This window comes from Ammospiza nelsoni, chromosome 7, assembly GCF_027579445.1.
Source record: "Ammospiza nelsoni isolate bAmmNel1 chromosome 7, bAmmNel1.pri, whole genome shotgun sequence".
Lineage (NCBI taxonomy): Eukaryota > Metazoa > Chordata > Aves > Passeriformes > Passerellidae > Ammospiza > Ammospiza nelsoni.
Window position 1 is genome coordinate 34,461,242 of NC_080639.1, and position 72,089 is coordinate 34,533,330.

Sequence of the window (72,089 nt, forward strand, 5' to 3'; positions counted from 1 at the left end):
GGCAACACAATTCAATACTCATATTTTAAATAAGGGGCTGTGCTTGTTTTAAAGATAACTGGGGTGGTGGATCAAACTAGATTTCTCTTCCCTCTTTTCCAGCTAGAAGGATCTCTAAATGTCTGGACACTGCTGATCCTGGCTGACCTGGGGATGAGGGCAGCCTTGCACACCATTCCTCTGAGCTGCTCTTTCTGCTTGCAGCACTCAGGCTGTGCCTGGCCGTGACAAAACACTGTGGGCCTGGTGTTTGTGGTACTTTCACTTTAAAACCCAGTGCTGGAAGGGGAAGAGAGGGGTTATTCCCTCGGGGCAGATCAATCTCCCTGTGTGGCATTGCCTTCAAGCTGCTGGGTGCTTTGGTTTGTGTTGTTTTCCCCCCCGGTGCTTTGGCTAATCCAAATCTTCCCCGATTGAAGTCAGAAACGCCTCGGTTAAATATATCTGACAGGAGAAGTGGATTGGAATTAAGCAGCTCTAAGTACTATTTAATAAATAGGCTTCCTTATCATCTTCAATATGGCAACTTGAAATGGTTTTTAATCCTTTAGTTTACCTGCTCAGAAATCTGTGTTAAATATTCTGTGCTCCCAGGTTGGCAGTGCTCAGCATCACCTGCTTCAGACACACTCTGCCACCTCCTCTTCTTTGAGGGAGCACTGCTGGCTTAGGAGGGACTGACAGCTCCTCTCAGAGCACTTTCCTGCTAAGTCTTCTCCTGTCCAAGTTAAATGAACTTGATGTGTTTTGAAAACCTGGACTGATTTTTCTTTTTCTTTGTCATTCTCTAGAACAGCTCGGTGTGAGTTGCATTTCATCGGGGGCTTCTGAGATGTGGGCAGGAGTGTGAGTGCTCTCCACCCATCTAAAACCTCATAACTGGGATGTTTATCTGGTGCCTGTTTAGGTGTTTATCAGTTTAATAATGAAATAATTTGATTTGAAAGGAACCTTCAAGACTCTCTTGTTCCACACCTTCCCTAGACCAGGTTGCTCCAGGCAGGATCTCCAGCCCAAAAGATGCCAAATCTTGTTTTCTGGGAAGCAACAGTGACTAGAAGTTCAAAGCAAACACTTGATAGCTTTAGGTGGGTGTGAGGTTTTGGTCATTTTAAGCTTCAGGGCTAATTCAAATAACCTCCGAGTCTCATGTTTCACTATTCTCTTTCCTGCCAATTTGGAACCAATTATAATGTATCACCTTTCAGGAAGATCACCAGCTTATTTGGAGCTGTTAAGATAAGGTAGCCGAGGTTTAATTGGCTTGTAATGATGAAAGAGCCACGAACTGTCTGGGAATGAGGAAGAGAACAAGGAAATGGGATTTGAGTCTGAGGGGGCAAATGAAGGGCTGCCAAGGGCAAGGGAGCAGGGTGAGGGCTGGATGCTGGTGTGGGACCAGGCTGCCAAAAAAGCTGCCTTGGTTTCCAAGGATGGTTTGCATGAGAGGCAGGGCAGCCCTGGGTGCCTGGAAGGGGTTCCTGGGGCAGCTCTTCCAGGGGCTCCTTTGTTGTGGCTGAGCTCGACTCCGCTGATGCCTTGTGATGGCTGAGCTCAGAGACTGGACAGAGCTAAAGAATAAAGTAGGGGTTTATTAGGAGGTTTCAATAGATCCACCTTGGGCAGCACAAGAGCCCAGCCAGGGCTGCACCCAAGATGAACCAAAATGGTCACAAAATGCACGACTGGGCACAGGGTCTCACACTTTGATCAGTTCAGCTCCATTTGCATACTGGAGTTAATTGTCCAATTCCAGCTTTAGCCCATGAAGTCCCATCCTGATTGTTTTTCTCTCTCCAGCCCACAGTGTTTGTGCTCTTGGTGCTGAGATTTGGATCATTTTTCCTTGGTGCCCAGCTGGAGAAGGAATTGTTTTGTCTCCCTGCTCTGTGAAGGGAGCTCACCGTCCCCTAATATGAAGCTCAGAAGTTCACACTAAAGCAGCACAGAATCTGAAAAATACAAAAGCTAAAACCTGAGGCATCAGTGCCATCAGGCCGTGTCCTGTGGTGCTCCTGCCCTGCTCCCATGGCCCAGCTCTGGGTGGGAGCTCCACTCTGCCCTCCTGACAAGCCAGAAGAGCCCCCATGTGCCAGCTCAGCTTCCCACATCACTCCTTTGCTGGTAGCTGGGAAAGCTGTTTGAGCTTCTGGCTTGCACAGGGGGATGCTCATCACCCTGAGCCCTCAGTGCAGCTCAGCTCCCCCTGTCTGGGTGAGGAGTCCCAGCACATTCCCAGTGGGAAGCGAGCCAGGAGGATCTCTGGCTCCAGCTTTAAGTGTTCCATGTGGGCTCCAACCCATGCCCTTGGTGTGACCAGCACCTGCTCTGGCAGCTGAGCTGATCTCAGTGCATTTGCCATAAGATGAAGAAAACACATTAAAAAGTCCTGCATTTGCCATAAAATGAAGAAAATACATTAAAAACTCCCTGAAGCACTGGAGTTTTTTTCCCCTTCTGTTCAGGCTTGAGGACAAAAGCAGAGAGCAGTTCAAGAGACTGACCTGGTTGCTGTTCAATTCCTGTTGAATAGGAAGGTGCTGATATTTCTTTTGGAGCCTATTTTAGAGTCTCACCACTGTTTATGCAGGTAGGATTTTTTTCTTCTCCAGCTAAACTGTCTTCCCATGACTGTGATTGCTTTTTAATTGGGCTGCAGCTGGTGCTGGATTTGTGCTGAGCTGGAGACTGAATTACATCTTTGGAAATAGCAATTTTTTTGGTGATTTTTTTCTTTTTTCCTTTCAAAATTCAGTCAGGATGGCTGGAGTCCTTGCTTGAGGGCACCAAGAGCTCTGCCCTTGCTTCTGGCTGACAACCCCCAGTATTTGGGGCTGCAGAGCTGTGCCATGGAGTTGGTGGCAGCAGCCTTGGCCGTGTCCTGTGGACTCTGTTCAGTTCCCATCACTCCTGGCTGCAGATCTGAGCAGGTTTTTCAGCTCAACAACCCCCAAGGGAGGCATGGTTTGAGGCATGGTTTGACACCAAGCAGGGTATTTCATAATTCAGCTCCTCTTCTGTAAACCCACTTGATTTGTAAGCTCCAAAACAAAGGATGCTGCTCCTGATGGACGTGCAGGAGGTGCTCACGAGGGAGAGGTGGGAATGGCAAAGTCTGGTTTTTCAAACTAGACACCCTCCAGCTAAAAATCCACTTGATTGATGCGTGTTTCATTGAGCTACTTAGTGTAGAGCAGCTTGTTATTGTCTTTTCAACTGTGCAAATTTGAATAGAGACGGTGCTAATGACGAATCATTATTATACTATAAATAAAACATTATCCAGATTATGCTGGTCAACAGAGCATAAAACAAATAGCAAATTCTAATGTCCTTGAATTACAATTTAAAAAGAAAAGCAGCACAGGATGCTGATCTGCATGGAAGCTTGGTTGCTGTGAGAGTTTTTCCAGTTGCATCAGGATCATCCAGGGGTTTGCTCATTTGCAGATTCACCCTAAAAAGCAAATGTGTAACCTCAGAAACCTGAAGGTCCAGAGGACAAAATTCTTCAGGGTGAAGAGAAGAAAAAACCCTCAAGTTGTTACTTCCTTCCTTAAGTTGGAATGATTATAAAAACATGGATGTGCATGGTTCCTGCAGCTCTGCACAGAGTGCTGGCCAAAGAAAAAGCTGAGGCTTTTTATGTTTGTATGAATGAGCTTTTTTTGGAAATTTTTAATGTTCTCCCCATTGGGTGGGGAGAACAATAGGAAAGGCATTTAGCAAGAAGTTTATATATTTAATATGAACTCCCCAGGAATGTGGTCACAGCCCCAAACCTGCCGGAGTTCAGGAAGTGCTTCAGGCACAAGAGGGGATTTTTGGGGTCCTGTGCAGGGCCAGGAGCTGGACTCAATGATCCCTGTGGGACCCTTCCACCTCAGCATATTCCATGATTCTGTGACATTTTCACTGATATAAATGTGTGCAAAACTGTCCTGTGGAGATTGAGATTAAATAAAGGCTGTATATTAAAAACTTCTAGATCAAGTTGCTGCAGTCATGTGTTAATGTGTCATTGCCCACTCAGGACACTTTTTAAATCTGGTATTTAATCATTCAAGTTTCAAAATCCTTTGAATAAGATCCATAATAGCAACATTTTGAAACTTGTCTGAAACACTCACCTGCTACACAGGAAAATGTTTTTAAAAACTCTTGCCTGTTCTGTGTGAAATGAAATCACATTTATTTCTGTTTACATGGGCAGCATGACATCTGACCTAATCAAGCCTGTCATCATTGCACTGTATTTTGCTTACCCTGCTGGGTGTAAATCATTTCTTCTTCTTAAGCAGATTTTGACTGCAGTAAGAATGAAACTGCCTTTTTTTTTTTTTTTTTTTTTTGCTGTGATGTTTTCAAAATTAACCTGAAAGGAAAACCAACCACTGCTTTTAGGCTGATTCATAGATTATTGTGGTTGGAGAAGAGTGGTGGGGGCTTGTTGGGCGTGATGGGTTTGGTACCACAGCTCCCTCCCTCTTCTCCAGGCTGCTTCCCTGTGCCAGGGCTGCCTGGAGGAGACTGGGGTGAGTTTTTCTCCCATGGTTTCTCTTCCTGAGCCTGGAAACCTCAGCCTGGGAAGTGCCACAGCCAGGGAGGAGGAGAATCCAGCTCCCCTTCTGATGAGGAACTGAGCAAGGGCTGAATCAGCAGTGAGCTGCCTTCTCTCCCAGCACGTTCCTGCTTGGGAATGTTGTCCAATTTAAACTTTCCTCTTCATTTTAATGTAGCTGGTGCAATTATTGAACAGTTAAGGGTTGTCTTAGTCAAAACATGTGCTTCATTTCTCAAATCTCATGGAATGCTGCTGAACTACTCTGCCTGGGCTTGTGCACAGTTCACTATAGCACACATTTAAATATCTCCCAGAAAAACAAAATCTATCTGGGCAGAAATGTGCAGTGAGATATTGCTGTTGCTTAGTTTTACTCTGTCTCTTCATACATGCAACATTTAAAACCAAACATCAAACGGGCCACAAGCAAGTGCCAGATTTAATAAACTCTCTTTATTTACATACAAATACATGTACACATATGTTCTGTATATGTACACATATTTAAGTGTATATACATACATGGTTTCCACATACTCTACAATAAATAGCATGTAGGGTTTTCTTTTAATTGCCTACAGTGCTGAGTAAAAATACATGGCAATAAAATCATGGCTTACAGCTAAGTTACAAAAGCACCAAGCACTGAACTCGTAGCAATAAATCCAAGCTCATGTACAGCTGGGGTGAGGACACGCTATACAGAATACAAAGAGACCAACTTGTAGGAATTGACAGGATTAGGCAAACTAAAAAACATCATTATAGACCAGGAGAGACTCTGTATGAAATAAGATGAAGAAAAACATTTAGATTATTGATCAAACTAAACCACACATTTAAATTTGTCACCTAAAGAGAAAAACAAATCACCCAGTTACTCGTATATTTTTAACAGAGTAATTTTTTTGTGTGAGTCTTTACCAAGGAAATCAGAATTAATCTCATGAGTGAGTCCTTCTGAGCTGCCACAGTCACTTGTGTGTGTGCACATCACCAAACAGTATTTCAATAGTGCTTTATTTAAGCTGTGTGTAACTCCTTGAACCCTGTGTGTGAGCCTGACTGAGGCAATCAGCACTTCCCCAGCCAGCTCCTTGCACAGGACCTGTGACATGGAGCTGTCACCAAGGAGCAGCAGAGCAAACTGGCAGCAGCAGCAGAGCAATACCCAGAGCAAGCACAGGGGTGATGCTGGAGCTGCATGGCCAGAGCCAACCATGGACCACAGCTGGGGGAGCACAGCCACAGCTGGACCCTCCCTTGCTGCAGCTGCAGTGCAGGGAGCTGCTGCTGCTCTAGGGGAAAGCCTGGCTGAGTATTTATATTAAAATTTCAAACCTGCTTTATGAGGTGAAGGTGCATAGATTTTTGTTCTCTTTGTCATGGCTGATACTTTGACTTAGTAAGTGCAGTGCAGTGCTAAGAGAACAACTGGTGCCAAGAAGGAGAAAGCTGCTGGTTCAGGTATCATCCTTGTGCTGTGATGTGTTTTCCTTGCTGCACTTCAATGCTCAAGGGCTGGATAGCAAAATAATTGTTTCCTTTTCCAGGAAGCCAGCCCCTGCTACAGTTCAGCGAATCACAGAATGGTTTGGGTTGGAATGAATCTTAAGGATCATCCAGTTCCAACCCCCTGCCATGGGTAGGGGCACCTTCCACTAGACCAGGTTGACTTAAACAGAGATTATCTTTCCTCTAGGTATTTATAGATTCTCTGTTGCTGCAAAATTAATACTGGGGTGTGTGTGCTTGTGTGAATGTGTGAGAGGAATCAAACCCAGTAGTGGGCATGGGAGGAAGGGATGTATACCACATGTGCACACCTGTGGGGTCTAATAAACTGAAGCTCATTGAGGTCTAATTACATCATTGCATATCCATGGGTAGGGAGTCTGAAGGAAGAACTACTCACTCTTCACTTCAATGAACACCTACAGCTACTACAACTCAGAAAAATGCAGATTTCTCTCCTTTTTTATCAAAGAATTAGCACTTCCTCTTAGTATTTGGACTGGACTACTTGAGCTCTCTGTGTAACATTCTTTATGAAAGCAGTGGGAGAGCTGTTTATTTGAAGTTTGGGTACGAGCAGCTTTGAGGCTGCTCCATCACTTGTTCATTCTATTGTCACCTAAAGTTCCCAATGAGAAACAGGATCTGCTAAGCGCTGTCCAATTCAAGTAAAACACAGCGTCTCTGCTGTGGAGTTGCTCAAAAAAAGTGATTTTTAAGATCAATGTTCATTCCAGACATAATTTAGTTTGATTCTTGCCACGTGCCTGCCTGGCAGTTCCCTTACGGATGATGAGAGAGCTGAAACGCGACGGCCTCAAAGGAAAACGATTGTTACATAAACAGCTGGATTAGTTACGATACAGCACGAACACAGCTACGGTTTTTAGAGACTTTTGAACCTGATAGGAAACCACATTCCTCCCCAGAAGGTCGATGGGAATGCTCGTTTCTGTGGGATTGGGATCCCCAGGCCGGCTCAGCCGGAGGACAGGTAGGGCGTCTCGCTGTGGTAGTTGTAGTCGGGACAGACCTTCTGCACCAGTTTGTAATCTACGCTGTAGAACGCGATGTAAATGCAGATGACTTTGAAGGGTTTGGAACACAACCAGGAGACATGGCTTTGGGTCTGCTCTTGGTAGCAGATCTTGGAAGGGTCAAAGTTGCACAGGGCAGTTTTTTTGGCGCGGTCTGTTTTCTCGTACTCGATGCGGCAGTTGAAGGACTTGGACTCCTTGGTCTCCAGCGTGGACTGTGGAGATGGCTCAAACTCCACCACCTTGGAGGGCGGCACCAGGCTGACAGAAACATTCCCCAGGCCCGTGGAGTTGTGTCGGAAATAAACGCTGAAGGTTCCGTTGCCGTGATCGACGATTTTCCCCGTGATCAGCAGGTTCAGCTTTACAGTTTTGATGTTGGAGTGGAAGTCACCCCACCCAAACATTTTCTTGAATTTCCCAGTTTTCACTATAGGTCTGCGCTTAGTTCGTGCCAGAGATTCCTGAACCTCCGTGATGTTGGACAACCAATCCCAAAAGTTTTCTATGCTGTCCGAGTAGGACACCTGGCCGTGTTTCAGCACTGGGGATGGTTTGACAAAGAGCCGTAGGGGGTTGATGATCCTGGAGTGGACCACGTTGTCAACCAGTGTCTCTGCAGCATCCTTGTCCTCCCAGTCCAGCACCTCCGCGGCCTGCACCACCCGGCCGGTGTCACAGAACACCTGCTCCAAACAGAAACAGAGAGCAGGGTCAAGGGGGGGATGAAACAGCCAAGACACAGAAGGAGACATTGATATTTGGTTTTATACCCATAGGGTCTGAATCGGTCACCTGGACCACTGTAATGAGGAATTTCCACTGCTCTATGAGAGTTCAAGGATTTAACTTAGAACAGCTTATGGAAGATGCAAAAATCTCAATAGGAAACATCCATGGGGACTCTTGTCCAACCTTTGGACAGGATGATGGCTGTGATGTGCAAGAGCAGGCAGGTGCCCCATGCTCACAGATTTGTTAGATGAATACCTGACTGGGGAAAGTGAAAATCCTGAAGACCTCTCTGCTAAAAGATGGAGTGAAATAGAACAGCACAAATTTCCACTCCCTTCCTTTTTCTCCCCACAACCTTCCAACAGGTTTAGGCTTAAAATCCTGTTCTGTTGGTGCAAGTGTCTCCTAAACCATTTATTGTACGTTTATCTTTTCTGGTGCTGCTTTTTCCATTTGATCCAAACCTAGTTTGCACGTTTGTGCCCCTAATTTGACACAGTGGCCCTGTTTTGGTGTGCTGGTTTCAGCTGCACAGCAGCCCGTGCTTACCAAGGCCCAGCTTTCCAGCAGTGCTGAGCACTCCCAACCACACAGCACAGCTCAGTTTTAAGATCCATGACTTTTAAGGCCAAGCTGAGTCTGCAATCAGAAAGCAAAACTTCCTTCTGGTAGTGACAGAATGGCCTTAATGTTTCAGAGTCAAACACACAGGTCTCAGTAAAATTTCCAACTCAGTGCAGACACACATATCCCAGGTGTTTCCCTGCTCTCTTTGGCAGACAAGCCCTGTTGGAAATGCAGAACTCCAGTGTATGATCCAAAGGTCAGAAGGAAGATCTGTGTTTCAACAGGATAGAAATGATCATCTGACTTTTTAGGTCCTTTAAATCTTGAGTAAATCTTTGGAGAAGCTTTTTGTAGAATGCCTTTGGAGAAGGTGTTTTTAGGGTCTGTTCTGTTTAGAACTGCCTTCCACAGTCCTCCTAATGTACAAAAGAAAAACTTTTTCAGCTGCATCTATTTCTACAAAATGTGTGAACAGAACAAAGAGATGTTTAAAATGGGAAGAAGAAAGGACACTGTTGTCCTGCCTGTGTCCCCAGTGACAAACTGCTGCTGGCCAAATGCTGCTCTTGCTCCATCACTGATCCCACAGTGCCAGGATCCAGGTGGATCCCAGTCTAACTAATGCAGGAATGGGGTTTTCACTCTCCAGCAGCAACATTACAGGGTGGAAGTTTGCCTAAAGCAGCCAAAATACAGAATGCAGATGTGGAATGTGTGGGATGGAATTTTGTGCTTCGTGTCTCACGAGGGAAACCTCAGTGTTGGGCTTGCTTTTCCCTCTGCTCCTGATCCCAAAGGGTCTCCTGCACCTCTGGTTCCTCACAGGGCTCTGTTTGTACAATATCCAGCTGTTATTTCTATAAATTGCAATTTTTCATTTCATCATCTGCCAAAGATTAGAAACTCCAAAGCCCTTAATCTTCAGTGGGGCCTGTTCTGCAGCAATAGGCTCCAAACCAGAGCCCAAACCCACCACCACATGTCCTTCCTGATCACCCCTAATGCAGTGATTATGAAATGTGGAACAGCAGCAACATTCACAGCTTGAATGTTGAAAGGTGACCATCATTATTGCTAAATCATAAAATCACAGAATGGTCTGGGCTGGAAGGGATCTTAAAGATCATTCATTTCCAAACCCTACCTTCCAGCCTGCCTTGAACAATTTCAGGAACCTGTTGCAGTGCCTCATCGCCCTCACAGTAAAAAATTTCTTCCTAATAACTAATCTAAAGCTCCTTCAGCTTAAGGCCATTCCGCTTGTCCTATCACTTATTTTTCACTAGAAATAAATCCACGGCTGGGTGGAAATGCAGTGGGCCAGGTGTGTCTCTGCAAAAATACCTTATTTCCTTCTTCAGATTAAAAGTGGGGGAAGAAAAGACAACAGTGATCACTCTCAGCCCTAGACCTTGTATGTCAACTTTCTGCCTCTATCATATATTTTTTTTTATGGCTGAGCTAGGAACCCGAGGAAATAGGAGATTCTAATGGAAACAGTGACAGATGCTGATCTGTACCAGCCCAAATAGCACTGTCATAATGATGCTGGGGGAAACATCACTTGTGCTGTGATGGAAAGTTCCTGGTGAAGCTCTGTCATGTTTATGAGAGGCTCTTCAGCCACTGCTAAGCCTGTCAGCAGCCCAGGATCAGCCGTGTGATGCTGAGATCGCTGGCCATCCCCTCTGGCAGGGAAATCACTCCCCTGCTGCAGAGAATGACTCTGCTCACACCAAGCAAGAAGTGCTGCACACATTCACCCATCCCCAACTTGACCTGGGGCCTTGAGAAGCACAAAAAAGAGACTTTTCTGCTGCTTTTTTAGATTACAGCTGGGCCCAGGGGTGCTGGAACACCAGAAACTTTCCTCATTTGCACAGCTAAATGAAATGCAATTTAAAATGCTAATGACCACTCAAACCATGGGCACCTACAGCTGGTATTGCTGTTAGCAACTGAGTCAGAGGGAAAAGGGCTTGGATATTTTAAGGTGAAATTTATGGAAAGGAAGCTGTTTGGTTCACAGGAGATTCTGGCTTTGCTGGTGCCTGCACCCAGCTCTGAGTGTCCTCTGGCAAGGGCACAGGAACACCCTCAAACATCCTTCAGGGCTCCTTGTCTTCTGCAGTGCTTATTGAAATCCTGCAATGGCTCTTTGGCTTCTCTCCCCTGGCCTTTTATGAGGAGATGCAGAGGACATTGAGCCGTGAGCTCGGTGTATTTCTCTTCTGGGGGCTCTCACACCAGATGAGATGGCAGAGTGCTGCTTTCCCAGGGGTGCCTTGCTGAAGGCTCTGATAGGAAAGGAAGAAATATGTGGGTATAGGGCTGGGGATGGCTGACGGGTGGGAAACATTAACACATGCTGAAGCCAGGCAGGTTTGCCACATCAATAGCGTATCAGGACACAAGTATTTCAAGACCATGATGGTGAAATCACAATATTGCACCTTGCTAGACTACTGCTACTTTTATTTATGTAGTTGTTACACCAAATGAGGTTTACTCATGGGGTAACGAAACACACCCCTGAAGCTGCAGTGACCTGGTCTATTCCATGTGGTAACAGAACAGCTTTCACAACACAGGAGTGTGAAATCATTGATAAATTGAAATACAAGGATGTAATACCCCTGTTTAAGGCCCAGACAGCAATGCCTAGTGTCTGCAGAAAGCTGTACCTTACATAAAGCTGGAGCTTACTCAAACTTACTTTGATTATTTTTTTCCTCCTCTTTTTTGAAGTATTTTGCAAGGCTGTGGGATTCTCCAGTCTTGCACAGCCTTAATTCTTGACTCTGCTCCATCCTAGTGCTGTCTTGTTCCACTAATTTCATTACAGGGGCGAGATTCAGGAGCTGACAGAATTCCTGTTTGCTCAGAGGGCTGCAGGGAAGCCCTCATGGCTCAGGGGGGTAAATTGGTTGTGTTTTGCAAATATTCAGTTAAAAAAGGAGCTTAACAAAGAACTGCCTGGTTGTGCTCAGTGCCTGCCTCAGCAGCAGGCAGGAACGAGGGGACACTGCTCAGAGATGTGAATGGTGTTTGTGCTTTTGTAATGTAAAACCTTTGTGGAGTGCAGATTTTTTTCCTGTTTTGAATAAAGCTTTTGCAGAATAAGAGAACCCAACTCTAACACTTGTTTTTTCCCAAGGCCCTTCCCTCACTGGCTGCATTTTGCTGTTAGTGAGGAAGGGCCCATGGCTTTGTTCAGCTGTTTATTCACATTGGTTAGCAATTTCCGGGCAATAAAAAAATCTGTATTAAAAGAATGCAGCACATGCTGGAAAAAACTACTTCCTCAGCATCTTTCCATTTCACTATAATGCATCACTATAGTGAAAAATATTGCTGGTAGGGTATTTGAAAAATACCAGCTTAGGGAAGTTAGTGTATCCATTTAAACAGATGGCTATTGCTGGAGTTCTCCTCTGCTGCATCAGTGTTTTCCCATTCCCTCCAAACCATCCATTTCCAAACAGAAATCACCTAATCTTTTTCCTGATTACAGAGGCTGTAAAATGGCACCCAGTTACCCTAAAATTCCCATTTGCCTGGAGATATTTTCCAGTAAGAAACACAACCTTGGCCCCCTGCACAGCGCGTCTCGCTGTTTTCTTTCACTGCATAAACGACAAGAACAGCTCAAATCAGTGCAGTGTGGTTTATATTTATGGAGTTTTAACTTCAAACCTTTGGTTCTTCCTCTAAAAGATGGTGACTGCTCTTCACACTCTCCCCCTTCCATGCACGATCCTGATCAGAGCAGCACAGGGTTAAATGACATTCCCTGTGAGCTATTTTTGAGAAATGAGCTGACACTGATGAAACACTGGTATCAGTAAATGCTCTGTTTTCTCCATTTGCCCAAATTTGGGTTCATCTGGAACTCACTCCAGTGCCTTTCTCTGTGGGCAAGGCACTAAATAAAAGCAGGTGTCCCCATGCAAGAGTTAATAGTTGTGGTGCTTTGGGAATTTTATTCAGGTTATTCATCAATCACCAGCAATCATTCCTTTAGCTTCACCCCTGCCAGGAATCATTTAAAAACTCTCAGCAATTAGCTGGAATGAATTGGTTCTGTTGGAATAAACAGCTCTGAAGCACCATTCTGCTGCTCACTGGGAGCTTTGTATCCCACTGCTGGAGAGGAGGGGGTACCACCACTGCTCTAGGTCCCAGTTTCACCAGTGAAAAACTCATACTGGGGGAGAATTCCATTGTCTCCCCGCTCTCTGCTGCTCCCATGCCCAAGTGTCCCATGGGTTTGCACTTGTGTCCCCTCTGCAGCAGCACAGGACACCTCTCTGGGTTCCCTCTGCTGATTTTGGATCCTCACAGCCATGAGATAACGTGGCCCCATCGAGTGGCTGCACAAAAGCCCCAGTTTGAAGGGGGGTGTGTGGCAGGGAAGAGAAATAACTCTGCTTTATCGGTTTGAAAATTCAGTGATTTCAACACATTTATCAAATTTTAAATAATTTATGTCTTGACAGGGCTTATCAATTTTGCAAAGCACACACATTAACCAGATACAATGATCTCATATTAGCTTTTTCAGCATCTTACACTGGAGCCCAGAAATATTAATAAAAACTCAGCCCGTCATCAATTAAATGGAAAAAACCATAAAATTGTGTTCCATTATAGTCTTTTAGTCCTTTTTTCCCCCCAAGAAAATGATGATGGGCTCCAATAATTCATCACAACAAGCTGAGCTTGAACTTTACTGATTATAATTTTTTTTTTTTTAAAGACAGAGGCTGTGGAGGGTTTTATGGCTGCAGATGTGATTGCTGTCAGGAATGCTGTGAGGGGTTTGGGAGCTAGGCAACATCTTTCAGCAGGACTGTGTGAGAGTGCCATGCTTGTTGCATCCAGCACAGCCTCATTTTTCAGGATGCAGGGGAGCTGCTCTGCAATGAAGCAAAAAGGCAGAGTTGGAACAATCTGGTCTGGTGGGAGGTGCCCCTGCCCACCATGGCATGGGGCTGGAATAAGATGAGCTTTAAGATCCCTTCCAACCCAAACCCTTCTGTGGTTCTCTAATCCACCAAGCTGATGATGGGGTGGTGGGATGTGAATATCAAGAAGAGAGGTTGAACCTTGTAGATGAGTGTGCCCTCACTCCTCAGGCACCCAAAATGCCTTTCCAGGTTGTACAGCCTCGTCCTTGCTAAACTGTAAGTAAATAAACACTAGCAGGTTCTTGTGCTTGGTTTTCTCTCTTCTGGGGCAATGATCTGCTCTTCAAAACACTCTGGTGCAAAGATGAAATTAAGTCACAAATTCAGAGTTCACTTGCTTGATTTCTGTTTCATTTTGAATCAGCTGACACAGAGGGACTGTGCGGTTCAGTGTGCCAAATCCAGCAAGGGTATCCATCATGGGGGGAAACTGCACAGCTGGGAGTCAGGGGGACTGATCCCCAGTTGGACAGTGGCAGAGTACTCAGACTTCTCAAAACCCCCCAGACAAGTCAGGGAGGTTACAATTAAGAAATCTTTAAATGCTATTGCAACCTTCTTTCACTCAGGGAAGGTAGCCAGAAATCCGCTGTTCAATAACTAACAGAATTGGATTATTTTAGCAATTTTACCCAGCTTTGTGTAGTTAAAAACACAATGAGAAGATGCTTCAGCAGAAAAGAAAGCCTTCATGATTGAACCTTGCAGCCCATTAGATTTTTCTGCTTGTAAACAGAATCATTGAATCATTGAGGCTGGAAAAGCCCTCTGAGACCACAGAGTACAACCAGTGACCAAGCACCATTTCAGTCAGCCCACTCCAGTGTCTAATCACCATTTCTGTGAAGAAAATCCTCCTAATGTCCAACCTAATCTCCCCCTGGCACAGCTCAGACCACGACCTCTCAGCCACTCCTGGTGCTCCAGATTTTTCTCTGAACGTGCTTCAGCCCCTCACTGTCCTTCCCTGAACTGAGGGGCCAGAACTGGACACAGCACTCAAGGTGTGCCCAGTCCCACGTCCTGCTGGCCACGCCATTCCTGACACAATTTCATTACGTATTTTTTAAACAAAATTGAAACTTCAAACTCAGTATCATATTTTACAGGGAAAAAAAACCAACCACTTGAAAATTCTCCAATTTGTGCAAGCAGGCAAAATAGTATTTTACTAAAACAGCACTTCAGTAAAGAAACAAAACTGGGAGGAAGAAGCAGCAGAAGAAAAGAGTGAAAATTAAAAATAAAGCCTGCAAAGATTTCCTATTTCAAAAATGTGCCTTTTTCACAACCCTGACAAGTAGTTTTAGGTTATCTGAAGTGTTCCCTCCAGCTGCAATCGGATAAATTGCTTAGAGCATAGATTGCTTTTAAATTATATCCATGCATTGAATTGATCTACCTTTTTGCTGAGAGAACAGAAAATTTGTTCTGAGAAATGTTTCTTGCCAAAAAATCTGCACCAATTCTCTTCTTGAAGATTTGACTCTTTGGGTTCCCCTCCCCCTGCCTTAAATCTAAATTAGAGATCTCTGAGATAAAAATTAAATCTTATTTGTATGTGTGTTGGGGAAAACTTTTTTTCTTAGATATCACTAAGTAGTTTTAGTTCTTCACTATATATGAGGCATTCTGGAAGGGTGGGGAAGTAACAGAAATGTAAACCTTTCTGTGAAGGATCTGAAAAAGTCTTGTATAAAAATATCAAATTGAGATACAGTAGGTACAGAAAACTTAGATTATTATCATTATATTAGCACCAAATAATCCCCACTGATTCTTAAGTGGCTTTTTCATCACTCTGTGCATATTTTCAATATTCAGGCTGCATTCTCACAATCTATTTTGCACTGAGCTTTGCTGCTACTGTAGACACATGTACACTCTTATGAGACTGAGATGTGCTTTTATGGTGGAGATTAAGTCACTTTTAGGGCCATTTAGAAGACAATCCTATCCACCTGGAAATCCTGTGAGATGTGCCAGGTGTTTTCAATCTACACTGAAGTTGTGCTGCTTGCAGGTGCAGCTTGTGGAGTCATTTAGGTTGGAAAGGGCTGTAAAAAACACCGAGTCCAAGCATTGATCTGGCACTGCCAAGTCCCACAAACCCTGTCCCTAAAACCCACGGCAGCTCGCAGGACCAAAGCCCAGCAAAGGGAACAGGGACACTCAGCCCCTCTGCCAAGCCAGCACCTGCCCACCAGCCCTCTGCTGAACTTCACAGTTAATGATTTCCCCTCCTGCTTATTTCCTTAATGCCTGGGAGATTTCACTCCACGTTTCAGGACCAGTTCATTAAAATCCTAATTTCAAGCAGTAATTATCTGTGTGTGAGCGCTGCTGCCCGTGGAAGCGGCGCTAGCGCTGACACACTCCCAGCTGCGGGAGACTTCCCAAATGCTCCAGCCTTGGAAACTCAGGGCAGGAGACTTCCCAAATGCTCCAGCCCTGGAAACTCAGGGCAGGAGACTTCCCAGATGCTCCAGCAATGGAAACTCAGGGCAGGAGACTTCCCAAATGCTCCAGCAATGGAAACTCAGGGCAGGAGACTTCCCAGATGCTCCAGTCCTGGAAACTCAGGGCAGGAGACTTCCCAAATGCTCCAGCCTTGGAAACTCAGGGCAGGAGACTTCCCAGATGCTCCAGCCCTGTAAACTCAGGGCAGGAGACTTCCCAGCTGCTCCAGCAATGGAAACTCAGGGCAGGAGACTTCCCAAATGCTCCAGCAATGGAAACTCAGGGCAGGAGACTTCCCAAATGCTCCAGTCCTGGAAACTCAGGGCAGGAGACTTCCCAGATGCTCCAGTCCTGGAAACTCAGGGCAGGAGACTTCCCAGATGCTCCAGTCCTGGAAACTCAGGGCAGGAGACTTCCCAGATGCTCCAGTCTGTGGAAACTCAGGGCAGGAGACTTCCCAGCTGCTCCAGCAATGGAAACTCAGGGCAGGAGACTTCCCAGCTGCTCCAGTCTGTGGAAACTCAGGGCAGGAGACTTCCCAGATGCTCCAGCCCTGGAAACTCAGGGCAGGAGCCACCCTGGTGCTCAGCTGGAGCCTGGCTGGCCAAGATGTCAGGGGGGGAAATGTTTTCAGAATCACAGTTCACCACAAAGGCTGCTTTGTGTGGCAGGGAAAGCAGGTGAATGGAAAACTGCTGTATCTGTTAGAAATGAACCTGATTTTACTGAAGGTGTCATGAGGGGTTTTTATGCCTTGCAAAGTTTAAATTAAAAATCAATTATGGAAGAGGCCTTAATCTCCTCTCTGGAGTTGTTTTGTGTTTGGATGTTAACTCTGAGACCCCGATGACCTCTCTCAGTGTGAAATGCAACACAGCAAAGGCCGGTTTTTCTCTCTTCCCACTCATGTGCAATTATTCAATTTTTTACTGCATTATGCAGAGGCGAGTTTTAATAATCAAACCAGATTAAAAGAATGAAAGGATGCTTCTGACGAGTTAGAAACAAAGAGAAGCAGTGCATTTCTAGCAGATTTCAAGCTCTGTATTATTACAAGACGTAAGAGATGATTAACAAAGAAAAATATTACAGTTATCTACTCCCTTTGAGAGCTTAACTAATGAACCTCTACCAGCTGCTCTTGAAAAATCAGTAACACTATCACTATCAATTTCAAGACAAAGCACAGCTGACAGATGTTTGAAGTGATAAATCAGGCTGCACAAGGATTAAAATAACAAGCCCCAAATGGCCTTTAAAAGACAAAGGTGCTGCAGTGAACTATTTTCAGCCACTTTGGATCCTGTCAAAAGTTAGATCACTGATACAATTATCTTACAAAACAGTAATGACCAAAGTAATATGTTATGAAAAATCTAACAATGGTGATACTCGAGCCAGGCTTTTGAAAAGAACAGGTTTGATAGTCATTTGTGCTTTTAATGGCAGAACTGAGAATGCCTTGCTTCCCTGAATACTACTTCTGGGAATGAGTGATGAAAAGTGAGCACTAGGCTGAAGCATTAAATGTAACTGAATTGCATTCTTGTACATTTTAATTAATCTTTTTTTAAAGCAAGAAGTTACATTTTAATAGGCAATGAACACCATTATTTAAATCAAGCATAAGATTTTTTGTGTTGCTTCACTGCAGGCTGCATTTCCTAACAACCTGCCGGTGACGTGATGGAGATAAAGATCCCACTCCTGGAGAACAGCCTGTGTGCTTCCAAACTCCACTGCCTCTAATGAGAGACAACTGCAGCCAGGGGAGAATGAGCAGAAACAAATACCAAATTTCTGGACTTTGCCCCAGCTTTCACAGTTTAGTGCATCTTGTCAGAGCGTGCGCTTCCTTGCTAACTCTCAGCTGAGTTAGGAAGGAAAGGCTCTGTTTAAAGCATTACAAGGTGTTTTTCTGGCACCACTCTTGGCTCAGGCAGGATCACCACAGAGCTCAGTGTGGAAAGCTCCCACTAAGTGCTTTTGGCACTGATATCTCAGGAAAACCCCAAGTACCTGGCAGGCTCCGGCTACAGAACCAGTTAACTGGGGTTATCCAGTGACTCTTGAATTCCTCCTGTGTAGCCATGATATTTTCTGAAAAATCCTTCCCTAAGGATTTTTTCTTCTGAGAAGCTGAGAGGCCTCAGGCACAAAATGTAAACATTGATTATCTGCTGCTGTGGAATGCAAGAGGTGCATCTGTGATTGGTCCATGTGGTTGTTTCTAATTAATGGCCAATCACAGTCTGGCTGTCTGGACTGTCTCAGTCAGGCACAAGCCTTTGTTATCATTCTTTTCCTTTTCTATTCTTAGCTAGCCTTCTGATGAAATCCTTTCTTCTATTCTTTTAGTATAGTTTTAATATAATATATATCATAAAATAACAAATCAGCCTTCTGAAACATGGAGTCAGATCTTCATCTCTTCCCTCGTGCTAAGACCCCTGCGAACACCGTCACATCCCTGAATCCTCCTGCTGTCTGAAGGAAGTGTGTGGATGTATCCAAGAGTCCATCAGCCGTGCAGGGACGGGGGAGATTGACTTTGACTCATAATTCTGTCAGGTTAAAAGCTCTTTTCCAGAGAACACTTTTGTTGTTTTCTTCAGGGAAGGTGTTTCTTCCTGGAAACCCTGCTGCCCACGAGTGCTGTCATTAATGCACCCTGAGCAGCACAGTCAGACCAAGCTCTGGGAGCTGCTCTGTGCATTCGTGGCATCTCCCTAAGAAAAATATTTCTGCTTCAGAGCTTTGTGACAGAAGCACGTGGGAAGTGCAGGAGCAGCTGGATTGAGGCACAGAGGCACAAGCAGTGAGATCAGGGAGCGCAGCAGGGCAAACCACAGGCACAGGCTGCTTTGGAAATGCAGCCTGGGGATGTCAGGGTCACAGACTGGGGAGAAACTCCTCTACTGACATCCTTTCACTAAGGTGGAGGCCCAGGAAAAGCCTGGTGGTGAGCACCACCCCAGGACTGCACCAAAACCTGTCCCTGGCTGGGCAAGCCCCTGTCACTGCCTTTCCCCACGTGCTCCAGACAGCACAGGTTTGGGATGAAGGCCAGACTGAGAGTTGTCCTCCTCCCCACCATGCAGCCAGTGTGGAAGCTGGGGCTGCGCTGGAGCTGCCTGTCCCCATGCCTGCTCACAGCTTCTGCCCTCCCTGCTCAATGTGTGGAAGGGCACAGAAATTTTCTAAATTAAATTAAAATTCTTTTCCCTTTTCAAAGCACTTAGCTTGAGATAGCACGCTGGGGCACTTGGAGGTATTTCATTGCTGCCTACACACATGCATGCATGCTGCTTTCCTAAATGAATTACTCTCTTAAAGAAGAGAAAATCATTGACTGAGGCTGCCTGATTATTAAGTTTTAAGGTGAAACAATATTAGCTTTTGCCTGGCATGAGCCAGCCACGCCTGCAGTCATTGTGTTCTTCATAATGGTGTACTAACAGTGACTTCATGCTGTGAGGTCCTATTGAAACCCAATTTTAATATCTTTTAATTTATTCAGGCATTTTTTATGTCCCCAAGAATAGGAAAATCAGAATTCCTTTTCGGAAAAACCGAAATGACAGGTTTAAGATGATTTGAAAACAACAAAGTTCAAATTTGAAATCCAGTCACCATATAAGTTTTAACAGGGCTTAATTAGAAGTTGCTCAGTCATCTGCCCTGATATAATAAATCCATGACTTGTGTTTAACAAAGGGAGATGAGTTTGACACCTAGATTGCCTGGAAGAATGTCACAACATGTGCCTGGTTTGTTCCCTTGCAGGAATTTACCAAGATAATTAATATCTAAGATTGTTGTAAATGCACTGTAAGAACAGAAAGAGGATCTGAAGACAGAAAGGCTCAGATCAGATGAAAATGTTACATTCTAGCACAATAGGAGTTAATACAAATTTCTGCCATTTGCATGCAAAAATATAATTTCAAACCTATTTGCTCCACATCTGTATCAAACAAGAAGGGAGCACATTCAACACATCTTTACATCTTCCAGTCTTTCTTTTACTGTGAATTACAGTGCACATAACCCCAAGTGTTAATTTGGTCCCATTTCACTATGCATTTGATGTATTCCAATTGGCATATAAAGAATAATATTTCCAGGTTGTGCAAAAGAACTGTACTAGCAGGGTGCTTGCAGTTGGTGAAACAAGCCCTGACAGCAGATAAATCATCCAGGGGAGCTGGGGGCGAGGGGAATGGTGCTCTAGCATGTGGCTTTTAAGGCACACATGTCTGAAACACACACCCCAGAAAATGTACAATCCTAGCAACAGGGCAGGGGGAAGTGTTCTCTTCAGAGGCTCACCAGTGGTGTTTTACAGGAAAGGCTGTATAAAAGCATAACCTGAAAAAAATCTTTCCTGTGTTAGCACAAATAATGCAAATATCAGTGGAGTAGTGGATCCAGCCAGCTGGATCCCAAACCTTGCAAAGCCCTCAAAGGCCTGAAGTCAGTTTAGATAAACCCTCAGTGAGAAATCTCAGCTCTGTTGGCTTGTCTCTCTTCACTTACAGCAGGCTTTTTTCCCCTCCTCAAAGTTCAGATAATCATAGAATCACAGAATGGTTTGGATTGGAAAAGATTTTAAAGATCTTTTTCCAACCCCCAGCCATGGGCAGGGACATCTTCAGCCAGGAAGGTTCCATGGATACTCCTATCCCCATTCCCCCAACAATCCCTTTGACTTTTCCCTGCTCCAGAACTTGGCCATGCAGGGTAACAAAACCAAAGTGTTCCTTAAACACCTCAGTTTACAGATTTCTTTGGTGGTTATTCTTTTTTTCAGCTGACCACAGTCTTGAGCTCCCTGGCAAATAATCAATCAACTTACAAAACAGACTTTGCTAATTTAAGACTTGTCACAGACATCTTTTATAAAAAATCCTTTCCTTAGGACTTTTCCTCCTGAGAAGCTGAGAGGCCTCAGGAACAAAATGCAAACAATGGTTATCTGCTGCTGTGGAATGCAACAGGTGCATCTGGGATTGGCCCATGTTGGATGTTTTTAATTAACAGCCAATCACAGTCAGCTGGCTCAGACTCTCTGTCAGAGACAAAAGCTTTTGTTATCATTCCTTCTTTTTCTGTTCTTAGCTGGCCTTCTGATGAATCCTTTCTTCTATTCTTTTAGTATAGTTTTATGTAATATATGTAATAAAATAATAAATCAGCCTTCTGAAACATGGAGTCAGATCTTCATCTCTTCCCTCATCCTAAGACCCCTGTGGACACTGTCACAAAGACTTACTCTGAAAAATACCAATTTGCAGTAATCAGTTCTCACTACTATTTAAGAAGTTGAATAAACCAGTTCATAAAGACCCAAAATTGCTAATAAGACTTACAGTCACTGCTTATCCACACACTGACTAAACTGGACAAAGTGAGGTGTTTTTCATTAAATTCTGAGTCTGTGTAAGAAACCTAAGCCCTGGTCATGAGTAGGTTTGGGGATGAGTGTTAACAAGTGCCCTGAGTAATTTCGAACCCCAAACATTCAGGGCTTAGGAAGAGCAGGTTTTTAGAACAAGAGATGTGAGATGTGAGCTGATAAAGAGAAGCTACAAGAGCTGGTGATGTGTAAGTGATGCCAGGCTTCAAAAGTCACGCAGTCCTTCTTGTTCCTAATGCATGTTTTCCCAGAGATTGTGAAGATCAAAGAAGGAAACAAATCTAAATGTAACTGCCTAGACCAAAGCTGGTAATAAGTGTATGACAGACATAAAAGCAACTCCGCTGTAAATGTTTTAAACTGTCTCCTGTGGATACAAAAGGTGGTTCTACAGGGACAGGAAGTAATTCCCTGTATTAAAATTTAATGTGTTGCCCTATGTGATCAATTACAAAGCTATAAATATGTATGTGCGTGACTGAATCGGTAATAAAAATGTGATTTTATAAGTCTCTGAGTCTCCATGATCAGGCCAATAAACTTGTTACATCAAATTACATTGCAGCTTCTGGTACCTCCAGGAGTGCCAGTTCTTGTGATGAACCATTTCAGGAAGGGCTTGTCTGCCTTCCTGCCTGCCTGTGATGCTGCAGGGATGAGGATAAATGGAGCACAGCCCTGCGTGCCTGGATCACCCACTGGTACAAACCTAATCCAGACCAGTCACCAGAGTACATGCAAGGTAGTCTGCTACAGATTATGGCTCAGAAATTGGTAAATAAATCTGGTTTCCCCATTCTTCTTAGCTGGCTTTGAGGCTGGGAATCTTCCAGCACCTGTTTGAGGCACAGCAGCTTCTTCTGTGCACAAGCCATGCATGGAGGAGGGCAGGATGGCTGCACCCAGTGAGAAACAAGGATTGCTATCACCCACCTTCAGGGAACAAGGAGCTTGATTGTGTTACTTCACTGAACAGAGTTAGTATTTCCATCTCATGCTCCAGAAAAGAAGGATCTCAGCAGATGTCTGTCCAGCCAGCAAAGTGCAACACCTCATTAGTGCTTATTAGTTTTATTTCTTATAAGATAAGCTCTAGTTCAACTTGCTCAAAATTCTGCAAAAATCCAGAGAGCTGAATACGGATCAAAATGTCCAAAAACTTCTGATGTTCATTGCTGCTGAATACTTGGGAGGAGATATCTTCTCTGGAGTGCCAACAACAGGCTTCAATTGGCTGCTTTTCTCCATCTCCACAGCCACCACATGGGATAAACAGGCTGGAGGGAGAGGAAGGGTCCCAATGCCCCCAGTTTGCTCCTCTCTCTGGTTTGGGATGCTGCTTCCCTGCCTCACAGCCAGGTTATGATGCTCTTACCAGTGTGTGGAAATACTAAAAGGTCAGATCAGGTCTGATGTTCTACATTTAGAGATGTACTTGATTTTCTGTATAGTAATCCAAAGTTAATGCACTACACCTGGGTCATATTTTTGTAAAACAGTCTTACATTTTGCATGACTGTACAAGGAAAATACCCTTTAAAGTCAGACCCGAGCAAACAGCCACGAGTTTCAGCAGGAGGTAACAGGGAAGCACTTGGCTGCAGGTTTAACTTCTGTCTGACAGCTACAGGCTGGGAACATGCAGATAACTGAGAGGTGTGATTGTGGCAAAAGTGAATTGTAGCACCAGCCAGCCCTGAGAGATATAATATCCTCTGCTGCAGAGAACGGCAAACCCCCTGTGCCTTTGGCTTTAATCATTTATATTATGTGGTAAGTGAATGAACAAGATACACATGCTATTTTTCTTGCTCCACCCATGTCCTCAACTAAGCATTTCTTATTTTTTTTTTATCCTGTGGCTAATATCACAACTAAACTTTGGTATATAGTCTGAGTACTGATAAAAAATCTTCTCAGCTGTTCTGCACAAAATACTTCTTACAGAATGATTCCTTTTCTGATTTCCTTCATGCATATATTATTTACAGAGCAAAAAACCAGAGGGAATCAAATCACACAACCTACAAAAAGAGTGAAAAGCAGGGCCTTACTTGCTCCCAGCAGTGAAGAAATGTAGTGTTAAGACTTGAAACTCATTTCCAATTTTCTGTGTTCTACTACGGTCTCTAAACAGCGCATTATCTCGCACACCAGATGTGCAGCTGTATCTAGGAACTACAGGGTGCAATAAGTAAGGAATTTCAGCCCTATTTCTTCTTTTATGTTTTAAGTAAAATCCTTATTCTGATTTTAATTTAGGGTTTTTTTCTTGTTTTTTTGTGTGCTTTGTGGGGTGGGAGAGAAGGGGGGAGTTTGCTGTTCAATTATAGAAATGGAAAAAGGAAATCATGTGGGACACAGTATTTTAACGTAACAACACAAGAGAAATCAACATCCACACCTCTAATTTTATTTCAATTGGTGTAAAATTAGAGTATAGAAACAACTTAATAAACACTTAAGTGGAATTTTCCCACAAGTCAGCAATCTCTTGGCTGCCTCTGGAACTGAAATAAAATGGAGAGATCTTGAAAGTTATTTGAACCACTGTCAAGTGCTATTCTGAAAATACTACTTGGATCGTAAGTAATTTGAACACATTACAATAGATGTTACCCTTATGTTACTATAAGGTTTATTTTTATTCTTATAACAAAAATAACCATGATGATAATGATGATAATAATAATAGTACTTTTCTGTCTCAGGTGGGAGGTGGTGACCTCATGAAGGAGTCCATTTGCAATGGTGTTGCAAATGCCTGTTATTCATGTATGAGTAGCCATCCTGGAAACAGAGGACATAAAACTTTGCACCAGGATGAATCTAAAACCCGGATCCACATGCTAATTTTCTGGGATGTTAGTAATATTTGGGAGATGGAAGGTGGAATATCAGGTCAAGAAAAAAGAGAGGCCACAGAGGGAGAAAACGAGTTTTAATCTTCAAGGCACATTTTTGCCTTGCTGTTTTTCCAGGAAGGTTTCCAAGCCTGCCAGGAGTCACAGAGCTCTCCTTGGATTCCAAGGAAGGTTCCTGTGGGTTTTCCCAACACCTGAACACCAGAGTGGTGCTGCTGTTCCCTGGCTGTGAACATGACAAGGGTTGGTTCCTCACAGGATCAAACGGCTGCTCACCTCTAAAGGAGCCCAGCCTGATGAGCAGTGCTTGCAGTCATCCACAAACAAATGAGCTAATTAAATTATTTTTTTGTGTGTGCTTTGGTATACTGCATAGTCCAATTAAGTTGCTGAGCCAATCATCTTGAAATAAATCAACCACATTGTTACATAATTCTTTTTAACAAACAGAGACATCATTATATGAACTAGGTTCTGAGGGTGCCAGATGCTCCTAAACAGGGAGTCTAATTTATTTTGTTGATTTTAAGAAGCAACCCATTCATGTGTGATAGCTTTTGTCATCCAAAATGCTAATTCTCGTCTGAGTTTAAAGTAGGTTTCTGTCTTTCTCATCCACAAATGAGAGCACAGAAGAGCTAAATCTGGACCCTCTTTAATTCCCCGTCACACAATCACATGAAAATCTTGTCCCAAAACACTGAATAAATGTCCTTCTAAACACAGCTAATAGGATTGCAATGGAAAAGAGACCAAAACCACTTCTCAAAATTATTGTAGTCAATATAAAGAAAAAACATCTAATCTCTGAAAACAAAAGTTTTGCTGAAGAAAGAGCACTTGCTGAAAGGTTAGCATTGTGCAATGGGAAAAATGGGATGGACTGGGGTCCTGGGCAGCCCATGGTGCTGCCCAGCTCAACCTTAGAGCAGAGCAGAGCAGCCTGGCAGAGGGCTCAGAGGCTCTGGCAGACTGGGAAGTCTCATTCCCTCTGTAAAAAAAGAGAAAAGATTATGTGTTTTGGATTTGATTAACGTTTCAAGGATACTATTAAGGGAGGTGGGCAGCAGAGATGTTCCCTTCCAACACTGCCAGTGACGCAGGCTCCTCCAGAGGACAGCAGAATGCACACATCTAACCCTGCAATCAAGCAAGCCTCTTTTTATCTTTTTGCCCTTGGTTAATGCTTCTTTTTCTCCCACAGAGAAGATTACAGGAAACAAAAAACCTGTGTTGGTTGTTTTTTTTCTGATGCATTCATTGGAGGGTTGAGTGACTCCCACAGAAGCCAAGGTGTGCAGAGCAGCTTTGGTTGGCAGCCCCCTCCTAACCCACCTCTGAGGGTTTCCTGAAGAAATCACTCTGGACCATTAATAACCTGCACCCTCAGAGATGCACAACAGCATTGAGGAGAAAGAAATGGGCATTACTGAATATTTTCTGTGCACCCGTGCTTACCATTCTGACTCGTTCCCGTTTATTTTGGACCACAACAAAACAGCCTTGCTTTGTATTTTCACTTGGCCAGTGATGATTGAAAGTGATTTCTCTGGATAAAAGCTGAAGAAAAAAACCCCGTGGTTTCCATTTGGACATTAGAAGGTTGATGTGTTTTGCTGTCACATTCTATTTTTAAATGCATGACACTGCACAGGTGTTCAGACTCCAAATCCTTAGCGAAATCTGTCATCTCTCTGCAGCTTGTCACTACATCAGCTCACAGACTGAGGGGAGAATGAAGTTCCTGTATGGCAGAAAACTGCAAGTGCTCAACTGTGGTTAATGATAATTTCTTTCCATAGCTGAAAAATATCCCTACATTTGATAAATTTTTCAGGTGTTATAACTGCTTTGAGGTTCATTTGCCTATCTAGAATGTCTCATATTATTTTTCTACAAGCCCTCAATGTATAGGACACAAACTAACATTAAAAACGTGAATCATTTTTGCAGGAGCAAAAGTTGTTAGTCCGAGTCAAAGACCAGGCTGGAGCTTTACCTCTGTGCTTGCTCTCATAAAACTCTGACTGAATTCAGAAGGATGAGAGTTCCAAGGAATTACACATCTTCTTTCATGTATTATTTCTGCATCCATAGGCATTGCTAAAATGTAATACAGCAAAGAATTTAATAATCAGCATTTTAAGAAAACCATTCTTGTTTTTTCAATCAGAAAAAAAAAAAAAAATGGGGCTAACCCACCCTAATGGTGTTCTCCAAAAGTTTGTTGAATCTCATGCAATGCTAACGTAGAACAGTGTCCCAAGTTAATACTGTAGAGAAAGGTGGGGAATGAAGCAGCTCTTACAGGACTGCTCCAGTCACCAAGCAGGTGCCCATTTCTGCCCCACCTTCGACTCAAGGAACACTTTCTGCCTCTGTGGGACAATTCTCTGTTGATATTGGAAGACCAAACTCAAGACCTTCTCCCTAAGTAAAGCTTAGATCTCCTGAAGAGATCTGAAATGAACCATCCACATCCTTCTAGCTAATTTAGAAAACTGTGAATTAAAGCTATTCCTTTGCAGATGATTATTTAAATTTTGGCTTGATGATCATTTAGCATCCATCACTAGACAAAACCAATGGTGCTTGTCGCAGTGATATATTGAACTCCAAGGAATCCACTTGGCTCTTGCACAACTAGTTCAAGTCCTCTGAAGTTTTTCTTCTATCCCCTACACAATCCCTAGTATCAGTCAGAGAGAGCAGGGAATTGGGGTTCCCTGAGCAATCTGAACCCAAGCATGGCCCAGAGGGTGGGTGTCATTCAAGTGTGCTGAAAGAGCCAGCTGATGTTATTGTGAGGCTTTTCACTACCATGCTTGAAAGGTTTTGAAGACTGGGAGAGGGCTCTGACCACCAGGAAAGACCCCAAATACAGCAACTGTTTTTAAAAAGGATAAAAACAGTCTGGGAGGTGACCAGCTGCTCAGAGTCTCTTCAGCCCCCTGGGAAATCATGGAGCACAGCCTTTCGAAAGTCTGACGTGCTAAGGAAGGGCAAGATGATGGCTGGGAATAGGCAGAGTAGATTTACCATGGATTTACTAAATTTACCATGATTGACTAAACTGGTTACCAAATATTTATCAAAAAACCAGATAAGGATGAGGAGAGAGCAGAGGGATGCCGGGTTTTTGACACAGCCTCCCAAGCATGTCTGCCCCCAAGGTGGGATGTTGCTGCCTTGATGAGGGGACACCTGAGTGAAAAGCACTGGATGAGGCTCAGAAGGCAGTGGTTAATGAGGCACACTCTGAGCAGACAGCAGGAGCAAGGGGGTTCTGGTTCTCCTGCAAGACTGCAGCCTGAATTCACAGATGGACTTGGAATCACTCTGTCCATAATCACCATCACCACTGAGGAGATTTGACGTAGTTACTGAAATCACAGCATAACAGAATAACCCACCCTGGAAACTAATCTTCCCAAAGATGATTTAAACAATCTTGTTTGCTTCAGATTTCATTAAAAAGTTATTTTCAAAGTATCCTGTTGACAGTTGTTGACGTTGGACCAAAGGTGATTATAAAAGCTCCAGGCTTTGACTGCCAACATTTAATTGAATTCAACCATTTTTTCCCATTTGTTTCTAATGTACATATTCCTTGAAACAAGTCATATTTGTGTTGTAAAACTTAAAGGACAGAATTTACCTGCTAACTTCCCAGGATGTTGTCTTGCATATACATACAGAGTATGTCACAGGATGAGCTGTTCTTCCTTGCTAGGCAATACATCCAGGACTGTCTCCTATTTGAGCTGTCAGGAAGACAGTGCATTTCTTGAATGCTCAAAAGCATTTTGAATAAAACAGATTTTTTTTTTTTTTTGCCTGGTGGTTTTCAAAATATCACGGAGCAGACAAAGACTTAGCACGTAAAAGATTAAATTCTTCCATGTAAAAGAAGAATTTAATATCAAATGTTAATTTATGAGTTTTGTATGTATATTTAAGGAGTTTATAAAAGTGATTTTTAACCCTGTGATCTCCTGGTTTAATCTTTCACCCTTCACTTGGATATAACACCTACATACCCCACTGCTTTCAGGATTCTGACACACCACAGAGAGGGCTCAACCAGCTGAACCCAGAATTGAGACCACATCATGAAATTAGCAACCAGAGCAGAAAGAAAGAGACAATTATGGGCTTTTATGAGTTACATCAATCACTTGGATTTATTCATTTTATCTTACAGAAGATTAATAGATATATAGAACATTAATATACTTTTACAGCAGTGTAATTTATAATGGGCAAAAAACTTTTAGGAAAAGCTGTGATGCAATCTACTATTAATATTTTGCTGAGGGGGGGTTGAGACTGTTAAACTATTCACCTTGCAAACACTATTTCAAATTGACAAAGCACAGCTCAGGAAGGTTATTCTGTATCTTATCCTCCAGGGTCAATAATTCCACACTTGGAGCCTTCTCTGAACTGATTTGTCTATATTTCAGATAGGAACACACTTTGATGTTCCTAACCAAACTGATGCATTTCCCCCACACATTTATTGTTCTTATTTCTAACTGCTGAAAGAAAAACTAGCACCTTCTCTAGCTCTTAATGGAAAGCTTATCTATTAAAGATGATGACTTGTATGAGAAAAGGTGGTGGTTCCAGGCAAAAGGACTATTTTACAGACTGCTCTAAATGCATTTCTTTCAGTAATAGGAAATCTGAAGCAATATCAGGTTTATATCAACAGAACATGTGATCCTTTAACAGCCTCTTTCAACAGAAGCTTTTCTTACACACTGCCAGCTACAAGGGTTGTCACTGCTTGCAAAGAAATGTGTCCCTTGGGAGTGGCTGGGATATTTCTTTAATAGGAAATTAAGGTCTGAGCAAAACACTTAAGAGCACAATCTGTTTATCTGTATTTCCTGCTGGTATTTTTCTTTTCAGACACTATCAATTTTACCCAGACACTGACACTCCTGAAGAGCTTGCAATGGAAAAACTTCATTGGAAATGAGACTGGTGATGTTTCTGGTAGATACAAGGATGCTCTCCCTGAGCTCTGAGCTGACCAAACCCTCCCAGCTGTACTCATTCTCCTTTTTGTGGCTGTGCCTGTGAGCTCATGCATGGTGCTAACACAGTCACGTAGTTCACATCTTCAGAGTATCCACAGAGCACACACAGTGTCCCATCCTCATGGGCTGGCTGCAGATGGCCAGGAAAAACCCAACCTGTCTACATCACATGCCCATTAAAAAAAAAAATGTATAGGCAGTAAAAGCATCAATTTGAAGTAGCAAAAATATTCAAAAATAATTATTCAGAATATAATGTCTTCCTCCTCAATCTAGCCCATTTTCTAAATCTGAGAAATTGCCATATTCTCCAAGACTCCTCTGTGTCAGGGTTAAAAGATACTGTCTAAGCAAATTGGCTCAGCACATATCTTTCCAGTTAGATGTTCTGTGAAAGCCAACAGGAAAGAGGTAAGGAAAAAAAAAAAGTAAATTACTCCAAACACCCAGAATCAGAAGATCAATAAAGAGGTAAAACTTGCTGTGACTCACAGTGCTAATGTTGCAGATCTCTGAGGAAAAGGTGCCCAGGAACAGGCAAATAATGCAGTGTGAACAAAATGTCTCAAGAGTGATAGAAAAGAAGATAGCTAAGCATAAAGGGAAGGAAATAAGAAAACTTTGTGCATAGTATTAGGAAAAACTAAACAATATGATACCATCAGCTAGGGATCATCATGGGACCCTCTAAACAAACACTAAGGAAGAATTCTAGGAAGTGTTTTGCATCAGCAATGCTACATCACAGGAAGGCATTGGGTATTTTTCCAGGTATCCATCTGACAAGGAGAATGACAAAAGTAGGGAGAGTTTGACAGAGAGCAAATGCAGTTCCTCCCCAGTTTCGTAACTGGTGCCTAAATCTATAATCTCTAAAATCCCACAGTAAGACACATGACCCAAGTGGTCCTTACATTTTAAGGCTGCAAATTCCCCTTAGTTTAAGAGCACACCTCACCAAGCATCCAAGCTGCTAATCCCTGGATGGGCTCTCCCAGGATACAATCCAGACATTCCTTCCTGGATTTCTGTCAAAGGATCCAATCCAGGATGTGATTTTCACACACCTTTGACTTAGGTTGCAAAACCAGGAAAAAAATGCTTGCAGGGATGCTCCTACTGTGTTTTATTTTCTAGTGTCTCTTTGCAGGAGCAAGAACATTCTCAGGTAGGTGCAGGAAAAGTCACTTTCCTGCTCCCACTGAATTTGTACATATTCCACCTCCCACCAAAATAAATGAACATATTTGTACCTATTGTACCTCTTCAAGGCAGATCCAAGCAGGTTTCATTCTCGGTGAGGGCAGGGACTGAGCACCCTGCTGTAGAATGCTGTCTCCTCTGATAAGTTTGATACGGTCTTGAGAGATCCAAGCTCATTTTCCCTTCTGCCATCCTAACCAGGGGATAAGCACTGGCTTATTTGTACAGAGAGAATGGAGATGCCACCTGTTTGTCCATCAGTCCTTAAAAGCTGTTCCACCTTAAGCCAACATTTAAAAAGTCTGCCAGTGCAAGTGGAAGCAGCATCCCTGCAATCCCTGTTCTGGACTTTCCTTCTGGCTGAATCTCATTCTCAGGTACCACACACAATCTGCAGGTGTTTAATTCAAAGTCATGATATTGATAACCTCTGCATTATCTTTTAATGACTGAATTTGCCAGAAGTGTGTGTAGAAATCTCCTGACGACATTTAGTCAAGATGTTATTCTCAAACTGAAGAAACAAGGAAGATAAACCAAACAAACCAACTGAATTTATGTAGGTTTTCTTGCCCCACTGAAATGGATCACTAGTCCTTTTCCAGGTGAGTATTTTGAGGAGTCAGAACCAAACAGATTATGCAACAGCACGTGTTTCTATTAAAGGCAAGATTAAAAGCTCTTTTGCAGCCTCTGCATGTCTGTCCAAACCACCAAAATGTGGCTACCCAGGAAATCCTGGTGAACTTCTGATTGCCATGCAGGTGTGTTTTGGCTTTCAAACTTGTTTCTGTTTCAAATACTATTTTAGCCCATTTCCTAAGAAAATCAAGCTTCCTGTGATGCTGTTGCCCATCACTGAAAGAACTGTCCAATCATTCTGTGCACTTCAGTTGGATCAGAGCTGGTGATCTCAAGGATAATTAAATTTCTGTTAGATAATTGTAGTGGATGAGACAGAAATGGGGACATAGGGCACATGCTCAGCAGGCTTTATTAATAACTGATCACAGACTGAGTTTATCTCAATACTCCCTGAAAACATGAAAGGATTTCACTGGTGTAGGACAAGTCAGTCAGTGACTACTGAGTTGTATTTTCAGGACTACAGTTTCAACACTTAAACAGAAAAAAGTTCCATCTCCCTCACAGTAACAGGTGTTATTGAAAAAAAATTAAAGATAAATCTAATAGTTACTCTGGATGGACAAGATAATCCAATCCATTAAAACACAAGAAAGATACAATAGCCATTATACTTATTTGTCCCCATATTAATCTTATTATTCCACCAAAAATACAACTGTGCTGTTCATTAAAAGAATATTGCAAACTCACCAGAAGGCAAATTTCTGCAGAATGGTGTCCTTAGCTAGCATAAATACAAATTTTGCTATTTTCAATTCATTCTTTTCTCCATTGTTCAACGTCAAGTATTAAAAACAGCAACACGGAACCCTCAGTCTAAGCAAGCAAGAGATCTCATCCAATACTCACAAAAAGGTTTTGTTGAATAAAATATGGAGTTTAAATTCCCTGGTTACTGCAGTGTTAGGCTGCCCATTGCTGATAACACATAGGTCACACATGTCTGAATAAAAGGATTATGGGGTGAACACCATAAAATGGATCTGAGTATGAGGTATGTCACGTTTCTTCATCCTTACATTTAGAGGCATTTTATTTAATTTAAATAAAATAGGTCCTAACTCAACAATGCATTTATTCCCCTGTCAGACACTCAAGACATTGGTATTATTTTAAGCTAGCTTAGCTTGGTGCCAGCTGGATACTGAATTCTAGTCAGAAGAAAAATGAGAAAAGACTTGAAGAGTGAGATGGATGAGAATGGCTTTCCCACTCTTTAAGAACTTTAAGGAAAGGCATTAACTGTGATTTCACCAAAACTGATGTAAAAAAAATCTGGGATTCTGGGTTCTAGGGAGAAGGAGAGAAAGAGTAGAGAAATTAAAAACCTTCTGTGCCCCAGGAAAGTAATGTGGTAGAAATGCAATTTGTTGCATCTCTTGGTCTGGATATAAGTTTTATACAACACAGCTCACTGCCACAATAAGACCTTGACAGGCAGAGGGTATCCCTACACAGAGGGGAAAAATATGTTTTTTAGAAACAGATGCTTTTTAGAGCAGAATCTACAACATCTACAGTTCTATAAAACTTGCTCCTTAAAAACCAATCCTCACATCATATTCCAATCAGGCGCTTTAAAAGGGGATATCCACTCAGACTTGGAATCGTGACAAATGAGTTTAAAAATAGACAATTTGACATGGAAACACTCTGGAAATACATCATACAGTGAAAGACCCAAATCTGATAAACCTTTGGATTGATTTGCTACCAGACAGCTTGGACAGAAGACATCAGCAAGGAGTGAACAGATGACCATTAACAGATTCTGGAAAGGTAGCTATAAAAATTTGTTTCCTGCAAAAATAATAAAATAAAATGTTTCTAAAAATATGTTTTAAATATTGAAGTGAAATATTTGAAGCCGAGCAGTAGAAAGGAAGGCAGGCTTTCTACCTGCTCTTGGGCTGCTGTACTTTGGATGGAGGGGCATCTCCAGGAGGAAGAGTAAAGCAAGGAAGCTGCAGGTTCTCCCAGAGGAGCTGAGCATCCTCTGCCTGGAAAAAAACTTCAGGAAGATGGAGCACAGAGGGAGAGAGAAACAGAGGGAGCAAGCAGGCAGCTCCCAGCAGAATGCAGCTTAGAAAAGCTCCCTGGAGAACCAGAAACTTTTTCACAGCAGTGAGCAGACCCAAGCCAGGGGAAGGCAAGGAAGACTGATGGATTTGTCATTCAGCAATAGAAGACAGTGCAGCTTGACTCAGAATTAACTAAAAAATGGATGTTTCCAGCACTGGAAGATTAATTCAATGCCTGGAAATCGACACAGTAGCTCAGCAGCAGGCAGCAGTGAGGCTGGCACACAACAGCAGCTACAGCACAGGATTTGTCCCAGCCCCACAAGGAATTCAGCATCGGTGTTTTCCTTGCCTAGAATGGTGACAGAACTGAAAGCAGTCACTGGGCAAAATTGAATCAGTTTCAAAAAACACCGAGGTGTTTCAATCACCCCATTTAGAGCAGCCCAGGCTAACACACCCGATCAGACAGTGGTGCCACAGCAACATTATCTACTGCCAATCTTTCCACAAAGCTGATTAGCATTTTGTTAGTTTAATGAGTGGAAAACAAGACAGGCTTTAGCCCTCTCCCTGGCACTCTGTTTGCTCGAGAAATTGAAGGACTGGGCTTCACTCCTGCCTTGATCCAAATGACATCACTCCAAAAATGCCCCTGTTGTCAGCCAGTTCACATCAGATTCAGCAGCTCTTTGCCTTTGGATGGAGATGGGCCAGGGAAGAACAAAGTCAGTTATGCAAAATATTCTCCTGGTCTACTGGGCTGGAGATAAGAAATTTGCCTCTATTTTATTTCTTTAGTTTCTCCAAATAATGATGACACACATGTAACACACCTTGACTCTAAAGTGCCATGAACTCCAGTCACAGTGCACTATAAAATTACTGTTATGTGCATACAATTTCAGAAGTTTTCTTCCAGCAATCACCCAACTGCCTGGAGTAAGGAGAAAATTCAACTTGAGAACAGCTTGCCTGTGTTTAGGCTCCCAATGGCAAAGAAACACACTCACTAGTAACAGGTAAGTATTGAAAACAAACCCCTTTGAATGTTCTCAAAGGATTGAGAACAAACCACTGCCAATCAGACCCCTAAACCCCCACTGGGAACGGGAATTCCAACTTTCCAAACATGTTAGGAGCAACAGAATCAACGAGCAGGTGCTTGCAAGGAAAAGAGAGACAGGCAGCATTAAATGACAAAAAACTTCAATGTCTGATATTTCACCCACCTGGGTTTGATGCACAAATAGAACTCTGTTACTGTGGGAATATTCCTCATTACTGTCAGTCTGTCTGTCCTTCTCTGCCTGCAGTAACTTCTCAGGCTCACTCCACTCCTGCCCACAGGGCTGTTTTACATCCATCATCTTTCTCTCTCTCTCATGTTCACCTCTTATTCCCTCAGCAAAGTCCCAGGGCTTTTTTTTTCCTTCAGGTCAGCCTCAAGCACAGTCAGCTCCTTCTCCACTAAAACCCCTTAAATCTATTTAATAGCAGAACAAGTATAGGGGCACTTCTATGCACAGTGTTTTATTTTCCTAGATAATGGGTAAAGGAAGATGAAATTAAGGTAGTGTTTATATTGGTGACTGATGATATTAGAAACACCTAGTCATCCCCTAAAACAAGTGCTATAATGTCACGAAATTCACAACTGATTGTAAACATAAACCAAACATGCTGGATCTGGAGAAGCAGAATGAGAGCTTTTGGAGTAGCCTCAGATCTGTACTGTAATGATACAATAACCATAATTGGCCCCAATGCACATAAAGCCCGATTTTAGAGACATTAGATTCTTCACTCTATTTTTTTATTTCTCCCTATTCTTTCATTTCCACTTCCCAGCTAATAATAGCTTCTATTACTACCAGTCATTTGGAACAAAGAGAAAACCTATCTCAAGAACTACAGCTCTTACAGCTCCTTAAATCTACCTTAAATTATAGTCAATCGTTCCAATTCTACATTTACAGTAAGCGCTGCCTTTTCAGGGAGAGCAGAGCATCACACCAGCACTGAAATCCCTGCTGCAAAGACAAAACCACTCAGTCTTAACTGCTGACCCAACTTCACAGCCCTTCATTTCCTCCCCGCTCCTAATTTGTTTCCTTGAATCTCTTTGTTAAGTGTGACTGAGCTTAGAACCGACAGGGAATACCAAAGAATTAGCAATGTTTTCCAAGTCCTGACCTGCAACTGGACTTACTTCACAGCAGTGATGCTCTGCTGGAAGCAAAAACTGCCAGCAGGTCACCCCTTATTTTCACTCTGATTGATCCTTTAAGCGCCTAAACACACTACACAAACTACAGCTACAAACCCAGCGGGAAATTGAAGGGATGGAAACGCAATGGGAAGGAGGAATGGGGTTGGGGAAATAAATACAAACATATTTAAGATTCGAAGTGAAAGGCTAAAGCTGCCTCAGAATAGGATGTTTTTGGAAGTCAGGTTCAGGATGAATTTGTAACAGCCACGTGAATGGGAACTTCCACCTTCCTGCCTTCCAGTTCTGCTCTAGCAAAGATTTTACAGCTGGTGTTTGTGTTTCGTAATGGGTATAGTGAAGCAGTGTGTTAATGTGGGCAAAAATCAGGACACGAAAACAGATTAGCAGAGCCAATGGACTGTCCTGCATAGCATAAACCCGGAAAAAACCCTTCCTTTTTCATCGCTGTCTCCGGTTTTGACACATTGACAAGTAGGTGTGAAAGATCCAAAGCCACAGGCTTCCCTGACCACCAGAACAGCTCACTGCTGAGGCAATCCCCACCCATGGAATCACAGCTTTTGTATTAAAACCATTCAGCGCAGAGCAGCGCTGACCTTTGCTTACCGCAGCTCTTCACCAGAGTGCCCCAGAATTACCACATCTTACCCAATACCTGGAGCAAATAAAGGTCAGCACCTCACCCACGGACCACAAGCAGCTTGCTGGCACCTCAGTGCAAACTTCCCAAGCAGCTCTTGCTTCTCCTTGTACCGTTTTGTTTGTAAAGTGTTGATTGAAGGTAAAAAATTTCAATAGTATAGAGGAATTTGGTGTACCTAGGGTAGAATTGCAGCTCTCTGATGCTCTCAATGTCCAGGTCAGTGCGTGGTTTCTGCTGCTCCTTTTCAGCTCCCATTCCCGAGTTCCCCTCTCGCAGGAGGAAAACCAGAAAGGTGGGAGTGGTGAGAGCATCCTATTTCAGCACTGGGGCTCCACCAATCTTTCCATTTCACTTCCCTGTCTGTTACACTTACAGCACGGCTCTGACATCTCTCCAAGTGCTTTACAATGGCAGAAAAATTCCTTGTGTGTTACAGATGGAAAGTTTGAGACATGGATTTTGCCTAGGCAAGCCTGGGGTATCTTGTGGCCTACTGGACAGCAAAGAAGTCTTGCAGTACAGATTTTAAACAGGATCTGTGATCTTTCTGTGCCCCAGTCAACCTGCAAATAAACTGAGAAGGATCATGGAAGCAGCTTCATGGAGCTAGGATAAAAGATGTGATGTGAGGACAGGTTGAGTTGGGAACCTCCCGTGCAAACTAAACCTGGCCCCACGCACCTTAAGACACAACTCCTTATTCAGGGCAATAAATTCTCAATCTGGTGAAACCAGCGTTTGTTGATCTGTCTCCAGCTCCAAATTACCTGCAATTCTGGAGTTACCTACATTACTTTATTACACAAGGCTTACAAAGCCTACAGCATCAAAAAAAAAAAAAAAAATTACCAGAGGAAGCCAAATGAAAGGTTGGGTCCAATACATTTTATGACAAAGTTCTCACTGAAATTAAAGGGGGATGGAATTTCATCTGTGCACTTCCAGATGACCAGAGGGAAGCATTTACCTTTCTGAAATGGTGCTGAGAGACTTGCATGGTGCCTATTTCTGATTCTCACTGCAAGGGCATGCTACCTGGACCACATTTGCAAGGCTATGGAGACAAAATTAAAGTAGCCAGAAGGAACAGATCTCTGTGTTTCTACACCTCACAGGATATGCATATTTTAAATGGAAAGGCAGCTTTAGCTCAGCTTTTAATATATTTCTTCTTATGAAGCAGTACCTTGTGCTATAGCAAATATTCTTTCAGCTCAAGTTGCTAAGAGCCTTAAATTCTGTTAAAAAAAAGAAAAAAAAACCTCTGTAAAATTTTTGTTTCATTGTCAAAATCTACTTTGGTTATAGTTATTTTCAGCCTTTGAAATTCCAAGACAAACAATCTGTCATTGAATTTCACTCATGTCAAATGCTATACTGCTAAACTTGGTGGAGAAAAATTTTAAATTAACAACCTTTGGGTTTTTTTCTTAATTATTTCTCATCTATATAAACAGTGCTGGAGGAAAAAAAATCAGCTGCTTTTAAGGGTTTGTAAAACGATTGATTCCTAAATTTCTAATGCAGTAACAACTCTGCCCAATGCTAATGTTAAAGAGAGTTTATTGATAGAATACTGAAGCAACTTTGACTATAAGCACAGGACAACGCTGCTGTGAGCCGTTCTCAATTTCAGACCACAGAGATGAGAGAATAAACCAAGAGTTCCAGTGCCTGGCTACCCCAGAACCACAGGTCCTGCCTGGGACTGTGCGTGCCTGAAACTCCACCTTGCCCAGACAAAGGGACAGTGACAGCTTTTTTTTGTTCCAACAAGAATTCTTTAAAATAACAACTCATATTTGCAGGGAAGTAGAAGAAGCTCCCCCTCCTCCTTAGAGGTATTTAAAGCTGACTTAACAAAACACTAGCAGGGATTCTGTAAACTGCATTATCCTAATGCTTCGTACACTTTAATTCTCAACGTGTAGAACTCCATTACTTCCAAAGAGATAACTAACAGGGCATTCAGCAATTATGTGACAATTGGAAAAGCTTACTGAAAATTAATAGTAAAGCAAGAGCACCTATTAATGATAACACAACACAGCAATTTTTCATCTTCTTATCAATAACAGCCCAGACATGCACTGACTGTGCATTGCAAATTGTTGTTTTGCTCCATATTGTCAACAGAAGGTAAACCTGGCTTTAAAAATTAATGAATTTATACAGGAGCAAGTTAGCACCTTAACCTGATTCAACAGCAGCCTTCCTTACTGCTTAACATATCCAAATATGCAGAATATTTTAGGAAATTTATATGTGCAATTGCTGCATGCATACTGGTACCCCATATAATAATCAAATAATCTAGAAACATGCTAAAAAATATATCTATGCTGTCTTTAAAGTATAAAACATGAACTTCGACTGAGCAATGTAGATGCAGCATACAAAGAATCACCTAACACTGCTTTCAGAAATTCAGTGAGACACTCTGCCATAATCTCCTCAGATTTGTGAAGTTTCACACGGATTTCATCCTAATTTATGCATTTTTAACAAGGAGGTAAGTAGACAGCACACTTTGATATCTGAAAGGACAGACAGCATTTGAAGTTCAATCTATTAAAATAAAAAGCACTTCTCCCTTCACTGAAAGGCAGTGCCAAAGTATTTCCCATTCTAAGAACTCTGATTTTATAAAAAATTAAGGCTGCCCCAGCAGGAAGGCTTTGATGGTAGCATTTCTGGCTTACTGAAATGCTGCTCTATTGCATCACTGAAACCCGGGATTTTTTTTTTTTTCTTGGCTGAAACGCTGAGCCTTCACTGTAGTATTAATATTATCCACACTGATTTTTGGTTAAAAAAGGAAAGAAAAAGTCAAGAATCAGTAATACCAATGCCTCTCTTCTAAACCTGCTCATCCAATTCCAGGAAGTCACCAGTCCCTCCAAATTCTGCCCAGAGCACAAAGAATAGCACAGACTTGCATTTGATGCATTACCACCAACATAAAATATTTCATAATTTATAATAAGTTGTAACTTAAATCAGGTGTTCTGGTAAGAGCATGCCAAAATACATTTACACAACTTTTTAGTAGTATGTTAGTGTTAAAAGGTATCTAAAACGCCTCGAAAATCTCACACATTCTCATTTTGCTTTACTTTATTATTTAAACTAACTTACAAAAGGTGTAAAACTAATTGACTCCAAAATCTTGCTGTTTGTATCTAAAAAATGCAGAAAAAAAAAATGAATCCTCCTGGGTGAGCTGAGTGCCACATCCACCTGAGAACCTGCAGTGGCTATTTATGATTTTTGTTTGATTCAAAGCAGCAACTTTGCTTCATTTAGTCAGCCTTCACTCACACACTCACACAGCAAGCAACTTCCCAACATCACCTATAAAACATAGCACAACAAACCCCATCCCTGACGGTGCAAGTTCCAATTGATCCCTTTGGTAGCTCTTAAAAAAATAAAAATAAAGGAAGAAAAAAGGATGGTGCAAGTGAGAGAGAGAGGTTGTAGGTTTGAGTTTTTATTTAGTTCCCTCCTGCTCAGCAACTTTGTAATCCATTTGCTGCTCTCCTTTCCCCATCTCTCACCCCGGCGCGTTGTTTAGTTGGAAACTTGGCTGCAAGAATGTGAAGAATGTAAACAGCCCTTTATTGTCCAAAAGGATGGGAGTGTGAAAGAAATGTGCGCCTTATCGCAGGGCTGCAGCTCGCTACTTCATTGCTATGATAAAGTGCTGGAGCAAAAAACATTACACGACAAGCACAATCCAAAACCGGATTAGAATTTGACATAAGCTTCCTCAAAAACTAATCAATCACCTCACACTGTAACACTAGACTCCAGTTCTTACGGAGGGTGTTTAATCCCTTCAGGGTTTATTACACACTCCCTATTGACTACTTCGTGACAAACTTTCGCGTCCAAGGCAAGCCGGGGAAGACAGGCATAACTTTTGCAGCGGAGGTATTTGTGAGAGTAACACCAGAACTCCCTCCAAAACAGCAAGCGCGGTTAAAATCTTTCCGAAATAAAAGTGAAGATGGCCAAGCTCTTTTACAAACACTTTTTTTTTTTTTTTTTTCCACTCACGAACAGGAGCATCAGTCCATTTGTACCATCAGCGCCCCACGGACGAGGCACTAGGTTGGACAAGTTGCGCTCCTCGCCCGTCTCACCGCGCACCTGGCATCGCCTCCCTCCCTTCATTCAGCGCCCCGAATCTCGCACTCTGCACCTCACCCTGCCGCCACGTCAGCCCCCGCATTCCCCCACCGCATGCACAGCAATATTCACCGCAGCACCGGCGTGTCCCACAGTTTCTGATAAAAAATTAAGGAAACGCCCGGGGCGCGCTGCAGCAAGCCCGAACTAACGGGGGAGCTTCCCGAGCGCTACCTGCGCGCCCTGCTATGCCTTGCACGCGAAAAAAAAGGCGCTTGTGGCCAGCAGAAAACTTTCCGGGAGCGGGCAGTCTCGGCGGTGCTCGGCACACACAAACACATTTCCCCATCCCTCCCATCCCTGCCCGCGGTGTTTTCCAGCTCCGCGGCGGCTCCCGGCGCATCCCGGCCCCGGGGCCGCGCTGGGCTCGGGCTGCGAGCGTCCCGCACTCCCAAACGGGGCGAACAGAGGCAAGCCCGCTTAATTAAAATCAAGTAATAAAAAATTAAAGAAAAAAAGAAAAAGAAAAAAAATTGGAAAAAATAAAGAGAAAACCAAGAATATGTTAGGGGCTGCGGGAGGCAGGTTAGGGGAACGGGGCTCCAGAGGAGACCGCGCCCGCCGCGCTCCCGGAGGAAGGCACCGGTGTCGGCCAAGCCCCCCGTGAGAGTCCGGGGGCCGCGGGGATGGAGACTTACGAGCTGGAGGACGCCCTGGACCACGACGAGGGGCAGGGGCTGCAGGGGCACCATCCTGGCTGCCGGTCTAGGCGGCGACTCCCCCGGCGCGGGTCTCGCTCATCGCCGCTCCGGGAGGAGGACGGGGGGCAGGACCGAGCGCAGGGACACGCCGCCCGCCGTCCCCGCTCACGGGGCGCTGCCAGGCAGCGGCCAGACCCCGGCACTGCCGCGGCGCTCGGCTCGGCGCCGCTCGGCTCCGCGGGCGGCCATGGCGGGCGGGAGGCGGGCTGAGGCGGGCGGGAGGCGGCGGCGCTGCCCGGCGCTGCCCGGCCCCCCCCGCGGGGCACGGCGGGGCCCCCTCACAGCCCGCGGCCGGGCCCCGCCGTCCTCCGAGCCGGAGGGACCCGCTCGGGCCGCGGCTGAGGGGAGCGGTGCCGGGGGCGGCGCGTCCCCGCCGGGCGCTGAGCGGACCCCGCTGCCCCGGGCGGGGCGGCCCGGCCCTCACGGCAAGTTTAAAGAGGCGGCGGCCCCTCCTCCGCCCGCGGCCGCCCTGCCGAGCCTGGGTGCGCTTCTGGGAGCCGCCCTGGGCTGCCCGGCCCCGCCGCTGTAGGCAAGGTGAACAGACTCGACGGCCATGCACTGGTCCCGGCTTTATAGGGCACTCCTGTCACCGCTCCTTCCTTCGGGGGTGGCTGCCCCCGGCACACAGGCGGCTGGGCCGCTACGGGGCTTGTGGGGAAACCCAACGTGTTTGTGCTGTGAGCAGGCACGGTGGGGCGGCCCGGCGACACTCAGGGTGTCCTGGGGACACCGAACCTGCCCCGGGGACACCGAACCTGCCCCGGGGTCACTCAGAGTGTCTTGGGGACACCGAATGTGACCTAGGGACACCGAACCTGCCCCAGGGGCACTCAGAGTGTCCTGGGGACACGAAACCTGCCGCAGGGGCACTCAACCTGTCCCGGGGACACTGGGCCCGCCCTGGGCACACCGAACCTGCCCCGGGATCACTCAGACTGCCCCGGGGACACTGAACTTGCCCCGGGGACTCTCAGAGTGTCCCAAGGACACCAAAGCAGCCCCGGGGACCCTGAACCTGTCCCGGGGCCTGCTCTGGGGACACCACACCCCTGTCACCTGGGGCTGGTGCACACTCGAGCGGGCACAGGATGATGTTTAATTTGGCTCCTTGTGCAGGGCTGCAGGGTTTGGGAAATGGTGTGCGAGCCTGTGGGGCGCCCCGAAGACCACAGGACCCATTTCCAAAGAATTCACTGGGGTCAGATCCGTTTAATAACAGAATTCACCAGATCCATTGTTGAGATAGCCGTGAGCAGGCTGAAGTTGTTCCTCTGTTTTTGTGACACCTGTGAAAGGTGGCAACCTCGAAAGGGGAAATAAAGCTCTAGGTGGAACCTCAGCCAGGTTTGGCACGTGTACCACACACAGCCTGGGCTGAAGCAGTGCCACCACAGCAGGTACACCTGTGCCAGGCCTGGCAGCGCCTGTGTTTGCTCATCAATAATTCCATGATGTGATATGTGAGCTCTCTGCCACTGGGCTGAAGTGCAAGTCGTGGTTTCAGTTTGCAAACCCTGCCTGCCATTTGTAGATTACTTTCCTCTTAATTCTCAGCCTCATCTTCTTACTAGGTCTGTATTCAGGTTACATTTTGACAACCCTTGTACATTCAACTGCTAAAATCCTTGTCAGTGGAAACAGCTTTGCAATCCCTCTTGTGGCACTTGAGAGCAGCCATGATTTTACCAGGTGGTGATTGTTGGTTTTTGGTTACATCCCACTTGTTCCCTTCCTAGCTCTGCTGCAAGGTGGCTTGAAAAGGTTTCATGTGGATGTGATTGAGCCAAAAGTCACAATCACTCATTTGAGTTTGGACAAAATGCTTTATCTATAGCAAATGGAACTACTTATTAAGGGAACAACTTTAAATGAGTTCATTTGCAGTAGATTCAAAGACTCGGAGAAGACTGAAATAGTGATGGTCACTGAGTAAATGTACTATAATGAATTTAATAGAGTTACTTTTTGTGGAAAATGTTCAAGAGTTTTTTTTTCATAGAATCATAGACTCTCAGAAGAGAGTGTTGGAAGGGACCTTAAAGTTCATACTGTTCCAGCTTGCACAGGGACACTTCCCTCTATCCCAGGTTGCTCCAAACCAACCTGGCCTTGAGCACTTCCAGGGATGGGGCAGCCACAGCTTTTCTAAGCAACCTGTGCCAGGGCCTCTCCACTCTCACAGAGAAGAATTTCTTCCGAATCTCTACTCTTAGCTCTGCTCTCTCAGTTTGAAGCCATTTCCTCTTGTCCCAAGTCCCTCTCCAGCTCTCTGAAGCCCCTTTAGGCCCTGGAAAGGGCTCTGAGGTGTCCCCAGAGCCGTCTCTTCTCCAGACCACAAACCTCAGCTCTCCCAGCCTGGCTCCAGCACAGAGCTGCTCCAGTCCTCAGAGCATCTTTGTGACTTTCTCTGGACTTGCTCCAACACCTCCATGTCCTTTGTTCCTTGGGGCCATAGGGCTCATGTCCTGCCGGTGAGGTGACACCAAAGTGAAAGGGGGAGGATCCCCTTGCTCGAACACGCTGCTTTTGAGACAGCCCAGGACACAGGAGAATTTCTGTGCTGCCAGAGCTCATGTTGAGCTTTACATCAGCTCCTTGGGGGTGCCTTCGATCCTTTCTCCACCCAGCCTGCGCTTATGCTTGGGATTGCCCCGACTTTATTTTAGTGCCACCATTTGACATCCTGTTAAATACACAACGACCCGAATAGAATACGCTCGGATTTACCAGTATTAGAGTTTAAACCCCCAAAGTCGCGCGGATGGAGAGCAGTCAGGCGCTGCTCTGCGTGTGTTTAGCAGTGACAAATGGCACTTTCTGCGGTGCCCAAATCGCGGTTTTTGCGCTCAATCGCGGGGCCCGGGGGCCAATGGACACATCTCGGGCGCCCTCTGCCGCCCGCAGGCGGTACCGCGGCCCCGCTCGGGGCAATCGCAAATGTCAGAGTTGGAAAGGCTAAACTCGGATCAAGTGTTTTGATAGATCTCGTCTGTTTAAAAAAAAAAAAAAAAATTAAAAAAAATAAATCTGTGCTCTATAAACTCAGGGAAAGCTGAATTTCTGTAATTGGCTTTTAATGGAATAATAGCGTTGGAGCTGAAGTACTGCACTTCTATCCTATTAAATACAAACAGAGTTGATTCAAATGACATTAACTTTGTCACACAAGCTGCCAGAAGCCGGCCTGAAATCATGCTTTTTCCAGATTAAGTAGCAGTAAATAATTGTAAAGTGCTTTGAAGATGAGAAGCATCATGCACAGTAAGTGCTAAGTATTATTGTTATCTGCATTATTTGCCAGAAAAGTCACAGTAGTGCTGGCTAAGAAGAGAGTGGAAGGCCTGTGCTTTGCATTTCATGTCTTTGCCATGTTAGCATGATCTTTAAACCTCATTTAAATGGGGATGGGCAAATTTTCTGGTCTAATTTTAAGGCACAATGGCTGATAGTTGGTTCATCTCAGGAAATAATGGTTGTATACTGCAGGAAGTAATCCTGATCTCTCTAGAAATGGATTAATGAGCCAGCTGTGGAAAAAAATAAACTAAAAACTCAGGATCCTGCTAAACCATCTTGGCTGCTTCAAAAGAGTGAAAAATACCTGATTAATACATGATTGCTAATGCTTGTGCACAAAGTCAGTAATAACTTTTATTCCTTTATCAAGTAATTTGTCCACACAAACCAGCTGTCTGTGTCATTCAGTCCATCTCCCTTCACTGCAGACTGTGCAGTGTGGGGTTTTTGGAAAGTCTTCAAGATCCTCCTTTAAATTAGCTAGTTAGGAGTAGGGGAATTTCATGCTCCAAAAATTCACACCTCTGGCATTTGAAAACCTCTTCCTAACCTCTAATTTTCAAATTTGCTGTATTTGATAGCTGGATCCTTTTACAGTCAACTGCTTTATGTTAATGAGCTCTTCTTCCTAATTATAATGTGTAGCCCAAAAAATTTAAAAGGCACTGATTCCCTCTCAAATTTTATTAATCATGTGAGCCAGGCAGTCTCTCTCAGGCAATAGCACTCCATTTCCTGTATTAGTCTAGTAAAACTTTTCTTTTATCTGTTCCCATTGGAATAAATAGATTTTTTAAAAAATGTGGGTGAACATTCAAAGTTAAATGCTGGAGTCTTGTGGAATGTCATTAATGCCTATTTTATCTCTGTTGAAAAGAGAATATTTGATACACCATGTGGCAGTATTTTCCTTGTCTAGAGTGCATCCCCATTATATTTTCTCAGGATTGCTCCAGTTGTTCCAATGTGTTATCCAGATCCTTCACACGCTGCTTCTATGTGAGCAGCATATTTCAATGGCAATTCCTACCTAGCTGGAATTGCTAATTAATTTATTGACTAGCTAATTAATTTATTGAATACCAGTGGCCCTAAAGATCAATCTTTAAAGAACCTTATTAGTTATTTCCTCCCAGGCCTTGAACACAGTCTGTTAAACCATACCTTATCCTCTTCACAACTTTTTTGCTAATCATCCTCTCCAGCCTATTTGTTTCCTTCCATGACATCCAATCATATTTTGGTTGAAGTGTTGATAAATGACTCTATTTCTTTTGTCTATAAAATTAGTAACCTAATCAAAGGCAGGTGGTAATGCAATATTTGTCATCCTAGAACAATCTGAAAAAAAAAAAAAAACCAAACCAAAAACTTAAAACAAACCAAAACCCAGATGAATTTATTCCATATTCTATTTCTCTGTGTTTCCAAGCCTTTTTTCTCCTCCTTCAGGTGGCTTCCAACAGCTTTGCATATTTCTAAAACTCATATTTGCTGATACTGTGTTTCTCTTCATATTCTTAGGAATTAGATTTGCATTTGCTGTTCCCCATTTATACCACTGCTGATTTCACAGCTTTATTACTGATCTCCTCTCTCTGACTTGCAGTTTCCCACGTTGGTTATTTCAGATTCAGGAGTGAGAACTGTCCACTTCCACATCTCTGCTTGTCTGAGCGCATCAGCCTTTGGAATTCTGTTTTACCCAGGGTGTTGCAAACATTTTCTCCTGCCCTTTGATTAGTAATATTTGCCCTAGGATTCAGGATATTCATTCACATTGAAAGCTAAAGTAGAAGATTAATTTGAGGGAGATTGATTTCCTTCCAAAGAGAGAATGCCTTGGGTTTTTTCCTTTCCATGTACTTTTGGGTGAGGCTGAAGAGTCCTGGCTACTTTTTCATGTAATCTTTTATGGCTTTCAGTTTATTACATTTTCTGACCTCTAATAAATCCATTAACTCTGTTGTCAATATTTTGCCTTATTTTGGTGTTCTGTGCTTATCTTTAAATGCTAAGCTATTTTTTTATCTAGATAGTCCCAACACAGTTGGCACTGAGACATCAAGAAGCCAAGTTAAACTTCTAGAGTTTACAAACTATTTTAAAAATGTCAAAACAGGCAAATGGGAAAGATTTTGCAAGGTACATTAAAGAGAAAAAGTAATGATGAAGATCTGCTTGCAAGGAAAATGGCTTGTCTGTAACTGGTTAAAGAGAGCTATTAAATAAAATTGTTTTTAAAAGTCATATAGCTAGAGTTATTGCAGAACTAAATATTCAAAGAAAGCAATCACAGCATTTGAGGTCAGAGTGACTGCATTAACACCCTTGGGGGTTTTACCCTACCTTCAAAATTTTTAATGTGTTTTGCTCATCAGAAATTGATACATTATTTAATCAGTTAATTTCTTGCAAAGGAACATTTTCTCATTTATAATGAACCCTCATGTGAGATTCATTTATGCTGTGGCTACCCTGTTTAATTTATCTCTAAGGTTCTAGTTCTAAAATTGCTTTAGTTTTAAGTTTTGTTTTTGTTTTCAGAGTTTTTTTGAGAATCTGATTTTTAACTATTTATTTTCCCATAGAATATGTATAAACCATAAATGTGTGCTGTGTGCTTTGTATTTAACCCAACAGAAAAAAGATGCAAATCTGCATTACGACAAAAATATTTGCTGTGTACTTCTATTAAAAAAAAAAAAAAAATCCAGCTTTATAATATGGGGAAAAAAGTCCCAGAGCTGTGCTAAAATTTTGTCTGTGACTCAGGAGATTAAATTTGCTGTTGCATTAATTTAGTACTGAAAAAAAGTGCTGTTCAGCAGATGCTTTCAAATCCACTTCCCTTTCATTTTATTACATTTCTAATTCATAACCTTTATATAAAAATATGCATTGTTTTTACTGTCATCTTTCATCTGAGGAGTGATAAGGAAATATCCATATAAAACATGTACAATTACTAATATCAAGGTGAACTCTGGCTATTTCTAAAAGACAACTCCAATATAATATTTTTAAAAGAGTTTCAGTAAGGTAGGGATATAAATAGCTTAAAGGGATGATAACGTGCCCAAGTGAACTTTGCCAGAGATAGAGAGAAATGTATCACATTATGCCTTAAAGAGGCCCCTTGTGGTTTTTAAACCCATCATTTTTCTGGCCAAATTGGCCAAAATAAGGATGTCTTTATTTACATAATTTCCAGCATAAGTGACTTGAATCACTGATGGGACGTTGTGCCCTGCATTTCTTTTTACACTGTTTATCAGCAGATGTCAGATTGTGTCACTCTTTTTTTATTATTCTAAATCTACCCAGGGTAGAGCACAGCACATGTCCCAGTGGCCTTTGGTGCCTGGAGAGATAAAATTGTTCATAAAACATCCAGAACGTGCCTTCTGTTATCAGAACAATTAGAGCAGGTTGAGAAATGCACGAGCTCTTAGGTTAAATAAATAATTGGTTACTTTTGAAAATTGACACAAGTTCTTGATTTTCCTTATCATCTTCCACAAAGCCAAAGCAATTATTCACAAGATGTTTTGTACCCCAGAGAAACAGGGAATTTTTTGAGCTTTCCTCATGTCAGGCCACTTTGAAGGAATTTGTGTTTCCCTGATGCTGCCTGTAATCTTGTCTCCAGGAGGCTGAGGTGGAGAGTAAGCACAATTCCTTCCACCTTCCCTTTCGTTGTTACCCAGGTGGGGTCAGAGCTCTTGAGGGAGGAAGGAATTACCTTTAGAAGGTTTGTTCAGTAGTGGGGAAATCAGCACAAGCCTCTTTTTCTTTAGAATCCAGACCCGAACCACTGAGGAACTTGGAACTTGGAAGCAGTGCTTTGGCCCTCTGGAGAAACAGCTTCCCTCTAAGGATGAAGAGAGTGATAAAAGCAAACTTTAGTTTCTGGCACAATTGTTTTGGAGAACTGGCAAAGCTGCTGCAAAGGTGCTCTGTTTGTTCAGCACTGGGATAAATCAGAGGGCCTCAGGAGTCTTCCCTGAAACAAGGTGGTTTGTGTTGTTTTTTGGTTTTCATTTGCTGGGATATTTTTTTAAAAGTCTGGATCTCTAGAGACCTGGTACTTGAAATAAAATAATAAATGTGGGTTTGAGGAAGCCTGCCTTGGAGGAATTGTTTTGGTTTTTATTTGACCAGAAACTCAGGACAGGAGCATGAATTTGCAAGCATAAGTTTGCCATGTATTCCAGTCAATGCTGCTTAGCTTTGCCTTTTGCTCTGAAACCCATCTCAATAAGGGCAAGATGTCTAAAAGTGGTGCAGTGAAAAGGAGAGCAGCAGTGATTTTTGAGGGACCTATTGAATTCCTGTGTAAGGTCACACCAGTTTGTTCTGTGTTGACCTCAGACTTCACCATCCAGCTCAGGGCATAGATACCTGCATGAAAATTATAACCCAGCAGGGAAAGTTACATAACCTTGGAGAGAACTGGAACAGAACAAGCTTCCTCAGCCCTGGAAAGGGTGGCAGAAATCAGCCTAGGTTGGTCTTGAGAGTACAGGAGTCCAAAATTGCACCTTGGGGTATCACCAATATCACCAGGCCTGGTGCTGCTGGACTGAGCAGGAGACATCCCCCCTCTGCTCATGGGGACACAAAGCTGTAAATAAACTTGGTGTGACTGGGGGATGAGGAACAGAGTGTTCCTGCTGCTGACTCTGAAGAGCTTTCCTTTCACTTACAGCAGAAAGAGGCATATATGTGTCTTGTTGCATTCATTTTTATCCACTCAGTCCTTGACAAATCTATCATGCTCTCATTTTTCTTGCAGAGATCTGTCAATTTTTTACGGTTGTAAAACTAAGTTGAAAAGACCCATGAAAGCCTCTGCCAATTTTAAAAGTTTCAGAGTTATAGAAAGAAAGATTTGACAGATCAATTTTTCTTTTCTTTTGAGAGTGGAATCAGGAGGGAAGACAAGAAAATATCTAGGTGGATGAGAAAAGTTAGGTTTCTTAAATCAAAAGACATTCCTCAGAAATGTTCCCAAAATTAAAACTTCAACAGATTTCTTTGATCTGATGATTAGTGGAAGCAAGTGCTACTATAACTTTTCAGCCAGCCAGTTAATAAAATAATGAATTAAGGAAAACATGATTTGTGGGATTAAGTAATTTATAAAAAGATTGGGATTTTGTGCCATCATATAAAATTCCCTCCTTATTCTCACTTCACATAAGGCACATTGTAGCCAGATTGCAAATATTTAAGTGTAGCAAGTAGAAATTTTCAATAGTGTTTTCAAAATTCATCATAGGCATCAAACCCATTGGTATAAACAGGTAGTTTGTACTCTGTTCTTTCTCATCAGTACTGATGCTGCAGTCATTTCAGGGCAATAGTGGATATAAATATAGACAGGTGAAATCTGACATACACAGACTTCTTCAAAGTTATGTCCAAAAGTTTTGAAGTTACCAGGGATCCTTGTTTAGTAATTGCAATTTCCACAAGCTGACAGCATTTGTAAGAGTTTTCTAGAAACAATTGCCATGGTTAATTTTCTATGACAGCCAATATTCAGAATAAAATCAATTGATACAAGTGCTTAACAGAATAAGTTTTGCAAGACAAGTTTTGCAAGACTCCTTACTATAAGGAGTAGATGGGTGCTGGGACATTAAAAAGAGATAAAAATAGTTTTAGTGAGGAGACTTATGTCTGGTCTGTTTGTCTGACCTGTTGTCCAGAGGTTTATGGATTCTTTTCAGGGGTCAAGAAGAATAGCCTGGATAATATACTTTTTATAAGTTGGTTAACATTGACAGTATTGGAATGTTGTGACATTTTAGGAGCCTTCCATATGAGAAAAGATGGAAAACACTTATTTAGCTGTTCAACTGAACAAAGCAGTGGGGTCATGCAGTTAGATGTGATTGCCTGCTAGGATATGGAAATTTCTTCATCTCACAAGAGAGACAGAGTGCCAGAGATGAGGTTGTTACATCTGTGATGACTTTTTTATTTCCTGTGCTTCTCCTGCAGTGTCACATCTGGCACATGTTGCCTGGGCTGTTTGCACACACCAAACTTTTCTTGCTGCTGCATCCCCAGAGCGTGCAGGCTCTGATCTGTGAGGGCTGGCAGTGCTTTATCCTGCTATTGCTCATCTGGGCAGAGAGAGTTAGCTAGTGCCTCTTCCCTTCCATTTGTGACTGCCTAAGGAGACTCAAAATATGATCAGTCACTCTGTAGATGGTGTTCGGTATTAAAAGCAAATCACTGACTGTAGGCAGGAGGTCATTCAGCATTGCCACTAACAGCTTTTGATATTTCTGCATTAAAACCCAAGCCAAGCATTAGAGGCACTGAACCATCTGCAGGCCTAAGTAGGCTTATTGTTGCTTAACTTCTTAGTGCAAATGAAGAGCTCTGTGATGTACTTCTGTCTGCTTTTGTGTGAATCCTCTGCTGCTCTCACTGCTGTGTCAGGGTTGAATGAGATGCAAAGAGGTTCTTTTATTTTATTAAGTGTGTGTTGCTGCTCTCTGCTTCCTCGCAGAAATGTGATGTGACAATGAAAACAATGGCTCTTCCTAAGAGAATGTCAATAGTTTTCCAGAATAGCTTCTTGTCCCTGTAACCTCCTCCCAGTGGTTCAGGTGTCTGTGATCCAGGATCCAGCAATGTTTGTGCAGCCCCAGCTCAGACTTCTGAGAAACCTGCTGACCTGATGGCAAGAGCTGGAAAAGCCTACACATAACAGAGCTGTGCAAAGAAACAAAGTGAAACTGAAGAAATAAGGTTGGTGAGAAGGACATAATTGGCAGCTCAAGGATTCAAATGGAAAAAAAACAAACATGGAAAAACCATGGAAAAGTCCTAAGAAGAAAACAAGAACTAAGATGGCAGCTCTGCAGCACCAAGGTGTGGTGTGTGTGAGGTCCCCAGGACGAGGTCAGAGATGAGAATCTAACTCCATGTTTTCAGAAGGCTGATTTATTATGATATGATATGATATGATATGATATTATATGATATGATATGATAAGATGCTATACTAAAACTATACCAAAGAAAGAGAAAGGATACATCAAAAGGCTTAACAAGAATGAATAATAAAAACCCCTGACTGACCAGAGTCCGGACACAGCTTGCTGATTGGCCATTAAGAAAAAACAATTCACATGTTTGGACAAAGAATCTCCAGGCCACATTCCAGAGCAGCAAAACATGGAGAAGCTGAGGCTTCTCATCTTTCCAGGAGAAGAAATCCTGGCAAAGGGATTTTTCAGAAAATATCAGGGTGACATCAGGTTCAACCTGTCCCAAGGACAAACAGAGAAAAGCCTCCTCACATGATCTTCATGGCTGGCAAATATTGTTTGGAGCAGTCATCTGGAGTCATCTCTGGAGCAGTGAACTTCTCAAGGGTTGGATTGGTAGCTCATTATTCCTAGCAATTGTTTTTGTGTATTGGACAGTAATGAACTGGTTTGTACTTTTCCATGGAGTGTCCCCTGCTTCCTGAATCTCTTTGTGCCTGTTAGGAGTTGTCTAAAGTGACCCAGGGTGTGAGTGTTATGTACCAAATAATTTCACTGCCGAGCAAACTGATCAAATCATGCCTTTGCTTTATCTAAGCTGATTATCTCATGCCTCATCTTTTTTTCTCCTTTTTAATTCCTATTTCTCCTTCAGGTTGAGGCCAGGTTATTAAAAATAATCTCAAACTTTTTGTGCTTTTGAAGCTCAGTGCAGCCCTGCTGGCTTCTGCAGCTGCACTACCTCTGTGTAATCCAGGCCTGATTTTTGAGATGTGGCTTCATTTCCAAAGCATTGGTGAATGCAGGGAAAATACAAGAGGGACAGGTGCTGTATTTGAAACTTTTCTGGCGGTGTCAGAACTGAAAAATGGTTTTATAAACAGTTAAATGAAATATTTTTGTAGGTACAGGAACTTGCATAAGGACAAGGGCTGCCTATTGCAGGCAGAAAATACTCTATGAAAGACTGGGTGAAACCTGAGACATTTTATTTGACAGTAAAATTATGAAGGCTTAAACAGAAGAGTGAAGTATTTTGTTCCTCATGTAGAGCAGCTCCAACATTCTAGCTGTGGTAGTGTTGGCTATATAGTGTATGGAGTATAAAGTGCATTTCCACCTCCAGCACTGCCACACAAACCAGGTTTCCAACAATTTTTCCAAAGTCAAATCTTGCCTGAGGTTTCTGCGTCTGTAACAGAGACTTCATCAGGACAGTACAGCACTCACTACTGTGTCTGGATTGCTGAACTGAGGGTACTTCATTGCCCAAATCTTCCACTGCTGCATCTGGCATGGCTATGGAAGCTCACTGAAGGTGTGATACATGATATGTGATATTAACCTAAACAAATTATAAGGCCTCTGAAGCTGAAGGGTGCTTATAAGTGAGCAATCATATGATTTCTCATGGGTAGAAAAAGCCCTAACTAAATACCAGCTTGTCTGAATTTAGAATTTAAGAGAATTTTTTTTACAAACTTTTTTTTGCTGGAGGTCTGAAGGAAAACTGGGAGATACAGGCACAGCAGCCTGCTAGAGAGCATTTTGTCCCAGAAGGTTATCCAAGACAAGACTAAATCCTTTCCAGACACAGACTCAATCAAGAAAAAATTACATGTTGTAGCCTGAAAAAGTTGATAGCAAACACTAAAAGTTGCACATCCATATGAACATTGCCAAAATTAAATATATTCTTCCTATTCACACACTTCTCTGGATATTCATTCTCTTTCTCATTTATAGGTCTTATATTTACTTCTTATTGGTGAGGTCAGAGAGTGAGAATGTGGCTCCTCATAGATTTTGATCTGTTGTTTCCTAGCTGCATTTAGGTGCCAATTAACCTAAACATTTGAAACTGTCTAGATCAGATATCATTACCTGCAACTCAAAGGCCATTCTTATAGCTGGACACAGCCCAATTATATTGTTGCCTTTGCTAAATTGTCCCTCAATTTCTTGCATGTTTTTATGTCCAGAACTTTTTCCCATGTATGAATTCCCATTCAAATTCTGCTTATTTTGATGGTATCATAGTTTTTCCATACAGAAAATATTATTTATATATCAGTTATATATATATATATGTATATATATAAATATATATAATATTTAGATTATATATACAAATATAGAGATATATCTTCCATATACATATAGATATCTATGAAGAAACTTCTGTTATGCTACTTTATCCACTCTGCTTTAACTCTACTATTAAACTTCTGCTGTGTTAATTTTCCTTGAGTGTAATATTTGAATTTCCAACTCTACAGAAAACTCTGAACATTCCTGAAGGCAGATAAATTAGACTGGTTGTAGGGAAGGAGGTTTTGCAATCTATTTGTGCTATTTTCCAGCAGAGGTTAAACTGGGCTGTCATGTGAGGAGGCAGAAAGCTGGCTTGTACCTTTAGGGACAGCTGGTGAATTCTGGCATGCCTGCTCGTGCACTATTAGCACTATTTAAATATATAATGACATTAGATCCTGTTGCCCCTCCTTTAACCTTATCTTTGTTAAATGCTGCTTCAGAGAAGATCCTTCCCTTCCCCCCAGTGTTATACATCAAATTTATTAAGATCTGAAGAAATACAGGAGAAAACACCTGGAGAGAGAAGTCAGGGAGGAAATAGAGATTAATGGTAAGGGTAATAAGGAAAAAGAGGTCATAAAAAAGAAATAAAAGGGTGGGAAGGCTATCAAAGACATAAAGAATTGTGTTTTCAGTTGCCATGTTGCCTATAAGGTGTGCTCAGAAACTGCCAAGCAATAGTTACAAGTAGGATGTAATGTGGAAGCATTAGAACCCGGAGAAGTGGAAAATGTCCTGTGTTTCCCTGTATTTATGGAGTAACGTTGATGCAGAACTTTTACTGCCATTCTTTGCTATAATTGATGCCATTTTAATTGTCATTACCTTGGGATATTTAAATCCCATCATGATTTTACTCCATTAATACTGCTTAGAAACAAAAGATTTTTGCAGCCTTCTGTGTAGCTCATCTGCTGCAACTCAAAGCACCCCAAATTTCAAAGGCATATTGAAATTTGGACTTTCTGAGATAGTCTGTGGCAATAACTGCCTAATCCAAAGTGATGCTCTCCATGGATGAGCAGCTGGTTTCAAATTCTGTTCCTTGCCAGATGGACTTTTGGAGATTAAATAATTGGGGGACGCTTGGGGGAGCACACGCTCCTCCTGACAGAGCCTGGGAGTCCTGGGGCAGCAGGGCTGTGAAGCCCCAAAACGGATAGCCTTCAAGAAATAATGAGTTAAAACATAGAATGTGAGGCATTTGAAGAAGGTATAGGATTACGAAACACATAGAGCAATTAATTAGCTAAAGCATGGAACACAATGACAGGAAAGAGATAGGGATAGAAGAAGCGATGGGCTAAGCATGTTCAGAGCCAACAATGTCAAACCGACCCTAAGAACTTTGCCAAGCCATAGAGATCAAGCCAAGTACACCGGGAATTGACCAAATTAGGAAAGAAGTTCAAAAGTTTAAAGAGGAAGACTCATCAGGAGACCCCTGCCCATGATGAAGGCAACCGGAACGACCGCCAAGATGATCCTCAAAAGAAATGTCCACGCCCACGCTCCGCCTACGCCACGCCTCATATGAATATTCATGCAAAAGATATGATTACATATATGATCTGATGTAATCCTATATTCAAAACTTAAAGCAAGCAATAAAAGAGCTTGCTTTTGTTACGGGAAACTTGGAAATCCACTTTGTGATTTCCCCGACGCGTCGCAATAAAATACCTCCTGCTTATTAAACTTAAGCTGAGTCTCTTAGGCAGTTATTCTCGCCTTTTGGGGCAAAATTCGGCATCAGCTGGCTGGGGAGAGGCCCTGATCTGAGTGCCCAGAGCTCAGAGGCTTGAAGGAACCTGTGGTCAAGCACATGAGCCCCTCCAGGAGCTCAGGATTCACGGGCAGTGCTTCCATCAGCGCTGTGCCCTCCAGTTATTCTGCCTCTGGCATGGGAGCCATGGCCACTGTCCTCACAGGCTCAAAACAAATGGACTTGCTGCTTTAAAAACATCTATGAGCTCTCACCTGCTGCAGTGCCCTTCTGAGGCCTTGTTTTATTAAGATCAATTGTGTGATATGTTGCAATTTAAAAGCACTATGTTGTTTGACAAAAGGGTTTTCTTTCCCCACAGTGCTGAGGCAGCTCCTACTTGCAACGAGGAAAAAGTGGAATTTTAGCTGTTTCTGAGGGACAGAATGAGGCTAATGAAATCATGTCAGTTAAGAAAAACACACCAGCAACATAAAATAGGTTCTTGTTTCTTTAGCATTTATTTTGGAATGCCCAAGTAATTCTGGCTGTAGAACCAACACGACAAAAGAGATGCATGAGCTGTTTGTGGACTTGCAGCACTTGTATAAAATTTTCAGAAAAATACTCTGTTAAGCTTCTGTACTGTCAGAAAGTGAAAGAGATATATCCAGCCAGAAGAGAGGAAGTTTCTATCCACTGTGAAAACTCTGTTATAAATACACCCTAAACTTGCTAACCTGAAAGAACTGCATCACATAAATGGAAATAAACCTTGCATACAGAAATACACTTTTTTATGTTGCCCACAGCATTTAATATAATTACTTACTCAGAGAAGCAAACTGTAGATTGCAAGTGCAAATAGCTGTGTACATTTTCTCAAGCCCATTTTGGTTTTGGGAATGTAAAGAATTATGAATTTAGAATGAATAAGACATGTTCATGATACTAACTTGGGAATTGTTTCCATTTAAATTATCATATGAAAACCACCTGAGAGAGGAGTATATTTTGGGATTCATTATTTTAAATTTTGTTAGGTGTATCCTCCTGGATACACTGCTGCATCCTTTTATATAGATAGGAAAGAGAGAAAATATTATATAGGTGTGTGCATTGTTTGATAACAGGAAAGTACCCTGTGTAGTCAAGAACTGTGAAGAGGCAGGGACACAAAAATCAGTTTTGTTGTCAGAACTGATGTGTTGAACTTCAGATACAGGGCTGGAATTCCAAACATTTACAAACCTTTCTGAGTATCTGTACCAAGAGACCTTGTCTAGATTATCTCTGCTTTACAGAAATATTTTAATTTCTGCTGTGCTTTTGTTTGAAAAAAAAAAATAAAATCTCAACCAAACACCAAAGCCAGAATCAGAGAAAGCTTCACAGTTGACTCAGGCCCTGAAGGATTTTGTGTAGACATGACTGCAGTATTTTGCTGGGAAAGATATGTAGGGATAGGGGTTTACAAAGACCCAGCTGTTTCTGCCTGGGAGTTTGTTTCCTCTGTAAGAATTTTGGCAGTCTGTGTGCTAAGCAGCCACATGCTGCCATCTACTGACAACAGACCTCTTCAACAGCGTCTCAGAACTCCACAACTTCTTTAAATTCATACACTGTAGGAGATAAACCCAGTAAATACAAAGTCGGACAAAACAAAACAATAAAAAAAAAGGAGTAAAAAACACTGCAGTGAAAATGGGTGAAACGAGTGCTATAAATCACAATTCTACACAACTCCTATATATGCAGGATGTAAAAGTTGTAGTTCACGTGCGAATAAAAATATGGGTGAGAAGAAACAAATTCTTTATGAATGAGTTTCGTGTCTTTCCCAACACACTGAAAACAAGAGAAATGTTCTGCATTTCCCTAAAGGAAGATACTTGAGCTTGAGATGGATCTACAATTGTTCAAAGGGAATGGTTGTGAGAATGTGTGCAGTCAACAGGACTTAGAGTGGAAGAGATTCAGTGGGAAAAATGACATTTGTAATCCCCTCTGAACGATTTTAACTTCTCATACTTGGATGAGTAATGTGTCTTCCCACTTTTAACTCTCTCTTGGGAGCAGGTCTGCAAGGAATGAGGGCTTGCAAACATGATATGCAGTCAAAACATCATCTGGGGAGAACATGAAAGCAACAAGCACTCTTCAGTGCTTTTAATGAATTGTTCTGAAAACTGGTTTTTAATGCATGACCTGCTTTGGTTTCCCAGGCTGCTGTACAAGATTCTAAGGCAGGAAGTGGGAGGGAAGATTCTGTGTTTCTATGAGAGTTTCCTGCTAATTTTTCCTAAATATTTTGTATGTGAATGAAGAAATAGATGCAGCTCTTCCTTCATTTCAATGAAAAACGAACCTATATAAAAATCCTGACAAGTGGATGTTGACCAGAAAGTAAAATCATCCCGTTTATGATCACTCCTGCCATCTGCTACTGGAGAGCTGATGTAGTTGCATTTGCAGAAGAGGAATCCCTCTCCAAATTGGTGAATGTGAAACAAGCATTTTCCTAAAACAGCTTAAAATGTCTGTGTTTAGTTGAATATTTGTTGCCAGGAAGGTCACATTCTGTCCTGTGTCTTGCTTAAGACATATACATTTTTTGGAGCTTCCTATGCACATGTGAATGTATGTTTTTGAATGAATACATGCAATCCTGGCACAGATTCTCCTATAATTGAAACAGTGAATTTATTTGCTAAAACTTATAATTCTGACCAATGAGGAACACTGGCAAGCACTTTCATGAGTAACCTTCAGTGTTTTTTTCCTTATCTCAATCAGAATACCATTACAAATACTGACTGTATTTTAGACAGCCATAGGTAATATCTGTGGTTGGATAGAGGAGTAAATTCTTTGATGCAGATTAAAGATTAGGAATAAGACTTGTAGGCTCACCTTCCTTTGATGCATCTTTGCTCCCTATTAAATTTTGGGGTTATTTTACCATGCTAATACCTGGATTTTGTGACACTACTTTACAACTGGGTGTTGATAGTGTCCAGTAGTAGTCTGAGACCTGGGTGAAAGTTGGAGAATTGGAAATTGGACCTGCAAGTGCTCAAAGTTTGGTTGAAAAAAGGCTGAGCAGGAAGAGGAATGGGATCTGCCTCCTTCTGTGTTTTTAAATGATGCCAGCAAGGTTTGTGACCTTTGTGTAACCAGAATTGTTTAAATTCCTGACACTTCTGGCTGCCTGTAGACTGCCAACTCACAGCAGTGAGCTGGGAAAGGTGCTGCTTATGGAAGGTTCCTCCCTTTTTGATGGCTTTCTCTTCCACCCTTGTTTGGCTGAAGGAGCACAACAATTCCTGGATGATATCAAACTTTCCCATAGAAACTCAGGACTACTGGGATGGACCAGTTATCCAAGGCTGTGTCCTGATTCAGTTTCAGAATAGAATTGCACAGGACATGTGGACTGGTCAGAAGGCAAACCTGGCTTCCATCTCAGTGGATTTCTATGTATTTGTTTGTATCTGTTTGAGGGTTAAAGAATTTGGCTCAGAGGTGTCTTAATGAGGGCAACCTGCTGCCCTCAGCAGAGATGCCTCCACTGCTGTGATATAAAAAGACCCTTTTGCTTACCCACCCCTTTGGCCCCTTGCTTTTCTTCCTGCTAGGATCTGACTGTTGGAGTTCCCTATATATAAAGTTTATCACTTTATTCAGACTTTCAGGGTGAGGACATATGAGTATCTTCCCTACTCTTTTTGGGTGAAGTCCAAAAGTGGATGGCACCTGTTTTCTAGATCTGGATGGGCTGCAATCCAAGTTGATAGTTGATGGAAATGTCAGGAACAGCTGATCTGGAAGCAAGGACTGTCAAAACAGTCATGGCTTACAACCTTAAGCCCATTTTTAGCACCAAACAAATAATGTTATACTGAGCAACAGCAAGCCTCATGTTTTCTTTCTGTGATTTTGTCTTGAAATTTCGTTGTGAACTGTATCAAATACTGCTGCTTTCAAATGTCAAATGCATGTACTGGTACAGTCATAAAATTAAGCCTTGATCTGAATCTGCCTTACACCTAAACTCAGATCTGATTCAGGCTATTTCTGATGAACAAAAATAGTAGGAGTTGGATTATGAAAAAGATAAAAGCTTGGTCTGCACTGACCTCTTACTGAAGAACATTCTGAAAGATGTTCTATGCCATGATTCTTGTAAGTCTGGCTCTAGAGGTACAGATCAGCCAGGCACAGAAACTTTACTGCTGTGCCCGGCCTTAAGTAATTTCAATATGACTTTGCTCTGTATTAGAGCCTGTGCTTTCTCATGCTAAATATTTCATCAGCTTTTGCATGTGGCATCATGGGGGAAAAAAAGCATGAGAGATGCCATGGTGGTGAAAATTTAGTAGAAGTGTTGCTTGTCGGGTTTCTATCAGATTGGATACTGGCTGGTAACTCTGGTAACAAGGCAAGCTCTTTGTAGTGCTAATCAGGTTTTAAGCTGAGAGTTTGGCTAAATTTATGGGGCAGGGTATTTTATTGATAGAAGAGCTTGCCAGACCTCTTTGGCAATGCTCTCTTTTCACTTAAAGACCTTGGTGTAAATCTTTTTAATGCGTCAGCTACAAAAAAAATCTGAAAGGAACTTTTCCCACTTCTTACCATTGCACTATCTTCTGTGTAAATCATCTTGCTTACTCATTCTCTTAGCTACTTTAGATTGTTAGTCTTAATGACAGGACTGCAGTAAAAGTGGGGGAAAAAAAGTATTTTAAACTGTTATTAGTCCATAAAACTTTGATCATTTATAGTAAATGGGAATTCATCTTGGACTTTTAAGAGAACGGAGAGGTCAGTCAGAGCATCCCTACTTAGTTGTGCACCTGTGTAATGAAGCACTCCTCAAGGGAAAAATAGAAGATGGAAATGTAATTATTAAATGTTCTAAGACTTGGATACAGCTAATTTTTAATTTATAATATATGATTCAAGAATAAGAACTAAGGGTTTTTCTCCTTGAACTTTTCCTGTACTTGATAATTGCATATTTAGAATTATTTCAGTGGCCCACATTTCACAGTAAATAATTTCAGAGTTATGATTGTTATCATTCAGCAGTTCCTGAAATATAAATGCTGTGCTTATTGTAGTAGTGCAAAAGGACTTTTTGTTTTGTATTCATTACTTACATTTATGCTTAATATCTGTGACCATGTGCGAGAAGCTCTTGCAGGGTGAATGTGGGTGCAGTGCAGAGAAATCTTACAATAGCATTAACATTTTTCTAGTTAAATCTTTAGAAAAGCTTTTAGTGAGACAGCAAGTCTTTCCTGGACCTTGTGCTATATTGACATGAACTTCAACCACAGCCTCTGTATTTGCCAAGCTTTACTGCTATTGATAAACTGCAATGCATGACCAGACCAAAGTTCTAAAAAGAGATTTTTGCTGCAGTTTTTAAGATATATCATTTGACAGGTTAAGAGTTGGTCATTTGAAATGCCAATACTCTATAAATTAATCTCTTTGAACTTTCAGATGAATTTTGGATTACCTGAAGACATTTAAGTACTGCTGAAGTGTGCAGGTCTCTTTCAATTAAAAGACTTTCAGAGTTCAAAGCACTGCATAAGTATTTAGGAACTTGTCTCTTAAAACTGAGAGGAGTGTATTGTGATCATTAATGAATATAAGTTGTTTTATGTGCTGAAGTATTGGGCTAGAAGTATGTGTGTATTCAGGTTGATTTGTTGGTTTCTTTCCTTTTTAATACATATACTTTACAGCAAACCTGTAGATTCCTTCCTGGCATTCTCTCAAGCATTGCTCCAGTTCACTCAGTGACTTTATCCCACTCTTTCCAAAATCCATTTAGACTATTTTCATTGTGCTTATTTCAGCACAAAGAGATGATTGTTATAATCTGATGGAAATCTGATTATCCCTTTTAAATGAGGAGAATCTATAAAATACACTGTTGTACCTGCTACAAAAGGTTGGTTTTGGGATGCTGCTGGACTTTGTGTACCCAGTATATTTAGAAACAGTGCAGCATGGGACTCTGGTATTCTGCACTTTCATTTTGCTGTTCTTACATAAAAATCAGCAAGGTTTAACAGGAGTAACCATCCATGCAGAACAAACCAGCACGTGGATGATCTTCCTTAAACACTCACACAACTTTTGGGCAAATGCAGGCATTGTTTTGAGCAGAACAGTACATGGTGTGCACTGTGCTGAAGAGCCTTGCCATGTTCCCCTTTTCCTGATCATTTATAGGAAGCCAGGTTGCACAAAAGAAGAGGTAAGCACTGGGTAAATATCCTTATTGAATCTCAACCTGGATTAGGAATAATTATTTTGAAGTATTAGAACTCAGTTTACAATAAATGCATTTAAGAGGTCTTGTTCCTAGTTTGCTTTATTTAGCATCCTCATGAATAGGTTTTTATTATTGATTTTGTTGTTATGTTTTCCTACAAGGCTTACCAGATGTACTGGAGGTGTGCTTTGTAAAATTTCATTTTCTTTTATTGTCTCCCCTAGGACATCATTATCCTTTGAATAAGCACAGAAAACTGTGTTCTCCTTCTCCTCTTTGGATTTATTCCATACTCTTTATTTCTATTTGAATGACAAGATTGGTCAGGGAATTCAGGATCAAGACTTTGTTTCACATTCTCTTCTTTGCCCAACTGTATTGCAACAAATCTTATCCTCAAGATATAATAAAATGAGACAGGAATGCATCCTGACAAAACACTAAGGCCACATGTGAGTGGCTGGAATGCATCAGATCACAAAATGATGGGAAAATGTTCCTCAACTCGAAAGAGATGGTTTGAAAAGGTCAGAATTGCTTTGTAGGAGGAAGGATATCAAAATTAGGATAAGATATCCAGAAAGTAGGAGAAAACTCTTTTGAGGTTTCTTCTTCTTTTGGACCCCTTATCCTTTTCTGTCCAGTCTATCTTTCTGTCTAGTCTGAATCCTACTTTGCATTTATTAAGAAAACTCTTTAAAAATGAAGTTATATCCAGTGGTGCAAGCAATTTCACTTCAGTCATGGGAAAGAGAACAAAAGAAAGTCTCCTTTCAGCTTGTTTATCCCAAAGGGATGGATGGTTTCTGCCATGGTTTCAGGAAAAACAGATACTTGAATGGTACATTTACTACTGATCCTAAGATTTCAATGAGGGAGGGAGGGAGGGAGGGAGGGAGGGAGGGAGGGAGGGAGGGAGGAAGGAAGGAAGGAAGGAAGGAAGGAAGGAAGGAAGGAAGGAAGGAAGGAAGGAAGGAAGGAAGGAAGGAAGGAAGGAAGGAAGGAAGGAAGGAAGGAAGGAAGGAAGGAAGGAAGGAAGGAAGGAAGGAAGGAAGGAAGGAAGGAAGGAAGGAAGGAAGGAAGGAAGGAAGGAAGGAAGGAAGGAAGGAAGGAAGGAAGGAAGGAAGGAAGGAAGGAAGGAAGGAAGGAAGGAAGGAAGGAAGGAAGGAAGGAAGGAAGGAAGGAAGGAAGGAAGGAAGGAAGGAAGGAAGGAAGGAAGGAAGGAAGGAAGTGGCGGAAGGAAGGAAGGAAGGAAGTGGCGGAAGGAAGGAAGGAAGGAAGGAAGGAAGGAAGGAAGGAAGGAAGGAAGGAAGGAAGGAAGGAAGGAAGGAAGGAAGGAAGGAAGGAAGGAAGGAAGTGTCAGAAGGAAGTGTCGGAAGGAAGTGTCGGAAGGAAGTGTCGGAAGGAAGGAAGTGTCGGAAGGAAGGAAGTGTCGGAAGGAAGTGTCGGAAGGAAGTGTCGGAAGGAAGTGTCGGAAGGAAGGAAGGAAGGAAGGAAGGAAGGAAGGAAGGAAGGAAGGAAGGAAGGAAGGAAGGAAGGAAGTGGCGGAAGGAAGTGGCGGAAGGAAGTGGCGGAAGGAAGTGGCGGAAGGAAGTGGCGGAAGGAAGGAAGGAAGGAAGGAAGGAAGGAAGGAAGGAAGGAAGGAAGGAAGGAAGGAAGGAAGGAAGGAAGGAAGGAAGGAAGGAAGGAAGGAAGGAAGGCCTTTAAATTAAAAAGCTGACCAAGAAGAACTTTTCATCCTCGTTTTATTTGTTCACTAAACTTTGACTGCTAGAAAGAGAAAAAAAATTCCATATTTCATCTGGAGTAGGAATGAAAGAGAAAATTGTCAGACCTTTCAAAAAAAACCCCAAAAAACCACAAACAAAAAAACCCCAAAAAACAAAAACGGAAAAACCAAACAAACCAAAAGGAAGCTGAAAGGCATCCTCTTAGTGCAGGATGTCATGGATGAGCCTTAATTGCAAGGATGCAAACAACAAATTGCAGAGGTGCTTGAAATTGGTGCATCACATAAAAGCAGAGTCAGACTGTGCCATTGCAAAAGGTCTTTTCTTTAGTTTTAAATATTTTTAATATAAACAATATAAATCTATTTACTCAGATTTTATTGTATGCTGCTAGTCCTGGTTTAAGCCATGAACTCTCACTCTACTGGAAGCATCAGAGAAAGGTTTGAGTGAGAAGCACTTTTAGCAAAACTCTTGCTGTTCCTCTGCTCTGGTATTGTGTCAAACCCTAATGTTTACTGCCTTATTATGCATTTGTGTTTGAATGAGCAGCTTAGTGAGGCTCCATCTGCTCCCTCCTGGTGGAGCCCAGGAGGATGTGAAGGATTGGGTTGCAGTGTTTGAAGAGTAGTAGATGGCTCCAGTGCTGTGGCCAACTCTGCCTTCCCTCAGCCCATGGCTCTGCAGATTAACTGGCATTAGTGCAAGCATTCACAGCTGCACGTGGAATATTACAGACAGGGCTCAGCCTTCCACTTGCATATGCTCATTTGCCTGTAAATATGGCTGGAGCCTTGTTCTGGTTTCCTTTTTTCTTCTTTCTCTTTGTCTTTTTTTTTTTTTTTTTCCTTTGTATTTTCTCTCTTGGGAAAAGGTACAAGTAAAAACTCCTCTGGTCACTATACAGGCCATCCTTTTTATCTCTATTTATCTGCATTAAATCAAACCTTTCAGGCTGTGTTCTAAAGACTCACAAACTACTGAGGTCATACTCATGAATTTGTAGCTCCCAAGTGACTCCATTCAACCTTTTAAACCACACACAGTGTATTTTCTCTTTTCAAGCCTGAATTAGGTTTGTTAGAGAAATCATGCTATCAGATTTTATTAATGGTGACTTTGGACACATTGGAATTGAGAACATCAAGCTTTACTTTCTCTTTGGGTTCAGTAGTATCCATTCCTCAGTCTCATTGCAGTTCAATGTCTTCACTCATACCTTGAGTATGGTCATCTTGGTGAGTATTCAGAGATTAACTTGGGTGTCAATCTCGAACTATAAATTGATGCTTATTTCCTTGTTCTCTTACATATTACTGTAGAATATTTCTATATTTTGCTGCAGACTCTCATTCTTTGTAATTTTTTATAGTTTTCACCATTTTCTTTTGGATCATATTTGATCCTGAGAAGGAAGCAGATTTCTTTGCTGAAATAAAAGTCTTCTTTTGTTTTTATTCCCTGTAGCCTCTGCATATTTATAACACCATTCTGGGGTGGGTTTAGCTTAGTGTGAGACTCTTTTCCACCAGCTTTTAATCTTTACTTGAAACAGAAGTGCCAAGTATATTTTGAATTTAAAACCCCTTCTAAAGCTAAAAGATGGTTTTGGCCCACTAATAGGTAGTCGTTTCAAAAGGTTATGCTGCCTGGAAAATGTGACACGATGTACTTATAAAATTAGGGATGAATCCAGCCTGTATAAATTCAGGTTTTTGATGTACATTTTAAATGTACCACATCATGCAATTTTAAATCAGTCTTCTATGCTGGCATCCAGAGCTGGCATAGATGACAGGCAGCTGCTGAGTCCAGCTCTTGTTTGTACTCCTGCAACCTTTACAGAAATGTCATGGCTGGGCACAGTGTTTGGTGAATTTGAAAGAACTCTTCTTCCTCTGAAAGGAGCCATGAAGAACATCTCAAAATTAAGTGGATTTCCCCACTTTGAGCCTAATCTTGACATAACTGGTGCTGTGATACCAACCTGAGTCCTCAGGCAGTGTGAAACATCAGCTGGGTGTTGTGACCTGCATTGCACAAGCCCCTGTGATGTTGGGGTGTCCTGGTTGCTACCAAACCACTGATCCTGCAGCTGCTGCTTTCCTTCTGGCAGGTAATTCAGTTCTCCCTCACTGAGGAGGGACACAGACCCTCCTCCCTCTGATCCTGCAGGTGCTGCTTTCCTTCTGGCAGGTAATTCTGTTCTCCCTCACTGAGGAGGGACACAGAGGCATAACTGGTGCTGTGCTACCTGCCTGAGTCCTCAGGCAGTCTGAAACATCAGCCGGGTGTTGTGACCTACATTGCACAAGCCCTGTGATGTTGGGGTGTCCTGGTTGCTACCAGACCTCTGCTTTCCTTCTGGCAGGTAATTCAGTTCTCCCTCACTGAGGAGGGACGCAGACCCTCCTCCCTGTGTGCACCTGAAGGGAATTGGGCTTGCTCCTAAGGCACTGTGAGTATGTGAGTGCTGCCTTTGAGGGAGAAACAGGAATTCCACCAACAGCTACCCCATTTCATCCTTTGGCTGGCTTGGCTTTGTCTGATAGCACAAGGAGAGGCAGCAAAGTGTAGTTTTGCAGCACGCTGGGACACAATCCAATTCTGGATGGATTCTGTGTACTGCTGCAGGGACCTGTCAAATTGTTGTGCTGTTGCTGGTTGTACTGTTTTGCTTGAGGATGTGTTCAGATTCTGTCTAAACAATAATTAAATTTCATTTGCAGGCGGTGGCTGAATGTGTGGAGGGAGAGATAAAATAATCAAGGACACGATTATTCCCAAAATCAATAGGAATTCTAATAGTCTTCTAAAGTACCACTTCATTTCTTTCATAAAGCTCCTGGATTGTTCACATTTCATATTTTTCTCCTGTACAGGTCAATTAAATTTTAGGTAATTAAATACACTTTTTCACTCTTACTCGCCTTCAAAGGCTACTGTACATCACCAATTTATATAAACTACACTTGCACAGGCTATTTTTAACTTTCCACACTTGAACAAAGTGCCTGGCTGTTGACCTTTGCAGGGTCACACCTGTGCATATTACTGAGTAATAGCCAATTTGTTACTCTGATCTGTGTTCTACATGTTTGATTAAACCTACAAGCTAATCTGAGTTAATTTTATTTGAAGATACGGAATTGTTTTTGTTGGAAGATCAGGGAGGTTTGTGTTAACAAATCAGAATTTTTTGCTGGGACTCACAATTGCTGTGCCGGACAATTTAGAGAGAAAATATCACTATTCTGTTATTTTGTGACTTTTTTAATACTAAAATTTATTTCAGAATTGCAGCACCTCCTTATATATGAAAATCTAAACCAGTAAACCTCTTAATTAAAAAATATGAAACCATTATAATTTCAGAGCAGTATAACAGATTAAATTTTATCTTTATGCATGTACTAATGACACCTAGTTATTCCTAGTTATTCCTAGATACCTGCTGGTATTTTCTTCATTCACTGAAAGTGAATGTCTAAATGGATTTTATAATATATAAATATTTTCAGACCATCTATTCAACTATCATCCATCTCTTTCTACTGGTCTACTTGCCAGATAGAAACAGGCCCCAAAATAAAAGCATATAATTCAATTTCTGCTTTTTAATTATACACCCAATTATAAAATGCAGAATGATACAAAGATTAACCCACAGAAATACATTTTTTTCATGACCTATTAAGTTATTATGAGTTACTTAATGACATGGTGGGGTATGAAGATGGGCAGAACACATAGTCCTACTAAGGCAATAGACTGCAACACTGCTGTTACTGTCACTCATGGGTTTCAAATACTCCTCATCACAAGCCTTTCTGTCAGCAACCTTGAATTAAATTCCACAAAGCTCCTAATTAACACAGAAATGCACAGTAGCCTCCTGGAACTGGAGATTTGTTACTGTATGGAGGACTTGCTAAACCTTGCATTGATTTCATTTAGAGATGAGCTCCTAAAGTAAGAGCTGCAAGTTAGTGTGTGTATTATTGTTACTCATACTGTGCTGCCTGAATTAAAATTATTTATTTTGGCAGTGTCAAAGCAAAACAAACAACAAGCCCTCACAAACCCAGATGATTTCTTTTTGCTAGATTACCAACAACTATCCAAGAGCCATCTGCAGAGGGCTCAGGCACCTCAGAATATTGAATGCTTCAATTTCCTCTCTGTTACTACATCACAGTGCTCAAGGCCACTTCAGTGCCTATTTGTCATGCTTGTGAGCACCTGAAATCTGATTTTTCTTACTCACTGTGCAGCCTCTGCTAACACCAATATAGAAAGATCTATAATGGGATTGGAAAGTTTAGTGAACATGACACTTAATCAGTGCCATGAAATTTGTTTTAGCTATAGTTTCATATACAATCAGAACAAGAGGTACTATTTTAATTTTCCAAGGTGACACAGAGTTATTAGAAACCTGTCCTTACCTATGCAGGCAAAGTGGGCTGTAGGCTTCATTTCTGCCTAAAGTGGGAGCATAATGGAGTACCAATCCTGAAAAAAGATTGGGACTGGGGCATTATCTGGTGTAATATTCCAATTCTGCTTGGTAGTTGACTTGACAGGGATTCACAAGGAAGCTCAAACCATGTACCATATGCCATCAGGTAGCCTAACAGAAGGGTTTTTGTTATTTTCCTTGGTCAGCACTGTGATTTCCCTTTTCCTTCCAGGCTCCTGAGCTCTCCCTTTCCCTCCCAGGCCTGCGTGTGGCTCAGCTGCTCTGCTGACATTTGGTTGTGGAGCAGCAGTTGTGCAATGGGGACCTGCTCAGTGGAAATTGCAGAATGTGCTGTTTTCAGCTAAATGTGCATCTCAATTCTATGTCTTGGGAGTGGAAAAAGGAGCAAACACACAGAGCAGAGCATCTTTCCCAGCTCCTCCTCCCCGTGCTGGTCTTGTTCAGCAGGGATGGTTGACACATACTCTCTCTGTGTTTTTGTGGAATTAAGCTGGGAGCAAACACTCTGTTCGTCACTTCTCAGCTGATGTCCACCCCTTCAAATTATTCTGCATTATTTTCATCATTTTCTCAATTTGGAATACACAAAGATGGTCCTTCTGTTTCTGCTCCTTTCCACACTGCTCAGTTCTTGTGGGGTTCAGGTAGAGGTTGATCTGGAAGCACATGCACAGAATGAGCTTTGTGTGTGTGTAGATGTTGATCTTTGTACTCATTGTGATTTTTATTCAGCATCTGAATCATAGCAAATTTTCCCCCATAAAGCCTTAGTTTCATTTTCAAGCACTCAAATCTTGCTGAAAATCAGATGAGTTTGGGTATTAAGAGGTAAGTTCCAGCAATTCCCGACTGTACAGTTTCAGAAGGTTTTGTCTTTGCCTGTGGCAGAGTGAGGGACTAACAGAGCTGGTAAAAGGAACCAGAGCCTTGCCCACCAGAACCAGCTGTTTAATGCATTCTTTGAAACTGCTGCTGATATATTTTTTGAGCTGTTTTCTCAGTCCAGGAGCAGTCAGTGGTGCCTACAAGACTTGATCTGTTTCTGCTGAAACTTTCAGCAGATGGAGGTGGTGAGCAACAAATTCTGAATCACTGCTTCAGCACTTGTCTTTTAACAGCTTTGATTTTTCTGCATTGCTTTGACTCTTAATATTTCTTTTTATTTTATTAGTTTTTTTTAATTTTTGGCATCTGTTAACTTGTGAAAGAGAAGCAGATCTGGAGGGTAATGGAGTGAAATTATTAGCCTTTTGGAATCAGATGATAATTATGCCAACATGAGAAGATCACTAACTATAAATAATGCCAGTGAAAATAAATCCACTAATTCTTATTTACATTATGGAGAACCTTTGGACCCTTTTTACTCTTTGAGGCCACAAGATCTCTAAAGTCCATAATGGAAATGAGAATAGGTCTTTATAATTAAGCAGTTTAACCATCTTAATTAAAACATTTCAAGAGCGATTGTGTTTTCCTAACGGTAGTGATATTTCAGGTAATTTTTTCCTGTTTATTTCCCATCCTGGAGAAAGCTGCTCCACTTGAGGAGAGGCAAACACACCAAGAGGGCAGAAAGAAACAATTTCTACAGAGAAGATCTGCTCATTTGCAGCACATTGGTGACAGCTGCCAGAGTATTGCCTGGTGGGATGGAGGACACAGCAATGCTGCGGCATTTGCTGGAATGCAGAGGCTCCCCATAATGTACATTTTGTCTCTGCTCCATCTCATTGCGGAGGCTAAAATAAGCACTACCATTATTTTATCTAGCGGAAAAATGGTGTTTGCTTTTCCTCCTGCCTCTGGCTGGTTTCAGCTCTGTCCTGTGCAGCACAGGAACGTTGTGGGTTGCTGCTGTTGGCCGTTCCTCTTTGGGTTTTTCTTGTTGGCCACTGCCTGTGCTCCAGAGGGCCTGACCCATGCTTGGCTGCTCCAGGGTTGGTGTTTCACACTGCTGTAGATACTGAGCCTTCCAGAAACTGCCTCTTACATCAGCCAGAAGCTCTCACTTATGCTGTTATCTCTCACAGCACCTGTTATTAAAGCCTGTCTTTTCCACTCAGGTTTTCTTTGAGCAGTGTGGCAAATAAAAATAATCGGTTGCAGTGGTAACAAAACAACACACAGTGGGACCTTGCTCCCTGCAGCCTGGAGCCTGTTTCCCATGGATATATCTTGAATTACTTTGTTATACCTCTTACCACAATGCTAAAACTTCTATTGTGCATTTCTGATAGTCTAATTGTTGTATATGCATGTGTTTAGCATGTTCTCGGGCTCCAAGCACCAGCAGCACCACAGGTTCTTTAAATGTTACCCTTGAAAACTTCAATGTCTCATAACTTCTTTTTATATTGCTGCTGGTGTCTTTGGGAGACATTTATTTGTTAATAAGATACAGATATCCTCTCTCACTGTTAGCTGATTTGGCATTCACAGTCATCTCAGGTCCATAATTTCATTTGCACAGACACAGTGGTTAAGACTTTGTACTTCTCTACTTGCAATATTCTTCCAAGTTACAATTTTTAGCAGATTTTCTACCCAGCCAGATGCTTCGGACAAAATTCAGGGACATTTTAATAATAATAGAAATTATTGCCAAAAGGGGTCTTGGTGAAGTTTGGATCCAGTGTGGAGTTTGCTTTTCACATAAAGGCCTGTCATATGCAACACCTCAAAAATAATTTTCTGCTTGTCATTTGCTATCATATGCTTGTGTGGTGCATTATTCCTGCCAGCTGTGGCACTACCAACATTTCTACATTAAAATGCATCTTTTTAGGAACGTTTCTTGGTTTATTTTTCTATGAGCTAATCCCTGATTTTAATCAGCCCTCCAAAGTTGTCACCTGTACATTTAACCATAATCCAAACAAATAGTTAAAAACTCTTTACTAATTCAGGCCTGAGAGGTTCTTCTGATAGAAACAGAGCCCTCATTGTTTCTGGTTTTGGAAATTCCCTTTATGGGCGTCTTGAGTTCTTGCTTTCTCTGGGAGTCTTTTTTGCTCCCCTCTTTTTATGCACAGCTGGATGCCCCTCATCTTGTCTGCTGTAATAGATCCTGGCACTGACCAAAAGTGTGGGCTTTTCCTGTGAAGTCCTTGCACTTTTCTTTTTATTCTGTTCTACAAACTTTCTTTCCAGAGAGCCCTAAGCTCATCATTTCATAAAATCACAGGAAAAATAGATTGAAAAGGACTTTTTGAGTTATTCCATGTATCTTCCATTTTCAAAGCAAGACTGACTTCAAAGTTAGACCCAACTGGGCCCTCACTGTGTCGAGTTCTGAGGCTCTCCAAGGAAGAGGCTTGGTGAGCAGGCCTTGATGACCTGCTCCTGTCCTTGACTGTGCTTGTGGTGAGAGGCTTTCTTCCTTAAGCAAAAGAAAATAAAGATAAAATTATTGCAATTTTTGATTTTTTCTGCTTGCGCTTTCATTGTGTGTCCCTTCGGGAAGTCTGGCTCTACCATCCCGTGTTGCTGTTGTGACACTGCTGTTGGGTTTCCACCTTCTTGGTTTTCTTACCTCCATTTTAACCACCCCTCTTCCCACAGCCTGTCCTGTGTTCCAACCCTCTCACTGTCCCATGGCTCTGCAGTGATTATTGTTTCTAAAGTCACCTTTGTTTCTAATATAAAGGATTAATTTCAGACTATAGAGTGAAATGATTCTCCTGCCCTTTATTTTTTACTGTTTGGTAAAGGTGTTATCCTCCTCTCGTCCTGCATCTTTTCACCTGATACAGAGTTGGTATTTTAGATTAAAATGAGCTCTGAGAGTTTGTGCTTTCTCTACTTATCTGTTTGGAGACTTCATTTTGCTGCTTTTCATACCAGAGATGTTATTTCCCTAGGAAAAGTGAGCTTCACAGAACCCTTTCAGGATGGAGCACAGCTGTCTGATCTTATCTGGGCCTGACAGATGCCTACCCTTCCCACCAAGCTCCACTGTCTCATTGAAAGAAATACCTGTTTCTGCAATCTTTGCATTTAAAAATGATCTGCATACATATGCTTGGAAAGTAGGGCTGATTTTAATAATGTGAAGGAAACACAATAAGATGTTGGAGAGAGATGCCATAACAAGCGGAATTACTTTTATCACTTCCTTGTTCCATCGCCCATTTCAGTGTAATTGTCTTATTTGTATTGGCTTCTCCTTTGGAAGAACACAGAGCAATTTCCAAATGTTTAATTAAAACCTCACAACACTTCTGTGATGTGAATGCTGTAAATGAAAGAGAGTAGATAAAGCCTTTCTAAAGCAACTTTTGTCTTAAGAATTTTGTTCCATTTTATCTTTCACCCAAACAGGGATCACTTTTTTTGGTGCACCGTAGTTTACTTGTATCAAGATATCAAATCCTTGCAAAGAGGGACATTTCTTGGCACCACAGGGAATATCCTCCATGATGAGCTACTGGTTACTCTTCTTTATTCATCCATGCCTCCTCTTTCTCCTTCCTCTTCTGAGGAAGCCTCTGCTTCTTGTTGTACAACGTCAAAAGTGGGATGAATCTTCAAGATTTCTAAAACTTCGTATTATGTTGTAACAGCTAAAGGATTTCAGTTGAAATAAGAACCTGGGCTGCCTGGATGTGAATGTATATTCAAATTTTGAGATGGTTTTTAAAG

The 72,089-nt window shown here is 42.2% G+C and overlaps 1 protein-coding gene across 1 annotated transcript; it reads right to left on the reverse strand.

Annotated features, from left to right (window-relative positions):
• Positions 1-4,995: 4,995 nt before the first annotated feature.
• NXPH2 (neurexophilin 2) lies at positions 4,996-40,833 on the reverse strand. Its single transcript, XM_059476473.1, has 2 exons — positions 40,763-40,833; positions 4,996-7,802 (listed from the first exon to the last, which is right to left on the reverse strand). The coding sequence occupies exons 1-2, from the start codon at positions 40,814-40,816 to the stop codon at positions 7,059-7,061; spliced, it is 798 nt and encodes a 265-aa protein (XP_059332456.1). The 5' UTR covers positions 40,817-40,833; the 3' UTR covers positions 4,996-7,058.
• Between the last annotated feature and the right edge of the window lie 31,256 nt (positions 40,834-72,089).

Bases quoted from the DNA above. Each gene is read 5' to 3' on its own strand.
- NXPH2 (XM_059476473.1), bottom strand. From the start codon at position 40,816: ATGGTGCCCCTGCAGCCCCTGCCCCTCGTCGTGGTCCAGGGCGTCCTC. The intron at 7,803-40,762 runs GTAAGTCTCCAT...TGTTTGGAGCAG, and splicing joins TCCAGGGCGTCCTCCAGCTC to GTGTTCTGTGACACCGGCCG.